Source organism: Talpa occidentalis, unplaced genomic scaffold (genome assembly GCF_014898055.3).
Source record: "Talpa occidentalis isolate TD23 unplaced genomic scaffold, MPIMG_talOcc4v2.1 talOcc4.15, whole genome shotgun sequence".
Taxonomy (NCBI): domain Eukaryota; kingdom Metazoa; phylum Chordata; class Mammalia; order Eulipotyphla; family Talpidae; genus Talpa; species Talpa occidentalis.
Genome location: NW_023601543.1, coordinates 29659041 through 29731129, shown reverse-complemented (window position 1 = coordinate 29731129; position 72089 = coordinate 29659041). Strand labels below are relative to the sequence as shown.

The following is a 72089-nucleotide window of genomic DNA, read 5'->3' as shown; positions in this document are numbered from 1 at the left end:
AAAACAGTAATTTGAAAGGAAACCTGCACTCCTATGTTTATTGCAGCAGTATTTACAATAGCCAAGATATGGAAAGAACCTATATGCCCCCAAACAGATAAATGGGTCAGGAAAATGTGGTGTATATATACATGCAATGGAATACTGCTCAGAGATCAAAAAAGATAAACTCATGTCATTTGCAGCAACATGGATGGAGCTGGAAGGGATTATGCCAGCAAAATAAGTTAGAAAGGAAAAAAAAAATCATAGGATGGTTTCACTTACATGCAGAATATAGAGAAACCAAACGAAGTGTCAGGGGTGGAAAAAGACAAAAAAAATCTTTGATATTAGCTATGGAAGCTGATACAGATCTGAGGCATACAGCAGGGGAGGAGGAGGGAGAGGGGTCAAAATAGGGGAGGGAAGAGCACAGGTGACGTGGTGATGGCTCACGGGATCTATGGTGGTGGGAGAACTATGGGGATGACACCTGAGGGGAGAAATCAAGTACTGTAAAAATATTAACAAAGATGTAAGAAGATAAATAAATTTATTTTAAAAATACATAGAGTACCTAGGCCTGAACAGAGAAGACATTTTCTTTTTAATCTTTTTTTAAGATTTATTTTATTTATTTATACATACAAGAGCTGAGGTGTAGGACAGAGTTGTGGGGGTGAGAGGATTCACCAGAGACAGAGTGGGGAGCAGATCAGGAAGGGTCACTGAAATACACTGCTGAGGGGACCAGCAGGCAAGACAGGATAGGTCTGCTGCAACATGTCGTCGCTCCCTGGCCCAGGATTGAACTCATGCTGCAGTGGCTGTGGATAGCTTCATAGTGCTGTGTCTTAACCCCTTGTGCCACCAGGGAGGCTATTCTTTGTAATCTTAATAAAATATAAGTTTTTAAATTAATCTTCCCAAATCAATCAAGCCTATACTACAGCTCTGTCTAACTAGAATAACATAGACTTGTGGAACAGAATGCTTACTTATGTACAGAATGAGAAGGTTGTGAGTTCTATGGCAAAGCTACCTATGTTTTTGTTTGCTTGACTTCATTATAGAATGATAAAAACTTACTAAACTCCAGGCATCATCCTTTCGCAAGGTATAGGTTTTAGCAATGCCTGAGGAATGCAATTTCTCAACTATAACAAGCTCAGTTTCTCTCCTTGTGGTCAGAAGAACACAGGTTATTTTATTAGAGTTTCTTTCTCTCTCTGGAAGCTTGATTTTTCTACATTTTCATTATATGTGTTTGTCCAATGAGTATCTACATCTTTTGGCTTTGGCATTCTCTGAACTTGTGGAGTTCATTCTCATTAAAGTCTCTCCTCCTGGGCCTCCCTGTTGCACAGGGGTTAAAGTCTCAGCACTATCAAGCTAGCGCCAGCCTCTACAACATGAGTTCCATCCCAGGCCAGGGAGCTACCTACTTGGCACAGCAGACCTCTCCTATCTCACCCACTGCTCCCCTCAGCGTGTACTTTGGTCAATCCGCCTGTTCTGCTCCCCATTCCGTCTCTGGTGAATCCTCTCACACCCCCACACACACCTCTGTCTTACATCCCAGTTCTCACATGCATAAATAAATATTTTTTAAATCCCTCCTTATTAGAGTCCTGGTAGCTATTGTAACTGCTCAATTTTCACTCTTTACTTCAATCATTGCCTAATAAACAAAATGTACTCAAAAATACTTAGGTTCTCCTTTTTCACCTAAGTCTTCTCTATAGGTTCTAACCTTTTCACTTTTGCTTCATTCATTCATTCATTTTTAGATTTGGGAGTAATATGTGAGCACTAAGGAGTGTTTTAAGGTTTTAAGGTGGTGTTTGTGAAACTGTCATTTAAAAAATATGTCAATCTTGGGCCTCCCTGGTGGCACAAGGAGTTAAGCACCGTACTATGAAGCAATCCATGGCCTCTGTAGCACGAGTTCGATCCCCGGCCAGCCAGGGAGCTACCCACATGGCGCAGCAGACCTCTCCTGTCTCACCCGCTGCTCCCCTCAGCAGTGTGTTTCAGTCAGTCTCCTTGTTCTGTTCCCTGCTCTGTCTCTGGTGAATCCTCTCACACACACCCACATCTCTGGCCTGTACCCCAGCTCTTGTATGCATAAATTAATAAATCTTTTTTAAAAAGGTCAATCTTGTGACCCATGTGTATTTTAATTCTTATGTTGCCCAGGATAAAGTAATTATTCTTGGTGACCCAGATAGTGGGGGGTAGTTATTCAATGAAATTATCTTCTGTATTCTAGGATCTAATGTCAGGAATCTCTAATGAACCAATCTGCAGATTTTTATTAAGATCAATTACCTTACAACTCTTCTCCAACACACACATACTTCCCTTCCTCTCATTCTTCTAACATCAACATTTCATATTTAATTAGACCATGACTTAATATTTATATCCATACTAAGCCATGTGGTATGTACAACGATTTTTCCTTTGTACTAAAATTTAAACTTTTCCCTGACATTAATCAATGCAGCTTTTTAAAATCCTCACTCCAACAGTGACCTTAAACACATAGAAGATAGAGTTTCCCTGCTTAATGGGGAAGGCAAACCTTCCAATTCCAACCCATCTCATTAGCCTCCTCCTACATGGCCACACATAACTCTTTATATTTTTAATTATTTTTGGAGGGTGTGCATTAACTTTGTCACTTTATTTTATTTTTCTCCACTACTATCCTTTATATCCCCTTTCCCTTTCCTGCCCCCACCCCCAGCCCTCATGGTGTTTGTTGATGTCCATTGGTTTTGGAAAGTATTTTACATTATCAAACCATTGCTACGTAAATGTCCAGTATGTGTTTTTATCCTTCTGACTTGCTTTACTATACATAATTCTCTCAAACTCCCTCCATTTTGTTGAACATAGCTGCATTTCATCTTTTCATATAGCAGGATAATATTTCATAGTGTGGATATACCACATCTTGTTGATCTAATAGTCAATTGATGGACATTTAGGCTGCTTCCATGTCCTAGTTAAATAGTGCTGTTATGAACGTTGTGGAAGATAAAGTTTTCTGCATCAATGGTTTCATATCAACTGAACAGATGCCTAACAGTGGGATAGTAGGGTTGTACGGCATTTCCATTTTCAGTATTTTAAGGTAAATCACAGATTGCTTTCCATAATGGTTGCACCAATTTAGATGGCCACCAACAGTTCCTCTTTCTCCACATTTTCTCCAGCACTTGTTGGAGATCTTTTTATAGTCCCCACTTTTCACAGTTTTTTCGAATTTTTTAATAGCTGATTTCTAAATCGTATCATTTCGATCTTTGTAGTTTTATTGATAATTGACTTGTGTCTCAACCTATGGCCTATTCTTGAAAATGTTCCACATGCTTTTGAAAAAATGTCTATGTGGCATTTGCTGCGTGGAGTGTTTTGTAGATGTGTATTACACCTATTTTGTTTAGCTCCTTATTTAAAGCAAATGTTAATGTGTGTGTTTACTTGGTGATTGAGACTAAGGAACCGTGGCTGGTGACTCAGACTTAAGGTTTTTAGGTATGGGCATCAGAGATATCTCAGACATGCCTCCATTCTCTCCAGGCTTGAGTCTTGGGTCATTTAAAACTCCGTGTTGGAATTGGATTTTGGATTTTGTGGGCTTTGAGATATGTTTCGCCCTGCATATCTGTTATGACAGTGCTGAAAAGGAACTGAAACTCGGGTCTGTGAATCTCTTGAAAAGACAAACCGATGAATGTTCCTTCATGTCCTCCATAACTCACTGTTTGAAAAAACTTTATTCCCATCAATGCCTTTTTTTTTTCAAATTGCCAGTATTACCTTTAATATGTTATTTACTAAATCATTAAGTGGATCAGGAGGGCCATAAATGACTAAAGTTTAGATAAGGGTCTACCTCTGAAGATGGATTTGTGTTTTCCAGTTCCCATGAAAACTAACAACAAACAGATGACATTCTACTTTCTATGACACCTGGCTTGTGCCCATATACCCTGGAAACAGAAGAAGCAGTTTGTCTACAGGTAGGGAGTCAGTAGTACTCCTATCAACTGCAGGTTTATTGATAGTTTACCATTAGTTTGAGAAAGGGAAGGAATTCAGAACAAGGATCATCGGATCCCTCCTCCAGTGTGGGTAAGCTGGTTGCCTTATATTCCACTTATTCTGTAATTTAAGATATCCTGACATCTGTGATGAGAAAATCTTGAGATCTTTCTGTTTTAGAAAGAGGGGAGGATCCCACACATATTTGAATATCTCCAATCCCCCCCTTTTCATCCAATCATTAGAAGCGGTACTTGTTTCTTACTGTACCATCTCAATGTTTCCTTTCCTCTTTTTTGTCCCCCTTTCAAGATCCCAATGTTTTTAAAACAATTCATCATTGAAGACTACTTAAATAATTACTGTGTGTACATTTTTCTTCTGTATTTGATTTTCAGTAATTTCACCATAATATATTTACATTGTTCTTTATTTAGGACATTTGTTCTTTGTATTTACTTTGGTGTTTGTAGTATTTCTTGAATGTATGTTTTGGCACCTCACAACATTTTTAGAAATTCCTATTTATTTCCACTTCCCATGTTTCTTTCATTTCGTATCCCCACTTTTTTCTGATACTACAATTATCAATACATATCTCATAGTCCTTCATGTCAAGGTTGTTATGTCTGTTAAGGCAAAGGCTCTTAATTCAGGCAGGTGATTTAAAGCTGAGATTCAATCTCAGGGAGAGTTGATCAATTTTCATAGTACCTAACCCTTCATAATTCTTTACTGAAATCCTTAGGCATGAATAGGGCTTTTTCTTTGTTTCAGCAGCCAGAATCCAATTTTTGTTTCCCAAGTCCACTGATGCTGCTGGAATTTACTCAGCTTTAAAAGCTCTCAGCTGTTGTTTTTGAAATCAGCAAATGTCTTTTGGGGAAACACCCTGCCAATTTTTTTTTTCTCACCTCTTCACTTTCTTTTGGAATTCTTATCTCCTGCAGTATTCACTGCCTCACTGGTTTTCCTATGCTTTCAAGCAAGTAGCTTTTATACTTTCTTCTCCTTCCATATGTGTTTTCCTCAAGAGACTTAGTGTGAGAGAAACTAGTTTGTCATTTCCAAAAATAGAAACCTAGGTAGACTGATTTAACATTTCTGTAGAGACTGCAGGTATTCCTTTCAAAGTGTTCTATTAAATGACAAGTGCAGGCTACACATGTACTTCATCAAGATGTAATATTATGAAACTCTTAAAAAATCCAGCCTAATGGATGCTGTGTAGTCCATCATTGCCGTTTTAGCATACATGCTTCTCAATTATTACTAACATTGAGCAAATTTTCTTGTGCTCCTTGGACATTAGTTTTCCTCATTGAACTCTATTTTGGAAGTTATATGCCTGATTAGTCTTTAAAATTGCTCGAATTCATGATCATTTTGTCTGCAGACAATATTTCCCCTCTATATGAGTATATCATTTATCTTATCTGTATTTGAAATGTTATTTCATTACTTTTCTAGAAATACAGTTCTAAATGAATGGGGTTGTTGATGATTGATTTACAAGTTGTGTTCAACAATGACAGACTGGAAGATATAAAACCTTTGGTATTTTATATCTTCTATAAACAAAATATGCTTTGTAATGTTAATATATGTAAAAATGTATATCCTCTTTCTCCTAGATACAAAATTCTATGTATTTCTATTAGATAATGTTTGGTATTTGTGTTTTCTAGTCAACTGTATCTTACATATTTTTTTTATATTTCTTATTTTCTAAAAATAAATGTCATAAACTGTCAAAATGATTGCCTCAATTTTTTGCAGTTTTATCAGTTAGTGAGTTATTTATTTAAAATTTTCTTTTTTTTTTGTTATTATTTTTTATAAGTTTATTTCATAATTTTTGGGGGGGTAGTTTTTAAGAGCCATGTGTTTTGACTGATTTATTTCTCTTGTGGAAGACTTATCAATATCCCAGTTTTTTCATATGGATTTTTATTTATTTTTCCTTTTGCTAATATAAAACATTCTTTATATATAAAAGATTATGCCATTGTGCCTTATATATCATATTACATTGATTTCAAGACACACTTTACTCTATATTGAAATTGGGATTCATTTAAAAACTTAGTGTATAATATTAATTATTAATTCCCACCCCAACATTTTTTCTTGAGAAGTATTAAATCAGTGATGTTTTTTAATCCTTTTTTTTTTTTTTACTGTAAGACCTTTATTTTTTATTTTTTTTAAATATTAAATTTTATTTTTATATTCCCCCATACAATTGCAAACGCCCCATTCTGACCCCAATCCTTCCCCTCCCGCCCCCCACCCCCCAAAAAGTGTCTCTGGTTCATAGTTTTTTGTTGATTTTGATTTTCACTTTCTTATATTCATTTTCCTGGTCCCTTATTTAAGTTTTCTAGATTCCTGCTATGAGTGAGACCATCCGGTATTTTTCTTTTTCTTTTTGGCTTATTTCGCTGAGCATGATCCCTTCCAGTGCCATCCATGTTGCTGCAAATTGCATGTGTTTATCTTTTTTGAATGCTGAGTAATATTCCATGGTATATATGTACCACATCTTCTTGATCCAGTCATCTATTTTTGGGCATTTGGGTTGTTTCCAAAGCTTAGCTATTGTAAACAGTGCTGCTATAAACATAGGGGTGCAGGTGCTCTTTGGAATTGATGTTTCTGTGTCCTTTGGGTAAATACCTAGGAGTGGAATTGCTGGATCATATGGAAGCTCTATGTTTAGTAGGTCCAGAAATCTCCACACAGCTCTCCATAGTGGTTGGACCAGTTTGCACTCCCACCAACAGTGCAGAAGAGTTCCTTTTTCTCCACATCCTCGCCAACATTTGTTGTTGCTAGTTTTTTTAATATGTGCCATTCTCACTGGTGTGAGATGGTATCTCATGGTAGTTTTGATTTGCATTTCCCTGATTACAAGTGTATTTAAAATTTTATCTTGATCAAGCATTATATTTTGACTTTTCCAAAGGCGGCAGTTTACAAGAGGTATCAAAGTAGTATCAGGAGATTTTGATACTCCTGACACCCACCCTGGGGAGGGGGGAGATGCTCCCTCTACTGGGATTATGGTTACATTTACGGACGGAATTAAGGTAAGCGCACTCTTTTAAATCAAGTCGTCATTAAGATTTCCCGCTCTGCATATACTTTTAAATAAACAAGGGTAGAAGAAATGAGATTATACTTTCTGGTTTAAAAACCTAATCAGGTTTTTGATTGAAGAAATGAGGGCTAATTTTTTATAAGTATGTATTTTTCAACCTAAAAGCAATGGTGGTTGAACATTTTTAAAAAGATTATTTGGAATTATTGAGTTTATAGAGCTCCATTTTTTTCCGGGTCAGTTATTAAAGACTTATTAGTTTCCTTTAGTTGTGTCATTATCATCTGCTATTCATGATCCTTGTACTCTTGCATTGGTATCTGTCTATTACAGACTTTATAGGTTCTCTTTAGCAGGGAAAGACCTTCCCCAATAAGCTCAGTTTAGAGGACTGTAAAGACAGCTGGTAGCATTCATGGGCAGGCGGGGCTTGCTAACAGGATCTCTAGCTGGGTGAGGCCACCGCCCGTGCTCTGAGGGTATGGAGTGCTGCTGCCTGGGCCCCAATGTTGGATGTGCTTGTTGGTTAGGATTCTTATTTGAGAGGGGCTTCAGGGTGAGTTCCCTAGTTGGGCAGGGATACTGGTTGTGATCCACAGTCAGGTGGGGCCGCTTGCTAGTCTCTGCAATCACTTCCTCTCAGGTGTGTCTTCCAGCTGTGCTCCCCAACCAGATGGTACCACTGACTGGACTTCACATTCAAGAAGGGGCACAGGCCAGGCTTTACAGTTGGGTGGGACCTCAGACTGTGCTCTGAGATCAAGTGGGAAACCATACGCTGTGCTCCAAAGTTGGGCAGGGCCACAGGCTAAGCCTTGCTATCAGGTAAGCTGTTGGCGGAGCTCCACTGCTGTGCAAGTCTGCTGGCCAGGCTGTGCAGGTGGGGCCTCCAGCTGGACTCTACATTTGGATGGGGCATGCAACTGTGTTCTCTGTTTGAGCGGGGTAGCTCTTCTGGCTTCCTGGTTGGCAGGAGCTGCAGGTTGTGCTTCCCTATTAGTGGTGCCACTGGCTGAGCTCCCTGCATGGGTGAAGCCGGTTATGTTCAGTAGTTAGGCAAGGCTATAGGCTTGTTCGGCTTTTGAATGGGATTGTAGGCCGAATTTGGTGTTATAGGGTGGGCTTTGAGGTTGCTCAAGGTCACTCTTTAGACTCCCTGGTTGTACAAGGCTATAATCAACAGTTGGGCAGAGCTGCTGACTTGGCTTTCTGCCCAGGTAGGCCATAGGATACGCTTTGTGTTTTCCAGGTGTCTGTGGCCACACTTCCCAGAGGGGAAGGAGTAGGGGCTATGCTCAGCAGTTGGGTAAGATGGAAATCTGCTCTCTCGCCAGGAAGGCTGTAGGATGTATTCCACAGCTGCCTGGCATCTGTGGTCATGCTTCCCAGAGGAATAGGATTGTACGTTGTGCTTAGCAGTTGGGCAGGCTGCAAATTTACTCTCTTCTCTGACAGAAACTTAAAATGGCCTTCACAGACTGTATGGCCTGTTGGCTGGAAATCTAAATCAGGCAGAGCTGCCAACTGAACTCCCTGGCTAGAGAGGATTAGGGCTTGGCTCTGCAGTTGGGCAAATTCCTGGAATTCTGGGGAAGCTGGATGTCCATCCTGGGTTCTTTTTTTCCCACTGGAGAACAATAAGACCAGGAGGGCCTTCTTAGTGTGGCACTGTGCTGGCCTTGGGGAGGGGCAATGAGTGCAAAATAAAGCTGTTCTTCTTACCCTTTTAATGCCTTCCTTCTTGGTTCTGAGTCCAGGGCCATTCTTCAGTCTCACTTCCAGGTTCTGTGATCATGGTGGTGTTTTGTTTATGGATATTTGCTAGTCGATCTTCTTGTGAATGGGATTCAAGTCAGGAATGACCTGTCGCCATCTTGACTGCATCACTCCTATAATCACTTGACGTATGACAGATTCATACAATGGAATACTATACGCAATAAAAAGAAGGAATTGCTACTAAATTCAATAGGTATGAATCTAACATGTTTATTGAAGGATACATGCTATATAATTCCATTTATATGAAATTCAAGATAAGACAAAGCCAATCTGTGTTGATATAGTTCAGTAAAACTTCTGGCTAGGAAATCATGGTTACTGATTTGGAGAGGGCATAAAAAAGTTTCTATAAGAAAATTGTTACATATTTTGAATTGTGTGGTGGCTATATATGTATGTATATATACAAATGTGTATCTATATGTCACATAAAGATATTCAGTTACTATTTGTTTATATTAATTTATGAGAAGTATGTCTCAATTGAAAAGTGAAACAATAAAAAAAGTTGAAAAGATAAAAATTCTGATTTTAATATCAATGCATTTCATACATGCACATGGGTTAGCCATTAGATACAATTATTTTTTTCTCATTAAACAAGGTAATGCAGAGTAGAATCAAAGGCAATATATAAATACATCTACTGCAAGAAATTAAAACCATTATAATAGTGACAGCTATGAGAGATAATTTTATTTTATTTTTTAAAAAAATTATTTATTTATGTATACAAGAACAAGGGTACAGGCCAGAGATGTGGGGGGAAGGGTGAGAGGATTCTCCAAAGACAGACTGGGGAACAGAACAGGCAGAGCTACTGGAATACACTGCTGAGGGGAGCAGCGGGTGAGACAGGAGAGTCTGCTACACCATGTGGGTAGCTCCCTGGCCAGGGATTGAACTCATCCTGCAATGGCTGCGGATAGCTTCATAGGTTGCGTGTTAACCCCTTGTGCCACCAGGGAGGCCCTGAGAGGTAATTTTAAATTCTGAAGGATATTTAGTTCAAAATCATTGTGGCAGTGTGTAATACCAAGGCCAATGTTCCTTTTTCTACATACTTTAGTGAGACTATTAAGTTAATTTTTAATGTTAGCTGAGTGCTCAGCAAATGATTCCATCATTTTCTGCACATGAATATTTAGAGATTTAATGAGGATGATCATTCCCTTCTATACCTACAACTGAAAATCCTTGGACATGGAGCAGAAAGCAGCAAAGAAAATGCAAATAATGGAAAGGAGAAGACAGATTGGTTAGGGACCTTGGGATTTGAAGGGAACAGCAAGCAAGTTACTTTAGTTTCCCTATTGCCTCCCATATGTCCCAGACAATGTACCGCAGAAACCTCCAACTCATAAACACAAATAAATAAAATTTCCAAGGAAAGCTTGTTTCCCCAGCCAGATTTTGGATAAGGGTGACCTAATGACAGAAAAACTTTTTGACAACACCCACCCTATTCTAGTGAAACACCAATGACAAAACCACACTCCTCTCCCACAGTTTCAGTGGAATAACCAGGAGGTAGATTGTCAACCCCACACAGCCCCCCCACAAAAGGAGCTGCACTGCCATTTCCCTTAGCTAGTGGTATCGGTGGAGCTGGTCAGGAAGCTAATCTATGCCTGATCTGGCAGAAGCACTGTGATTCTTCAATCAGGCAGTGAGGGCCTAGCAGCACCTGACTGGTCCATTTTAGAATCCTAGAGCCAGATATAAAAGAGGGAAAAGTCCAGCCCGTCCTGCCCACCGGTCAGGGCAAGCTGTTAGGCTTGTTGGCTCCTGGCAGCCATGGTCAGAGGCAGCCTTAGTGTGACTGGGAGAGTTGGAATGTCCACAGGCTGTGGGCTGAGCAGGCCTCAGCCCCAACAAAGCCACTTCGTGCAGGGATTCGATTACACTGTCATTTCAAGTGGACTACAGTATTGTCTTTATTATTTCTATTAACTAAATATTAACATTACTCACATTTTATATTTATGTACCAAGGAAATTGAAGTTAAGGAACTTACCTAAGGTAACATGACTGAAAGTGGCAGAGCTGGGAAATAAATGCCTATCAGAGTATGTGTCGTATTGAGAATATCAACTATGCAAATATCTTAGTGTACACATGTCTGAAAGTTTATAATGGCTAAAGAGTGGGCCTTGTGAATAGTCTAATTACATATGTGTGTATACATAGATATGTATGTATATCTGTTGAGAGAATATATATATTTATATATGCATATTCATTAGCAATGATGACCTCTATTCATAGCACATACTGGAATAATTCTGATTCAGCCTGGTTCTTTTATGGGTCCATAGAGTGTAAAATGCCGCCTCACTTTAGAGTCCTGAAGAAAGATAACAGAATCACGTTCTTAGTTAATCCCAAGAGCTATGTTCACACTGCAACTCTGTGGTCTCAAAATGCAGCAAGACCTCTTTTGTTCTTTCAATTACCTGTGAACTGTGATGATGTAGTTTTCAGGTCTTCAGCAGCCTTACCTTACCTTTTTTTTAAATCTTACTATAATATCACTTTACTGACCATTGTAAATTTTAGCAACTAACACAAAGTCCTCAAATGTGGCAAATGCAAATTTGTATCCCGTGGGTTCTGTGTCAGGGAGCTCTCAGTGGGAGTTCAGTTCTCTGCACTGGAAGTACTTTTTCCCTCACCATCGTCTTCCCACACACTTGAGCAGATTTCTCAGGCCCCCCTGGCCCTGGTAGTGACTCACCGACTAATAGGCATTTCTTCTGAGCACTCATCTGCAGTAACTTCTTGTCTCCTGTTCTCACACCTTATAGAGGACTCGCAGTCACTGTATAGCCAGCGCTGATATTGGGCAAGGCCTATGCCTTAGGGATTGTCACATGCTTTGTGTTTCATCCAATAAAAATCTGCTTTAGACAATCACATCAAGTTTTATTAACTCACTAGTAAGGGAACCAGCAAAATAACAAGAAGAAATTGAGTCAGGTCAGAAAGGGTATTGAAATGGAGTGGCTAAAATTGGGGAGTTAGGGCTGCTTACATAAACAAGTATGACTTGGTAATAAAGTTTCTTTTCACAGAGTCTTAATCACCTAATGTTCTTGCAAGTTGTTACAGAAGGTGCTTGCAGCAGTTGGGTACATGCTGACTATCACTCAGAAGATAAAAACAATGCATTCAAGTAGCAAATGTTCAGCCTGAGGTTGGGATTAAGTTTCATCTTCCAGAAATAATACACAATAGGGACATTTATTAAGAAAGCATGAAACAAAGACAACAAAGGCAGTGCCAGTGATTTTTTAAAAAGAAGAAAATATAGTGTGCACACTTTATATTTTGGTGATCTTTTTCCCCTTAACTATTACGCCTTTAATGTCCTCATCCAAAAAGCAATAGCCACTCTCAAATATCAATTTACTGTTTCATTAATATTTTTATAGTTTCAAATATAACAAAAATTAGGAATTACATACTGTGACTACAATCATAACTTGATCAGCAACGTTTGTATTTATATTAAATTAGTCCTCTAACTCCATTTCTAACATCTAGGAAAAATTTCCAAATAAAATTACAAAGTAAACGTGTCTTAAAGGTAACAATCTTGTCTATGAACCTAGGCTTTTAGAATATGTTTTGTGTCCACATACCCTGATATACTACATGTTTTCATCACAAGTATTACCAAATATACACATGCCCCATTATTGCATAGTTAACAGTTTTCATGGTGAGAAATTAACAAGATCTAACAACTTTTGTTGGGAGATTATGAAAGGAACCCTAAGTTCTGTTTTAAATGGTCTCTATTACTTCAGAAATACCCTTTACCTGTTTTATCAATGTAACTTATCCAGAGTTAGAGAACAAAGACCAAAAAATTCACCCTCATTACTTTGCAATAGCTTTTATTGTGCAGCAATTCCACAAATTTCCAAGGTTCTTGATTTGCCATAAAAGATATATTGTTTATTACCTGATAGGCAAAGACTCTCTGGGCAACAGATCAGGTACTAGACAGTTTCCTTACTCCTTGTGGTAGGCCTGTCCATTCTGATTAAGTGATTTTACTGCCAAATGTGATATATCTGGTGTGGTTGCAGTTATAGATTTGATTTGCTTTCTTGTGAACTGTAGTACTGTTTCAATTACTACTGTCAACTCAAAGTAGATATTAAAATTGCACACATTTCACAGATAAAGAAATTGGACCACGTGGAGGTTAATGAAGTTAGATTACACAACAAAGAAGTGGCAGAGCTAAGAAAGAAATTCTTATCTCTCACAACTGCCTGTCACATTGAACATACCAAACATGCAACCATATTGCCCTCCAAGTGCCATATAAGGGCTAAACAGTGGGGCTTCTGAACAGTCTCCTAAATATTGCAAACAAAAATCAACAATTAAAGGGTTACCCTTATCCCTGGTTTCAACTAAGGGGTGCAAGGCAAAAACCCAAGACCCAGCTGTACTGGCCTTACCAAAGAAACTGCGTCAGCAACAACAAAAAGTTGTCTGCAAGCAAATCAGTAACTTCAAAAAATAAACAAACTTCAAGGTTTATGGCATTACTAAGACTCCCAGTTCTCAGAAGATAACACAGTAAACAGATAGGGTAAATTTTAACAGCCCTACTTGCTTTCCTCCATGTGTAAACAACATCAAATAGATACACTAACCGGACTCCTCCCCGGAATTTCTCTGTAAAATCCTTGAAAATGCAAAATGCTATCTTTGCAGATTCATACAATTCTCATTGCGAGGCTCAAAATTTGGACAGAATGATTTGGAGGCTGTACCCAGCCTGGAGTCCTCAGTTTGGATTCTTAAATAAACTCATTTAATTTTGTTTAGCTCAGTTTGTCAACAATATCTAGCGCCTACATCTTTAAGTTTTTTATTCCCCTGAAAAGTCACATTTGTGGTTTGTTTTCATATCAAAATGTCATAATACATTCCCCAGGGAAATACCAAAAAGAGGGATATCTGGATCATATGGAATTTAAATTTTTTGAGCCATCTCCATACTGCTTTCCATAATGACTGAGCCAATTTTCATTCCCATGAACACTGCTCAAGGGTTCCCTTCTCTCCACATCCTCTCTGACACTTAATTCTTGTCTCTTGAATAAGCCATTCTCACAGGTTTGAATTGATTAACTTGTTTGGATTTGAGTCTTCCTAATAATATGAGATGCTGAACATTTTTTCATGGCCTGTTGATTTTGTGTCTTTTTTGGAGAGGTGTCTATTCATATATTCTGCCTGATTTTAATGGGGTTTGTTTGTGTTGTTGCTGAGTTTTATTAGTTCCTCATATTTTTTATATCAATCCCTTGTCAGATACATGATATGCAAATATCTTCTCCCATTCAGTAGGATACATTTTTAATGATTGTTTCTTTTGCTGCACAGGAGCTTTTCAGTTTCATATAATCCCATTTGTTTATAAAAGGGCACAATAGAAACATATAGGAAATTTTATGTGGTTTTAGTTCTGATGGGCTATACTCTATGCTATACTATTCTGAGGAATTTGATCTGTAGCATCTGGAAATGTGATGACATGAGCTATATCATAATTTTTTTTCCGTGGATAGTTTTTGGGATCACTTAAATTTCATACCACTTAAAGACTGAGATATTTCTGTTACCTTATGATTTTGGGAGTTAAAGTAAAATGGGAGTAGAAAAAGGAGAAGAAAAACTTCATAATATAAGTTGTCAGGATAGAAAATATCAATTGCAATGCCTAAAACATCCCAATGCAAACAATCACAATTATATCTGTCTCATCGTTTTACTCAGTACTTCTTTCATCTCATGTGACTAACTTTTGTTCTATTTGTCTGAGACTAGCAGTCTACTTCTTGAAGTTTTCTGCTTCTGGACTGATACAGTCCTGGAAAATTTGAATTGTCTGTCCTTTACATAATCTACTGTGGCTCTAAGGCTAACTTTCTTCTTTTTCCATTATCCCAGTCACTGACCTATAGCCTGTGACAGGGTTTCTTTAGTTCATGTATGTGGGGAGGAAGATAAAAGACTAACAGGCTTGGGTTAATTTGTTACTGTGACTGAATATGTCAGGAAAGGAGCATGGATTCCTGTACTGGGTATAATACATATATTTATGAAACAAATCTTCAACTTTTCTTAGATATTTAGGCAATATTTGTTAAAAGTAAGTGTAGGAAGGATTTATGGGTTGTGATTGAAAAATTCTAGGGCTTTTAAAACCTTCCCATAAAGTGTGGGCCACAATCATCACTAATAAGCAAAGCATAATAACGTAGGAATGAAATTTTAGACATCAATTTGTAAAAATATATTGTGTCAGCCATGCACATGAATAAGGGCATGCTTGCATCTATTCTGAAAAGATACAGTTACTGAAACATACCTGTAGCAATACTTTAGCTATATACAAATTTACCTAAGAGTTAATTTTCTCATTTTGATTTGACCCTTTCTTTCTATAACGTGTATCTGGGAAAAAATAGTAGTTATTCTAACATTGTGGATCTAGTTATAAAATAAAAAGCATACTAAATACAGTTAAACCTGTTTTTCATCCCTCCTTTTATAAGGTGAGGGAAATAAGCCTTTTGTACCTTCCAGCCATCTGGAAACTGCCAACAATGATTTGAGTGTAAAAGATATCTTGACAGTTTTAGTACTCTAAATTTAGGGTTGCAGTTAGGGAAGAAAATGACAAGAAAGTAACAAAAAAGGATGGTACGGGAAACTGGCTGCTCAATTAAAATTATAGAACATAAGTACCTAGGAACAAGGAACAGATCTATCTTTAGCTACCTCATTAAATGGAGTGATAATACAATATTTACAATAAGCATAGTACGAAGAACAACAATAACTGAAAAATATAGCCCTTCCTGAAATGAGGAAACTATGAGCTTATAGGCAGTATAAAATGACATAGGTCAACTTTTTTTAATTGAAAATGCACTCACAGGTAAGAAATATTAAAACTTTGTACAATCTGCATAGAATATATAAAAAATTGGTAAGTACATATGATCACATTGTAGGGGAAGATTATATATTGTAAGATCCTTTTTCATTGTAATTATTTAATCTTCTCCTTTCTATTATTCCTAAGCTGCTCTTATTTAAATTAGTGTACAATTATTATCACATAAATATTGTTTTCATAATATATAATAAAAATTAATTTATTATTATATAAATATATAGAATTATTATATAAATTAGTGTGCATATATTTAAACACAGGGATCCAGAAACACATAAATAAGAACATATTAGAGAAAGATTTAAATTTGAGCTTTGAAATATAATTAACCTCTAAATATATAATAAGGTGATACATAAACCATATTGATTTTACCATTTCAATTTGAACTTTATAAAAAGTCAGTATTTTTATATGTAAGATATAGTAAAATTTATTGCCTTGCAACTTGATAAACTTCATTCTCTGTTTATGGAATCTGATTTTCTTAGGAATTTTCCAGGTGCCCAAAAATATTCACGCATTATTTTCATGGTCAGAAAGTCAACCAGAGAACTTAGAAATTAAATTTAAGTTGGCATTAAAGAAAAATAGTCATTATTGTCATTGACATTTTGACTTTATAATGTAACTTATATAATTTTATATAATTTATATATAAAAGCTAATAAAAAAATCAAAGTAAAAAAATGAATTCTTAATATTTATTTCCTGTGCCTCACTAGGGAGTCTTCTATGTGCTCAGCGATATACATTGCTCTCTCTGGGGATCATGTCTGTGCTACCAACGTAGACATGCCAATCTGCTATTGAAAACCCAAAATAGTCTGTTAACATTTATAATCTTCAACTTTAAGGGGTAATGCCAAACATTTCCCACAATATTTGTTCCAATTTATACTAAAGCTGTGTATAAACGTTTTATAAATGTTTATATACCAACATTTGGTATATTGGATTTATTTTGCTATGTTTATTTTCAATATTCAACCAATTACATTTTAAAGCCAAAAAAATTAAAGTAATAACAACATTGTAAGAACAATCCTCCATGTCGAACTTTTAGTTCTAAAAAGCAAAGTTTCTCAAGGTCTTAAGATTTTAAAGAACAAAGTTTATCAAGCTCTCTTTTCTTGATATTATTGTTTCAATGAACAATGAATGTTTCTTAATATAATGTCCTTGATAAACAGCAGACCTGATTGGACAATTTTGCAATTTTATTGAGTTGCAGTATTAAGAAGCTTTGGTTTTTGAAATTTTATCAGAGCCCTTAAGAGACTCTGTTATTAGAAATCATATCAGACACCACAAGACCAAAATAGATAGACTTTAAATGTGGAAATATCCAAATATGTTGGGAGTTGGAAGGACCTCCAGAACTACTCACCAACATTCTCTCCCACTTCTGTTAAACAAAATTTTCTTCTTTGCATTATCATATATTTTGAAGTCACCTAGTAGATGCATAAAGGCAACAATTGTTATATATTTAAAGAACAAATTGTGATCAAAACAAATGGATCCAAATGTCAACTTTATTAAGAGGGAAGGTGAATTGCCTGTTATTGCTCATTATGAGACTGAGATTAAATCTGGGATTCTCTCAGTCTCATAATGAGCAATGAGGCCTGTCTGCCGAGTCTAGAAGAGAGACAGCCTTCAAGTTGCACTACTTGGGTTTTCTTCACAAGGAGGTAAATACCAGAATTACGGAAGAAGGCTGTGAATTGTCTGCTTGTGTCCTTGGTCCCTTTTTCTGCTCTGTTGTTCATCTCTCACTTATTGAAATACCAACACTAGTTTGGGGATATTTTTGTCTATCCAATTATAGGCATTGAAAAGATTTCTAAGTTTGTGTTTGATTCTTATTTTTGGCTTATTGCGATTTTACTGTTGATATATAGATATATATAGATATATATAGGTTTTTCAAATTCAGTATAGTTAGATTTTGTTGAGGATTTTTTTTTTGGGGGGGCAATGACCTGAAAGAAGTATTAGAACACCTGAGTCAAAAGAGAGACATAGTGTGTCCCACGTTCAGATTCAAATTGCAAAGAATTTAATTCTACCGAAAATAAAGCATTAATTCACTACAGGCCCAATCAAAACATTTAGCATATATAATTAATATACGTGTTATATTATATATATGTATTTTAGTGGAGCTAGACTAACAGGTCTTAAATTTAGCAGAGGCAAAGCACAAGGAAAGGTCTGGAAAACATGTAAGGAGTATTTTAACAGCAGCTTTATTATATGAAAAAGAGATTTGCTACCTCCCCACCACCCAGGAAATAATCCATCCTAAGTGTTTGGATGGAAATTGAACAGACATATATTACCACTACACTTTAAAGTATTTTTAAAGGGGCATTTCTTTCGTTTAACTATTTTGGTTTAACTTGGTGATTCTCCTCCCTCTAAATGAGGGAAGGACCTCCTGCTCTCCCCATCACAGGAGGGGGCGGAGCATCCTCTAGAAGCTCTGGAGAGAGCAGTGCCTGGCCAGTCTTAGGGGAGGAGCTGCGTTACATGCAGACTTCGGAGGCTTCCGCTGAAGAGAAGAAGCTTGGAGGTAATGGCTGTCGTAAAAGCTAGCTATTTTCGGTGATTTCTGGAGACTTTCGAGTAAAGATGGGAAAAGAAGGGACTGCTGCTTTGGAGTAATGGAACGGGAGTGTCGTTTGTGAGTCGTTGTTTCTGTGTGGAATTAGTGTCTGGATTTTGTGTTCCTTCAGATGGTTTAAAAGCCCACGTTTAAAAAGTGGGGGAGGTGGTGATCAGATTACACCTGCGGAAAAAATAATTCATGAGGTTGCAAAAACTAACTTTTGAATAGGCGTTTTACGTTTTGATCAAAAAGCAGTGGTAATAGATATAAATTATGAAACAAAGTTGACAAATTAATTTGCCTTATTTTGAAAAAAAAAAAGGATTGAGATAATCCCAAATGAATAATGAACTTGTTAGGTGGGAGTGTTGACTTTGTATATTACTTTGATTGTGTTTCTAACAAATTTTATTGTTTCGTGGTGTTTCTATAGTAATACTGTGAAGTAATGTGTAACTGTGCAGATTTAAGTACTTCTGAGAATTACAAGTTTGGTTATTTCTCAGGGGATACTCAAGGTCTCTAAAAGAATTGCTTTTTTACTGATGTGCAAAAGACGACCATTGTGTACATCTCTACCTCTCAAGAGAATGATCTAGTCCTATTTGCACTGTAATATGAAAAATACCTAAAAGATCATAAGCGAAAGAATATAGGCATTAGAAGAATAGAACAATGTATCTAGTTAAAGAGCATGCCTGAAGAAAGAAGGAAATTGTCCACATCTCCACATTTCTTTTAGCATGTAGACCTATTTCAGTGTAAAAATAAGTGAGATGAGAATTTAGAAACTATCTTCTCAAAATGTGTAAACATACAACCATGGAAAGATATTTAGTTATGTGGTGAACAAATATAATTTCAAATAATGTATTCTAATATAAGGAAAAATCAAAGAGCTAAGATTCACATGTAAGTACTGAACAGCCTGGGATGGTGTGTATTTTTTTTTTAGATTTATATATCTTTGGATTTTTGTAGAAATGCATAAGGGAGCTGAAAAGGGAGCAATCCATTTTTGTTACAGACATGTAAGTAGACACCCACACACACCACTCCATTCTCTTTAGCTGAAGGTGCATTTTTCTGTGGCTCTGAGAAGGCTGGCTACCTGCTTGTTCGTGATTTTTCACGCAATTCAAATATTTCAACTCTTGGACAGACTTATTTAAGGAGAAGATATTTATTTGTATTTTTAAGTACTCTTGAGAAAGAATTCAAAAAAATGTTTAAAACATGGTGGAAGAGTCATGTAAGATAGTGCATCCACAATGTTGAACATTTATGTAGCTGTAAAAAGAATTAGTTAATGTAATGGGCTAAGTGCAGTGGCAAGAAAAGATGTCCACATCATATTCTAAAAATAAATTGCAGAATGGCCTGTGTTACATTAGTATGATATATGCAAGGAAAATCTGGAAATGTATATACATGCAACTTTATTAATTGAGGATGTAAGTGTAATTGGAGAGGCAGAATATTTCCACCTATGTATTATATTTCTCCATTTAATTTTTTATAAACTTGAATGATTTTCATTATGAAAATTTTAGAAATATAAAAAAATCTTGTCTTACCCATCTGTGGAATATAAATGCCCAAAAACCAATTACACGCAAACAATAGCAGAAATAAAAATTTGAACTTGGCAAAAGAAGATAATGGTTACCAGAGGGCATGGGGGGAGGGTGGAGAAAATGGGGAGAGAGGACATAGGGTATGGGCCCGGGTCAGTTGGTGGAGGGAACAAAAGAAAAATCTCATAAAACTAATTCAAAGAAGATGATGCAGAAAAATATTTGTTGACATGGAAAGATTTTAAAATATATTCTTGGGAGCGATAAAGATACAGTTTCAAAAAACATTCACATTTATAATTATCTATAGGAAAAATCTAGAAATGAATGGAACAATTATATTTTAACCATTTCATTTCAATGGAGATTTGCTTTCTTTTATTGAAAATCTAAAAATAAAGATACACAGTATGCCTGAAAGACATAACAGCATAAGGAATTAGGATTCCATTTTTGTATAACACAAACCCTCAACTCTTGAGCTGAGAATGAAAAATTCTAGAAGCCTGAGCTGCTACTGTCTGAATGGCTGTAGTTTTTCCCCTTCCCATCTAAGGAACAGGGTGTCTGCAGTTCTGGTTCAGGTCACAAGATGGCACCTGTCAGTTTTCCTTAAATTTTCTCCACGCAACCATTTTTGAGAAGTAGGCAAACAAAGCAATGAAACGTATTTTGTATTAGCAGATTACAAGACAGTACGTAGAATGTGATTAAAATTCCCTTGAAAAGTTATATGTGTATAACAAAAAAAAAGATGAGGACTTACTGTGAGAATTCAAACAAAGCAATAAAAAAAAAAGTAGCTACTAGATTTGGCATAAAGAAGACACAAGGTATTTATTACTTCCTTTCTGTCCTGTCTCCACCTCCCACTTTTCCTGGGGGAAATGATTTCCGCATGAGCCAAATACAATACTGTCATAGAGAACTTTTCGAATAATAAGAACAAAAAGGATAATTAACATGGTATCTACATCACAGATGAGAGTCCTCAGTCCCATGTTTCAGAATGACATGTCTGCCAAGGTTTTGGCAGGAAAACTTTACGCCATTTCTACATAATTGGTTTGATTCCCTGTCTCCTTTTGGACAGGCTAAGTTTAATGTTAGAGCTGCATATGACCTGGGCAATCTGCTTATCATTCCAGTTGAGCCCCAGAAAGTGTGACCGCAAAAGTACCCAGCAGGGAGACGACCCTGCTGAACAAACATTTGGAGTGAGTGTTAAGTAGCAGGGCCAGACCCTCCAACATCCACGTGACATTGGGTAAGTCTCTTCCCATTTCCGGGAAACATTTTACATTGAAAACATGTTGCGAACTTGTGGTATAGTTTATTTGGCTTCCTGCTCTGCAACCATAGCATTTTAAATTTAAAGCCACATTTCATATTAAAATCATGGTAGGTTGCGAATTTGAGATAAAATTCATTCGCTCCCCGTTCTGTAGCCAATTCTGTAATTTAAAGTCCATGGTGTCCAGTTTTGAGAAAGAATCTCACCTGTTAAATAAACCACTAGGGAAAAATAGCCCATAAGAGGCTCTTCAGGTGTCTCCTGGAGGTCCTGACCAGCCACCTCACTCGCCAGTCCTTGATAGCTTTGTGAGGTGGTCATCATCATGTACCAGATAGCAGTTTCTTAAGATTTCTTAAGACCTGTTTAAGGTCCTCTAACCTTTCTTAAATAGACTTCTGTATACTCTCTTGAATAATATTTTGTAGTGGCTTAACACTTCATTCTTTCCCAACAACCGTCAGAAATCTCTGAGTCCTAAGGTCATGCTCTTAATGAGGGTGTTGGTCCCGAAGCCCAGTGTTTGTGTCCATGAGACCTTGGCTTGCCTTGGACAGATAGGTCAGCATTAGCAGCTTAGGGAATGTTAAAGCCCATCATTCCATCGTGATAAACCAGAGGGATCCAAAAGGGTCAAATTATCCAGGAACACAAATAACATCCTTGACACCACCAAATCCTTGCTACACACGTTCCCTTCTTACAGAACAACAGAAATAGTAAAGATAGGCTGTTGACTTTGTGTTATCATAATATCATAATACTTCTCTGTTGTTGTTCCCCTCCCCAGAAATAAGGTCCACGTCTCTTGCCTCCTCTATCTGATACTCAGCTTGCCTCCTCTATCTGATACTTCTCCTTCTGATTTGCCACTTGTCTCCGTTCTCATTGTCCACATTCTTTCTGCTTAACAAAGTAAACTTACCCGATCCCTTTTCTTTTTTGCCATGTTTTAATCTAATCCAGTTGTCACTCATTAAAAACACTTTATTCAAACTGCCTTATGAAGTGTCCAGATAAGAAGAGGCAACTGCAGGTGAAAACTGCTCTAGCCCTAATGTGACAAAATAGGGTCTCTTCAGAAACACTGTTTTTCTAGAAAACCAGCTAATTAAAACCAGACCAGCAACCCAAATATTTGTGCAGCATATTGGGCATCTATTGACTTATTTCTTGTGTAATTCTAGATGCACTAATGCAGTATGTGCAAACTCAGTTTTGCTGTGGTTAAATTGGGACTTCTTTTCCTCCCTTACCCATTATCCCTGTCTTATCTGTCTCAACTACACCCTTAGATACTAAACATTTTTATCATTCTATTAAATATAGTTTAATATTTGGACAGACAATCGAGGTTAATATCAGAGATGCAAGTGGCCCCAAGCATATTTTTTAACTATGATATCTAGTACAGGAGATGAAAACTTGGCAAAGTTGTCAAGATTGGAAAGATTTCTCTCCATCGAGCTAATACAAGTTTCAAACCCATAACTGTGCCTCCCCTTTTGAAAATTTTACAATATAACTCTATCATAATGCTTCCATGACAGACTCTTAAAGGCTAGACACTCACTGAGTTTTGCCAACAGATGTCCTTACCTTCTCACCCAGAACCCTGATGCTTTTATTCAGATTGATAACAGGAACAATTTTAACCCAGCATGACTCTTGTTATATTTGTCTTTTGAAGTATCATCACATCTTCTTTCTTTTAAGTACCCAGTGCAGACAGTTTTCTTTGCTTGTTTTGTTACTACAGGAAGAGCTATGTCATACTGCAGCTGTTTCTTCAACCTGACGAGTCAGAGGTGACAGGAAATGGGAGTTGTGTTTACCTGTTCAATGTGATAAAGGATAGGGTTGTGAGGCTTTACCAACTTGCATTGTACAATTTTCTCTTGCTTTTAAACGCACCATAACTTATCTTAAAAGACCTAGCCCTCAAAATCATCATCCATGGCAGTGTGTAGGTTTTACCACTTCCTGGGAAATAACACCTCTACGTTAAAGGCAAGGAAAATCTAAATTGGAGTCTTAATATCTTGAATATTTCGTGAGCAAAACCAAAGTTCATTAAAGAGGGTAGATATACAATTTTCCTATATTTAATTAGCAATCATCAGGAAAGCACCAGCTCAAGGAGTTGCCAAAGGTAAATGAGGGTACAATGAAATGGGCACCTCTCTGCATAATTGATTACCAGCCCCTGTCCAGGAATAACCATATCTGAAAGGGAAGGTACTGCCGGGCCCCTGCCACACAAAGAGACAAGTCATAACTAATTTATACCCAGTGGATGCCATCATGCAGGCACAGTCAATGCAAAAGCATAGGGCAGCAAAGAATTCTTTTTTAAAAAAGATTGATTTATGCATACAAGAACTGGGGTACAGGCCAGAGGTGTGGGCGTGTGAGAGGATTCATCAGAGACACAGTGGGGAACAGAACAGGCAGACTGACCAAAGACACTGCTGTGGATAGCAGCGGGCAAGATAGGAGAGGTCTGCTGCGCCATGTGGGTATCTCCCTGGCCGGGTAAGAATTAAACTCGTGCTGCAGAGGCTCCAGACAGCTTCACAGAGCTGCGTTCAACCTGCTGCACCACCGGGGAGGCCCGCAGCAAAGTATTCTTTAAATTGGTGTGAACATGCGCATGAATGTAAAAGATGCAAAGTTCACAGTTAAGTGTGGTAGTTACTAAAGATGGTTGTAGCTCACCAGTATATTCCCCAGCAGAGACATGAGATTAGGCAGGGTCCACTCACCAATCTTCTCACAATCTGAAGGTGAACACCATCATCCTTGGTTCTACCAAATAAACTCCTAGGATTCCAATCCCAGGGGGCAGTCAGTACTGATGCAGAGAGAACACATCCACCAGTTTGGAAATGAATAGACTTTGGCTTTTGATTTTCTCTTAACCTTTTAACTTGTCACCTTGCACTTGAGGAAAAGTGCCCATTCATTCCCTCGTTCCCTCACCAACTGTTGATTGTATCACTTCTTTGCTTCTTTATAAGTTAAACTAGATAGAAAAGCAAAATCTCATTGGTATTTATGCTGATATCTCTTCTGCTATTAGGAAAGGTGAATATCTTTTATGTATTCAGTTTTAATGTTTATTTTGTATCTTCGGTTTTGAAGTGCCCCAATGAATAGGCCCTCCCTTTTACCACTAAACAAATTGAATAAAAACAAATGAAGTTGCAGATGGAAGCCTAAATACCAGCTTTTGTATAAGGGGAAGGTAAGTTGCAGGGCAGTGATTATCCAGAGAATCAAATTAGCTTTCTAAACAACCAATTTTAAACAGATCTACCAAACAGCCCAGAGGCTGGACACTCTGAAAGACGAATAGAGCAATACCTGCAATTCCAATACATTGCTTGTAGGGAAAATAAGGAAGCTGAGAATGATTTCCTCAGAACATCTTGAATTATCTATTTATGTCCTTTACCCTTTTTTTTTTTTTTTTGCTTTCTATAATGTTTATCTCTTTCAATTTGTAAGAGCTATTTTAGATTTGATTTTTTTAATCGAAAACAATTTGTCCAGTTTAGTGCTCTTTTTTCAACTTTGGTTTATTTTGGTTTTTATTTCATAGTTTGTTTTTTTTCATTTTGGTAAATTCAGATACGTACCACCTTTCTTTAAGGATTATTGGTTGATGCTTTTTGTTCAGAAATTACTTGAAAACATAGTGAAATTTTCTGAAGACTGAATGACAACACGGAAATAAAAAGAGAGACCTGTGAGGTCTCCAGGTAAGAGAAGTTAAAATTGTAGAGATTTAATTCTCCACAAAACAATCGCAGTATCAATTCACTGCAATCACAAACAAGGACCTATTGGATCTTTTTCAAATGGACCTTGGCCAGCTGTGTCTTGAAATATTTTGTACGAAAAAAGTGCCATGAAAGTCACGAAATACAGCAGAGCTATTTTTAACTGGATGGTCACTGTATGGTAAAGGGATTTGCTACTTTTTTTTAAGGCTCTCCCCTAGCCCTGCGGTATGAATGGAAATTAAAGAGCCACGTGTTGCCATTTCGCTTTCAAGCCCTTTAAAAATGAATGTTTTTCCCCTTTAAGCGAATTTCTGTTTAACTTGGTGATTCTCCTCCCTCTAATTGAGGGAAAGGCCCCCCGCTCTCCCCATCGCAGGAGGGGCGGAGCATCCTCTAGAAGCTCGGGAGAGCTGAGCCTGGCCAGTCTTGGGGGAGGGGCTGCGTTTCACGAGGCTGCAGCTGACAAGAAGCTTCAAGGTAATGGCTGTCTTAAAGCTAGTTATTTTCTGAGAATTTCTTCGGGCTTTGGTGTAACAGTGAAAAAAATAGAGATTGTTGCCTGGGAGAGGTGGGATTGGAGTATGGTTTGGGGAATAATTGCTGCTGTTGTGACGGAATCGATGCCCTGAAAATTGAGTTTCTCCCGATATTTTTTGAAGTGCACAGTGTGGGAATGGGTGATCAGATTACAGCTTCTAAATTAAGACTTCGGTGAGGCATGCCGTTCATGTTAATTTTTTACATGGCATTCCGTGTTTCTGTCTTCGTACAGATTTTATTTTGTTTTAAATGTTATTCTCAGAAAAACAACTCCTAGAAGAATGTAAACATAAAAAATGATTGACACAAATAAGAGAAAGGTAAGTGAACGTGGAAGGGATTCGTCTATGCCGTTGAGTGATAACATTTGTAAAAAAAAAAAACCTCTGCATTTTCTTTACAGTCAGCAGCTCCGGAATGTTCCGATTACGGAGGGTTTCAAAATATATTTTTAACCAGTTTCAGGATTTTTAGAATTGCTTTAGTCCATGATCGTTTTTATAATTATAAAAGCAAAATGAAGCTGAAACGGCGTACCCATTTAGTTCCAGACACATAAACATTCATAGACACACACAGACATGCAAATATTATAACTCCCTTGTCTTTTGCCGATAGTGGAAATTTTCCTGGACCCGATCAAGCGCATAGCCCAGCTGCTGTGTTGGCAAGAGCCCTGTGTGTATCCTCCTTGCAACTCATTCTTTCAGACCACAGGTATGGCCGTGGTCAGCAAGAACCATTTTTCTGTGTCTTATAAGGTTAACAGACAGAGACAGGCTTTGGTTTGTTTCTATTCACAGTTTTAAAAATACCGTGTTGCGTGTTGTAGCCATACAATTGAATGTTGCATAGCTGACCAGTGAAAGTATAAGCATGTAGTGGTTTGAAAATGTGACTGAGAAGTAGTATCACGGAAAAAAGCAAATTGCAGACTGGCTAGCACCTTATTATATCATTTAAAGATAAAGGAATGTGTTGATATATATGTATAACAAAATCAAAACATATAAGAACACCTCTTAATGGGATTATTTGTATGGTTGGAGAGCCAGGGCAGGCTTTACCATGTCTGTCTAAAATAATTCTTAATATATATTTTATCATTTTACAATATCAGACAAAAGTTTGAGTTAAAATTACTGCAAATGGGTTTGAATTTGAAGTGATTCACTTAAAAATGACATTGAAAATACTAATGTGGAAAACATTCAAACCATGTGGTTGATTGTGGTAAAAATCTGGTTTGAAATTTTATGCCTTCATGTACATATGTGATGAAAATATGGAAATAGATACAGGAAACAGTATTAATTGTTTTCCCAGAATTCTCTTTCTTTCATAAACCTTTTCAGTTTGCAATAAGCTTTCAATTTTTCTTGATCCAACCATTGGAAATAAATAAATGGGTCTTCCATTTTGTGTGTGATGCATAACAAAACTTTAAATTTGTGCATGGTATATTCTAGAAGCCTGAGAAAACTGCTGGCTTGGCAGGATGTGGTTCCCACCCTTCTCCCATAAGAAGAATCTGGGAGTAACGGTGCAGTTCTGGTATTGGCCACAAGATGGTGTGTCCCCTTTTTTCCCCCAAATTTTCTCCAGGCAACTATTTTTATGAAGTGAGCAAACAAAGCCACGCATTGAATTCTGTATTACCACACTATGAGACAGCATGTACAGTGTGATAGCAGTTCCATTGAAAAAATTGTACAGTTCTCAGAGAAAAATCCTCACACAAGGACTGATGTGAAAATTCAAACATAAAGCATTAAAAAAAATAGCTATATAGAATTTGGAGTATAGAAGACACAGACAATTGTTATCTCCCTTCTCTCCAGTCCCCACCTCACACTTTTCTTGAGAGAGACAGATTTAGCATGAACTAAATAATTTAACTGTCACAGAAAGCATTTCAAATAATAAGAACAAAAAAGGAAATATATGGCATCTACATCACAGATGAAGTTCCATCTCAGTCCCATGTTTCAGAATGACATGTCTGCTAACGTTTTGGTAGGGAGGTTTCTTTACACCATTTCCACTTAATTGGTTTGATTCCCTGTCTTCTTTGGGACAGACTAAGTTTAGTATCAGAGGTTTATGATTGGAGGACTCTGCTTGTCATTCCAGTTAAGCCCCAGAAAGTTAGTGTGACTACAAAAGTACTGAGCCGCAAGACCCTGCTGGACAAGTATTTGGAGTGAGAGTTGACAACACAGTCACAGGGCCAGACCCTCCACCATCCACGTGACGTTGGGTAAGGTTCTTCCCATTTCATGGTAAAATGTGCTAGGTTGAGAATATAGAGTATAATTTCTTTTTATTCTGGCTCAATAGCCATAACATTTTCAATGAAACATGTAACATTTAAATTAAAAACCACAGATTTTAGTGTAGGGGAGAATTAAACATGCTGTACTTCCGGGAAGAAATTACACAAGTGAGTGTAATGATGTGTGACTACTTAAGATCTGTAAGTCCCAGCCAACTGCCTCACTCAAGAAATGCCTGAACATTGCCCTAGCAAATAAATAGGTAACCATGACATCCACTCCAAATCTCTTGACTCCTATGCTCATTCTGTTAATGAGGTCATTGTGTTGTTGTCTGAGTCCAGGAGACGAAAACCCTAATCTCTGCATCTGGCTGCCCTGGGTAGATAAGACATCACCGACATCAAAAAAGATAAACTCATGCCATTTGCAGCAACATGGATGGAGCTGGAAGGGATCATGCTCAGCGAAATAAGCCAGAAAGAAAAAGAAAAATACCGGATGGTCTCACTCATAGCAGGAATTTAGAAAACCTAAATAAGGGACCAGGAAAAAGACTAATTATAATAAAGTAAAAATCAAAATCAACAAGCAACTATAAACCAGAGACACACTACGGGGGTGGGGAGGGGAGGAGGGATTAGGGTCAAAATAAAGGGCGGGGGGGGATTGTATGGAGACTATAACCAAGATGAAAATGCATACATTATACAAAAATGAAAATGATGTAAAAATATATAAAATAAATTTTTAAAAATGACAAAAAGGTAAAAGATTACTTTAGAATAAATCTTGAGAGGCCCCAAAGTATCAAAATATCCAGTAACAAAAAAGATGTGCCTGATAAACTATTTCCAAATGTCCCCCACCACTCTTCTTCCATATACACACCCATTCATTCCTGATATGTAAGTTGGAGCCCACATACTGGGGTATTATAGAGCCATTTCTCTATTCTTGAAATTTCAATTACTTTTCCCCAACTACAGTATGTTTCTTTAGTGCCTGGTATTTATTCATCTCTTTGTATGTCTTTTCCATTTTCTAGATGACTCAGTCCACTGATTTCTCATCTGTATCCAGGTGTACCAATCAATCATGAGTTCAAGATAATTTATGCTGCTTTTCCTCTTATGTTTATATCTACTTCTTGCTTCACACTTACATTGCTAATTAACTTTAAAATGTTATTTTCACCTTGTAACAGATTTTGATATCCAGTAGGGCCTGTTGTCCCTCCTGTCAGTAAGGTGTTCTCTCCTGTCAGAATTAGGTCCCAAACAGAAATCTGTCTTATTTGTGCACTTAACAACTTTGAAGTCATGTTTGTCTCAGAAACAAGTTTAGGCATTTTATCTTTAATAGTCTTTCATATTGCCTCACTAAAGAACTGATAAGTACTTTTATTCAAAATGGTGACAGGAATACTTTTTGTCCAACCTGAATCTTGTCCTATGGGTGTCTCAGAGAATGGTGGGGATGGGGTGAGGATCAGAAGGGTGTTCTTTTTTCTTTAAATTCCCCAAGGCAAATGCCATAGACAGTTTTTTTTTTTTCTTTTCTTGTTAATCCCAGGAAAAAACAATAGTTTACTTTTTCTCCTTTAACATGCAGAGTAGAGTAAAGCTTTGTTTGCTCTGTGGTGAGCTGATGGAGTTGTGAGGTCCTCAGCAACTTTTATTTTTTTAAATGTTTTCCATTCCGTCATCCTGACTCTTGATTCCCTAGCCGTTTTCATTGATTGGCACAAATAACTGTCCAGGTTTCAGCATTACCAGGGGAAATACAAAATCTCCAAACATGGCAGGTTTATCCCTTTGTGACCTTGAGGTTACTGGTTCACATTTTTTTCCTTTTCTCCCTCTCTGTTGTGTTACCACACACTTGACCAGAGATTACCATGTCCCTTTGACCCCAGCAATGATTCATTATCTGGTTTTGCTTTTTCCTTTGATGCTCATTGTTAGAAAGCTGTCTTCTAATGTTCTTCCTCTTTATGTAAACTGACATTCAAGCAGTGAAATTAACAGTAAGACTATAAATTTGTTTCAGTTATTTGTGCCTGTGCCTTAGGTATTATTGAAATCTTTGATTATCCATTAATTATGAAAAGATGCTTTGCTTTATCAATGTTTATGGTATCCTCAGAGTCCTTGGGAGTGTTCTAAGTGGATCGTTTGTTTATTCTATAACCGCACAGTGTTATATGTTCTTTGGCTTCTGCATTCTCACTGGTGACTTACTCTTTCCTGGATCTGTGTCTCTGGATGATAGTACTTTAGCTTTCACTCCTTCCTTTCCTTTATGTGGTTGAGTGACATATGAGAACAGTGTAGTTAAAGGCTCTGCCAATAAGGATAAATTTCACAAGGCATAGGACCCTTATGGCATTTAAATTCTTGACATTTGTCTTGTGTTAACTTTCAGTGAAAGAGATAGCTGGTGAAAAAAGTATGAATTAGTAGAAAGTTATATAACCGGACCTCCCCTGGTGGGGCAGCAGCTGAGCACTGGGCTGTGAAGCTGCCTGCAGCCTCTGTAGCGCTGGTTTGATCCCCGGGTGCGCAGACCTCTCCTGCTGCCTGCCGCTCCCCTCAGCAGTGTATTTCATCAGTCTGTCTGTTCTGTTCCCGGCTCTGGCTCTGGTGAATTCTCTCACCCTCCCATGCTTCTGACTGTACCCAGTGCTTGTATAAATAAATAAATAAATCTTAAAAAAAAAGGAAAAGAAAGTTATATAACCATCAAAAGTCAAGTATCTGAGGTAACACCCCCATCATTTTAAAGAAAATTCAGAAAAAGTGTCTTAGGTAACACCGCCAACATTTTAAAGAAAATTCAGAAATAGAAGTTAATAAAAATTAATTAAATAAAACAAACTGAATTTCTAATATAATCTTTATATGCTTTAGCAGATATTTTTATACTTACCTGCAGTACCCACAGCTTCCTTTGGCAATGAAGAGTCTCTATGTATTGCCATTATTCTCAGTAAAATATGTAGGTTATATTCTGCTTGCATCCTGTTTTCAGACTCAGGTTTATTGAGGTGTGATTGACATATGGTTAAATTCAATCTCTTAGATACATAGTCCAATGAGTTTTGACAAACATAGTCATGTAACAACCAGTAGAATCAGTCTGTAGAATGTTTCCATAACTCCAGAATGTTCCCACCTGCCCTATTGTAATCAATACTTGTAATCAGTACTACTCTGCTTCCTTACTGCCGATCTGATTTCTGTCCCTATAGTTTTTCATTGTCCAGAATGTTATAAAAATGGAATCATTCAATATATAATCATTTACATCAGACTTCTTTCACTTAGCATAGTGTTTCTGATACTTGTCCATATTGTTGCATGTATCGGTGGTTTATTATAGCTTAGAAGTAGTCTTTTATTCTATAATTTGTGTATTCCTATCAACTCGTTAGAGATAGAGTGTTAGATGATTATGACCATAAGCATTCCAGAACAGGTCTTTGTCCATATATAAGTTCATTTCTCTTTGGCATAAATTGCTAAGAATTACCATATTGCTCAGAAATCCTGAGCTATATGGTAAGTGTATGTCTAACTATATTAGAAAATGCCAAACTATTTTCTAAAATAGCTATGATATTTTGCATTTCTGCCAGCAATCTATGAATTCCTGTTTTGCATCATGTTTTAAGACTTGGGTTTATTATGGTGTAATTTATGTAAGAGTTAAATTCAACCTCTTAAGTATATAGTTTGATGAATTTTGACCAACATATACAGTCACAAAACAACTGATAAGCTGATATCTTTGCTGGCATTTGGTACTATCAGGTATTTTTCTTTTTTTAATATTAGTCACTATTATAAAGCTGTTAGTGGTGTCTCATTGTGGTTTTACTTGCACAATATTTAATTACAAAGGCACACCTTTTCATGTGTTTATTTGGCATTCATTTATCTTCTTTGATAAAGACCTGTTTAAGTTGGTTATCCATTTTTCAAATTGGCTTGTTAATCATATTGAATTGTAAGAGTTCTTTATATATTCTGGATACAAGTTCTTTATTAAATATGTTCTGCAAATATATTTTCCTACTCTGTGGCTTTTCATTTTATTTTTTAAAGAGCAAAAGTTTTCAAATCGAATTTATCAAATGTTTTACATTCTAGCCTTTCAGTGTCCTAATAAATCTTTGCCAGAATGAAGATTCCAAAGATTTTCTACTCTTTCTTTTAGACTTCTTAGTTTTGGCTTTTACATTTAGGCCAGTAACTCATTTTGAGTTTAATTTTTGAATATGGTTTTACCTAAAGGTTCAAGATGAATATTCCTGCATATAATGAATTATTCCAAGATGCAAGATGAATTATTCCAGCACTGTTTTTCCCCCCACCCCCTCAGGTGTAGTCCCCATAGTGTTTCCTAACCCAATGCACCCGTGCACCATCACCTCAGTCCCCTGTGCTCCTCCCTCCCTCCCTCTGATCCCTCTCCCTCCTCCTCCCCTGCAGGATGTCTCTGGTTTATAATTGTCTGTTTTTGCTTTGTTGTGTTTTGTTACTGATGTCTTATTTGGTTCCCCTATATTCCTGTTATAAGTGAAACCATCCGATATTTTTCTTTTTCCTTCTGGTTTATTTCACTGAGCATAATCCCTTCCAGCTCCATCCATTGCTGTGAATGGCATGAGTTTATCTTTTTTGATTGCTGAATAATGTTCCATTGTGTATATATGCCACATCTTCTTGATCCAGTCATCTATTTTTGGGCATTTGGGTTGTTTCCAGGTTTTACCTATTGTAAATAGTCCAGCACAATTTTTTTAAAGGTCATCATTTCTCCACTTAATTATCATTGTCAAAAAATCTATTGATTATATTTTCTGGTCTATTTGTATTCTGTAGGTATGTCTCTCTCATCAATAATAGTGCCTTGATTACTGTAATCTTGAAATCAAAATTATGTGTATGTAGTGTGTATCTTCTATTATATATATTATATATAGTAACTTTCTAATACTGTATCAAAATTGGCTGACTATTCTAGTTTTTTTGCTCTTCCGTATACATTTTAAAGATAGCATCTCAATTTCTACATAAAACCTGCTAAGATTTTGATTAAGATTGCAATGACCCTGTACTATAGATGTGTTTGGGAGAAGTTACATCCAAAAAATAGCTAATCTTACAGTAAATGAGTATGCTATATTTCTTTATTTAGGTCTTTTCTAATTTCTTCCGTGTTTTGAAGTCTTGACCATACAAGTCATGCACAAATTTTTTAGATTTGTTCTACCTTATTGATATTATAAAAGCACTTTTTTGTCTTCAACTTCCAAATGTTGTACTATAAAGAATTATTATTTTATGTTGACCTTATATCTGGCATTATTGATAAACTTACTTTTATTAGGTCTGATCTTTTTTGTTTTGTAAATCAGTTAGATTTTCTACATAGATCATCATGTTATCTGTAAATACAGTTAGTTTTATTTCTTCCTTTCTAATCTATATACCTTTGATTAATTTTTCAGGCCTTATTGTATAAGCTAGGATCTCCAATATAATGCTGAATAGAAATGGTGAGAGCAGACAATCTTCCTTTATTCCTGAATTTAGGGGGAAGGCATTCTGTGTTTCACCATTCAGTGTGATATTAACTTTAGATTCTTTAAATCTTGATCAATTTGAGGAAGATACATTTAATTCCTAGTTTGCTGAGCATTATAATCATGAGTGTTCATGGATTTACATTAATTGCTTTTTCTTCATAAACTGAGATGATTTTTTCACTTTAGCCTATTGATATGGTAAATTACTTTGATTGATTTGCAAATGTGTAGTCAACCTTATATTACCAGGATAAACTCCATTTGGTCATGATGTACTTTTTTCTGTATTATTTTCCTATATTATTTCTATATCAGTGGATTTGTATCTTTGTTTATGACAGATCATGATTTGGAGTTTTCTTGTTTTTTTTTTTTTTTTTCTAGCTTTGGTATCATGTTAATGTTAGTATCATAAAATATGTTGGAGAGCGTATCCTCATTATCTCACTTCATTGTCATCCGACTTGCATGATATGCAATGATCTTTCTCCAACTCTAAATTTTCAGCACTCTCTTCAGATCTGTGTTACGAGTAGGATATGCACATGGAGGGGGGGATAGGCATGTCCTACCTCATGTTCTTGTTATTTCACAGCTGTTGTCTCCAGTTTTTATTAGTTGCTAGGCTCATGGTAAAATGGGGAGTGTTCTCTGTTGTCCTGCCCACCCTCAACCTTAGGGAGGTTTAATGTACCTGGACCTTGAGGGTTGTGCTTTCTCAGCATTCTTTTCTCCCTGCAGAGTAGCTGGCCTCTGGTTTGTGTTCAGGGTTGGTGTTTGGTGGGAGGTACATTCTTGCCCCTTCCTCAGTAGTAGCTGACCACTGCTTTTTATTTATGTAGAGTCTCTGGCCTGAAGGTTTCCTGCTCTTCCCCAAGGATAGGGTTTTCTTTCTGCTTCTCCCTCAGCAGTAATGGATCTCTGCCTTTACCCAGGGCATGAGAGCCTCCTATCTCTGCCTCCCTTCCCCAGGCAGATGGGTTTTCTTCTGCCTTGCCCCCTCCTCTGGGAAGAGAGGGTTTGCTGCTTCACTCTCAGTGGCAGTAGCTGTCTGTCTCCTGTATACCTGAGCCACTCCGCACTGATGTGGGATCCTTTTGTTGTTGGTTTTTGGGTTTTTTTTTTTTGAAGATTTATTTATTTAAACATACAAGAACTGGGGTACAAGCCAGAGGTGTTGGGGGTGAGAGGATTCACCAGAGACAGAGCAGGGAACAGAACAGGCAGACTGACTGAAATACACTGCTGAGGGGAGCAGTGAGAGAGTCAGGAGAGGTCTGCTGCACCATGTGGGTAGCTCCCTGGCCAGGGATCGAACTCGTGCTGCAGTGGCTGCAAATAGCTTCACAGGTTGCGCCTTAACCCCTTGCACCACCAAGGAGGCCCAGATGTGGGATCTTTTTGGTTGCCTGCTTTGTGCCCACTTATATTCGCATGCTTCTGGTTAAGGACTGTAAAAAAAAATAACTTGCCAGTGAGTGTGTAACTATCTGGGCTCCAGATATTCCAAACTATTGACACACTAGCACATTAAGAATTTAAGAAATCGTTAAAATTTTCACTGATTTCTCCCTGCTTGCACAACAGCCACTTCTCCATGCTTCGCCAAAAAAAAAAAAAAAAAAAAGTCTGTGTCCACATCAGTACTGTATGACTCCAATTATATGACATTTTCAAAAAGACAAGGTAGTGGTTGCATATATCCATCTTTAAGGGGCCAGTCACCCATTAGCATGCAGTTTATCTCAGTTGTTTGATGGACTGAAGGCAGGTTATAATTTTGCAGGTTATCCAGATTTTTAGCACTGTTAGGATACGGATGACATTCTCTTATGGCTTTTTATATCTACTAAGTGGAACTGGTGTCATCTAATACTGTGTGTAGGGTGTTATTTTGTTTTTGTTGTTATTACTATGTTTTAGGGAGAAGGAAATGGTTTATAAAGCATACTTGTAAACAAGTTGATTTTTATATAATGGCTATATTTTTCCATTTGAATTCTTATTTTTATCATACTTTAAAATCATACTTTGAAGTATCATCTACAATGCAAGACTTTTAGTATATATGTCTTTGGATTTTACACATGCATAGATTCATATAATCAAAACCACAGTCAGGGCCTCCCCGGTGGCGCAGCGGTTGAGCGCTGGGTTGCGAAGCTGCCCGCGGCCTCTGCGGCACCAGTTCGATCCCCGGCTGCTCCCCGGCCACCAGAGGAGGGTCCCACATGGCGCGCAGACCTCTCCTGCCGCCCGCTGCTCCCCTCAGCAGTGTACTTCGTCATTCTGCCTGCTCTGCTCCCCGCTCTGGCTCTGGTGAATTCTCTCACCCTCCCGTGCTTCTGACTGTACCCAGTGCATGTATAAAGAAAACAAGCAAACAAACAAACAAATAAATAAATAAAAAACATGCCTCTATTTAAAAAAAAAAAAAGTATATTAAAACCACAGTCAGAATATGCAAGAATTTCATCACCACCACACTTTCCTTGTGATTTTCCTTCAAGGTCACATCCTTCCCCTGCCTGTAACCCCTGGCAACCAATGACTGGTCTTTTTTTAAATGTCATATAATTGGGGTCATACAGTACTGCGGTGGACATAGACTTTTTTTTCTTCATGATCCACACCCTTATATAATTCCATTTCCTTAAGTGTGGGCAGAACCTGTGATTCCACTCACAGAATTTGGCAAAAGTGATGGATGTCACTCATTCCCATGATTACATTATGTTATAGGTGACAAATTAGATGCAGACTCAGGTACAGACCTCCCTTTTAAGATCCAGTGATTGCCAGTATAGAACTACTTCAAATTTGTTGATAAATTCACCTATTCATTCAGCACAAACTTGTAGAGCATTTTTCATCAGCAATGAGTTAGGTACAGTGTATCTTGGTGATACACCTATCATCGTTATTAAAAGCATGGACTCTGGAGTCACAGTACCTGGGTTCAAATCACATGTGCCAAATGCTCTATATAGACTTGCAGATGTTCACGAACCTTTCTTATGCCTCATCTACAAAATGGGAACAGTCATATACACACCAAGCAAGATACTGTGAGAATTAAGGGAAACTGCCTATACAGAACATTTGGCAGAGTACTGGTAGAAAACACTTAAAGCTTCTATCATCTTTGTCATTATTATTAATAATATCACTGTTATATGAATGAAGCACTCATGATACTCCCCTACATGAAATAACCATCTGATTATTAAATGAGAGAGTATTTCAAGTGCTAGAAACAGTGCCTGTTACGTAGAAAACTTTCATAGGCCTTATGTATTACTGTGTAATTGCTACCTATCATCATTATACTAATAGTCATAGCATTCACTATTATTAGTTTTTATTCTTTCCCCCCTCCTTCTACAAAAGAGTGAAATACAAAATATTGTCCAAGTAATTAACTTTTTCTTTTGCATTTTATTTGGCAAATGGGTGTGGGATAGCATTTCCTGATCTCTGTGCAATATAGAAAACAGGCAAAATAAATACAAACAAGTATAGTTTTTAATGTAATGACCATATTTGTGCATTTGGTGTTTTCAAATGTGAAATGAGAAGAATGAGAAATGCTATATTGTAAAATATGTAATTGAATGTATGTCTTCATTTAAATAAGGTCATATTTACACGGGTCTGATTTTCTTTAAATTACATAGTACTAATTTGGCAACTATGAAAAGATCAGTTCTATAATAAGAATGATGTTATTTTTGTTGGTGATTGTGGTTTCATCTATTTGCTCTGCTACTAGAGAGTGGAAAATGCAGTGATTTAGGTAACACAGAAGTGTATTGTTCCACTAAGTCAAAGTGAGGTGGTCCCATGTTCAGGGGTTCAGGATCTTCTGTCCCTAGAGAGTTGCAACCTTTCTCTAAGTCATTTTTTGGTCCAGAATAACTGTCCAAATTCTGTCTATCCTGGTGAAATTCTAGGAGGCAACTAAGAGTGAAAGTGAAACACAAACAGTCCACTCTTGACTTAACCCTCTTTGGAGATACCTTCTTTAGAATCTTCACATTCTTTGACCAGAAATGCCATCATATGTCCATAGCTTACAGTAAGGGAGTTGGAGGGAGGGAATACTATTTTAAGGGTTTACACTGCTAGCCTGAATGAAATGAGTTCTGCTAATGAAGAAAAATGCAGAGAGTGGATATAGGTTGGGACACTAAAAATTTCTGTCCAAGTCCTTATTGATATTATACATGGCTGTAAAAAACAAAGAAAGCCATTAAAAGTAACAAGTTTTTAAAAAATCAAAAGGGGAACTTCCTGTGGCTAAAAAAAAAAAAAAAAAAAAAAAAAACGGTGACAGTCACTCTGTTTCATTTTCCTCCTGGGCCACAGGGACTACCTTCTCAGCCTCTATTACAGGTTTAACTAATAGACTGTGATTAGCAGTGATATTTATCAGACCTGGCTCCTAAAACCTTCCACAGGATTCCCTAATCCCAACCCGCAAAAGATTGATTGGTAGCCAAATTGCAAAGAATGCAATACCAAGGAAGATGGTGGACCCATAGGATAGAAGAAGTTTGAGTCCTTAAATGGCTGCCTTAAATGAGAACAACCTTGCCTCTCTCTGGACCATTGATGTCCTACATTGTTTCTTTCACAAAATAAACTTTTTTTTTTTGTTTGGGGCACAAAACATTACATACTCTAATTATTAGAGCCCTCAGTAATACTCAAATATACCAGCCAAGAGATGATCTGCAGTAATGAATTTATTGTCCCAGTGTATTTATTTATTGCTCCAATATTAGTGCCTGTGTAAAAAGATGGATGTTTGCAATTTATCTGTATACATGCATTACCTATTATACAGGTATCCACGCTTTTCAAAAGTTCATGTTACTCCACTTTGCTTTTATAAAAAACCTACATCTGTTTTTGCTAACTGGAATCTCAAGAGGACTTTGGCTTTTATGATGAAAAGGGAACAGAGCATTGAGCATTTGTTTTACAGCAGCTGTTCTAGAGGTAGCATTGTGTCCCAAGCAGCAAGAGTGGCACCACCAAGCTCTTTCCATACACGTTGTACAGGCTTTGTATTTATCATATCACTCTGGCTTTTAGGTTTTATGTGTTATTTAGAGTGATTTGGTAGATTATTTTTGGGTCTGGGAATGCTTAAATAATTTTTTGCATAAATTGATGGTAATTGCTTCTTCAATTTATGCCATTTCAGCTTATGAAAGGTCTCATAGAAAGGCTCTACTTTTAGATAGTGGGGAAACCAGTACAAAGGTCAAGTAAAATACTTCACACCCAGATAGCTTCTTTTCCAAAATTATCACTAACAATACTTAAAATTTGATTTTCAAGTTAAAGCATAAAGCTAAATTTAAATTTAACACAGGAGAATTGTAATGAACAAAATTTGAACTTGTATTTTAAGCATACAAATAAATGAAGATGTAGATTTTTTTAAATTAATGTATCCACACTGAATTGCCTTCCTGAAAAATACCAACATAATAAGAAGGAATTGCCAGCTGTTGATGAGGGTACATGAAATAAGTACTTTCCTGCCAAAGCGGTGATTTTTTCAGACCCTCGTCAAAAATATTCATGTCTGTGACTAGATCTCTGAAACTTTCCTGAAGCTTTTAGAAGAGCTGAACACAGGAAAGGTGTGCCAGGTCCTGGAAACTAAAAGAGATACAAAGATGCATTCTCAGTAGGAAAAAATACCATTCGCCCTTAGTATAAGTAGCAGACTCGGAATCAAGATCCTGTGTAAGCTATTTTAACGCAGCTTGACCCAGCTGCATTTGAAATTTGCCTGCAGAAGGAAGATGCCAAAGAAGGCAAAGAAAAAAAGACCTAAAGAATACTTCAAGCTAGATTTTAATTTTTTAATAAAGTGATTTGCTACCTCTTATCAAGAAATCACATACCCTAAAGGTTTGAATGGAAATCAGACACTTGTTGCCATTTTACTTCAAAGTTCTTTAAAAAGGAACATTTCTACCCTGTTACACTTCAGCAGTTTAACTTGGCAATTCTCCCTCCTGTAATTCAGACGGGCCATCTGTCTTCATCATCACAGGAGGGGGCGGAGCATCCTCTGGAAGCTCTGGAGAGCTGAGCCTGGCCAGCCTTGGGGGAGGAGCTGCATTTCACCAGGCTGCAGCTGACAAGAAGCTTCAAGGTAATGGCTGTGTCAAATCTAGTTATTTTGTAGGGATTTCTGAGGGCCCTAGAGTAAATAAAGGTGAGAAAAATAGGGACGGTGATCTTGGAGTGGTGGGACGTGTGTGTGTGTGTGTGGCTTTGAGAGAATTGCTGGCATGTCAAATGTATCTATTTTGGGGGTTTTTGTATGTCCCAATGCTTTAAAAGTGTACAGTGAGAGAAGTAGTGGTCAGATTACAGCCTCTATATTAAGACTTAAGTACAGCATGGCCACTTATGCTAATTTATTCTCTTGGCATTCCATGATTATATTGCCAGACATTCTGTTACTATTTGAATTTTTTAGCATTTATTAATTTACACAGACAAATGACTGATGAAAATATTTGACAGCATGGGGGGAAATTCTCCTGTGAATTGATTGACACATTGAAACTGTATGTGCCACATATACATGAACATGGAAAGGGAACAAATATGACTTAAATGAAGGTATTTGTGCACATATACACATGTATACATGTGTGATTAGAAAAAAATCCGGGAAAACCAAACTCCCATGTTAGTCAGCATTTCTGGATGGTCAGGTTTTAATTTAGCCTGTTTCAGCATCTTTAGTAGATTTGTCTAGGCTTATTTTTATAATGAGAAAGAAAATTAAGCTGAAACAACATACCCATTTTGTCTCAAACACATAAGTGTTTACAGACGCACACAGACATGCAAACCCACCCCCTTTGTCTTTTACTGATAGTGGAAATTTTCCTGGTCTGATCAAGCACGTAGCCTGTTGCTGTGGTGGCTGTAGCCTTCCGTGTGTCCTCTTGTAACTCCTTCAGATCACAGGTATAGCTGTGGTCAGTAAGGACCATTTCTCTATTCCTTTTAAGTTTAAGAGAGTGAGACAGAGACAGGATTTGGTTTACTTCTATAAGCATTTTTAAAGATATTATATGGAACAAATGTGCAATAGAATACCATGTACCTGGAGGATAAAAATGTGAATCTCTATATGTCATTATTTGAAATGTCTGAATAGTACTATAAAGTGAAGAAAGCATAGCATTTGTCATATGATCTCACTTAAAGATAAATGTCCATGTTAGTAAAACACATGTAGGCTACTATAATACAAGCAACTAAATGCTGGAAACATATCTGTCACACTGTCAATAGGCTTATCTGTGTGGATTTATTGCTCTCTGATAAAAATTTTGTTAATATATACTCAATTCATTTGCTTGTTTGACATCATCAGGGAAAACATTAAGATAAAATGTTGCAAATGTGGGGAAAAACCCCATTTAAAGTATTTCATAAAAAATCATATGGAAAATACTTATTTGTATAGTGGATTGATGTTCAGGCTATGCTCTTAATTGCAATCTGATGTTGGTTTGAAATGATATGTATTGATCTGTACATACAAAAAAATCCTGGAAAGAGAAAATATTTGTAGTGATAATGTGTGTAAAGTTACACTTTGTTTGACATATATCTGTCTGCATCTTTTCAATTTTTAATAAGCTTCTGGATGTATTTATAACAAGAAGCGTTATAGTTGATGGCATTATAAGCCTATGTAACAAAAACCTTGAGTTTAGTATAGAAAATTCCAGAAGCCTGGGAAGGCTTCAGGTTGGTTAATTGTAGTTCCCTCTTTTCTGATTAGAAGGAGCTGATAGTGACTGAGGCCCTATCTGTACTTCCTGAGGAGGCTGCCATTCTGATTCTGGTCACAAGATGGCACCTGCCAGGTTTCCTAAATTTTCTCCATGCAACCATTTTTATGAAGTAGGCAAACAACGCAGTAAAACAAACATATTTTGTATTAGTAGACTCTGATATAGCATGTACAGTGTGATTAAAACTCTGCGGGAGAAATTATATATATGTAAAGATGGAAAAATCCACATGATGATTAATGTGAGGATTTAAACAAGATCTATAATCTAGCTCATGGTAGACACAGGGTAATTGTTATTTCCCTTCTTTCTTGTTTCTACCTCACACTTTTCCTGAGAGAGATAATTTCAGCATGAGCCATATAGCGTAACTATCACAGAGTATTTAGAATAAATAAGAAGAAGGAAAATAAACGTCGTATCTACATCAGAGATGAGATTTCGATTCACTGCTGTGCTTCAGGATGATGTGCTGCTAAAGTTTACACCATTTCTAGTTAATTAATTGGATTCCCTGTCTCCTTTTGGATAGCCCGTGAGAATCAGGACATCTGGATCACAGGGCCAGATCCTCCACAATCCATACGACATTGGGTAAGGCTTCCCATTTCACAAAATATTTCACATTAAAAACATATTGAGTTGTGGCAAAATTTATTTTGCTTCCTGCTCTGTAGTTGTAGCAATTTCAATAAAAAGTCACATTTCATTCTAAAATCACGTTAGGGTAAAATTTGAGGTGTAAGTAATTCATATTTCTCTGTAGCCATAATAGTTTTGTAATTAGAAGTCACAGCTTCTAGTTTGGGCTAAAAATCTCAAGAATAAATCATACAGGAGATTGTTCAGCTTTCTAGTTGAGGTCCTAGCCAGTCACTTGACACTCAAGATACTCTTGAGAACTATCTGGTCCAATGAGTGAACATAGCAGTCACTCCAAATCTGCTTTCTAAACTCAGGCTTTTAACGAGATCACTGTGTTCTCTGGGTCCAGGAGGTACGGACTCTATTCTGATTGTCTACCTGCTTTGGATGAACAGGGAAGCATTTACAGCTTTGAAAGTAGAAAACTGTGTTCATCTAGAATAGTGCTTCTCAAAGAGTTCTGGGGAAAAAAGCATCAAAATCACTTGAGAATTTGTTCAAAATACAAAATAATGGACCCTTTTCAGACCTTCTGAATAAAATTGTCGGGATACAGCCTAGAAACCTACTTTGAACAAGTCTTCCAGATGATTCTGATACATGCAAAGTTTAGCTTCCCACGGCCCCAAGTATAATAGCAGAGGTACAAAGGTAGCGATGTATCTAATAACATAGAGTCCCTGACATACCACACAATCTGTATCACCTCTGCTGTCACACACACACATTCACTGCTTAACACACATGTGCAGCAATAAGGGCGAGTTCTTGAATTTGAGGGATTACAAAACTACTTCTCTAGTTCTTATGCCCCACCTGACATTACGCTACATTCTCCTACTCTGATGTGCCACTGAGAATTGTTTTTTCATTATCTCTTCTCTGTTTGCAATTCTCACATTCTGCTTGGACAGAATCATTTCATGTGCTGATACTTTTTTTCTTTTCCTCCTCCCATTTCAGTATCTTCCACCATTGTCCCATTTAAACGACGTGTTCGAGCATTCTTTGGAAATACAGCTGGAGGAGAACAGTTCATATAAACTGTGAATTCTTTTATAGCTCTAAGACAAAAGAGACTTTGGTAAGAGTGTTGTTTTAGTTGGGACTGCCTTAGTAGTGACCAGAATAGCCAAACACCTCATTCTCTGATAACCTCTTGGCACAAATCTAAATCATAATGGATGCCGAGTATGTTCTATGTAATTGGAAAGATCAGTTATGGCCAGCAAAAGTTTTATCTCGATCTGAGACTTCATCAAACAGTAAGAGAAAAAAGACATATTCCCTTGAAGTTGAAATACTCTCTCTGGATGAAAAAATTCAAGTGGAGAGCACAGAAACAAAGGTCCTAAGTAAACCTCAGATTGACGCCATTGTTTCCTCACTAGCAGCACAGTCAGAGGTCAGTGCTGAGCCTAAAGAGGAAGGAGCTTATGAAAGATCACTAAAAGCAGCACTGACTATTTTGAATGAAAGAACCAACCTCAATCAAGCAAGCAGTTCCGATGAAGAAGAAACCACTATACAATCTGAGGATGGACCACAAAAGCTTTCTGATTCACCCCCTCGTAAAAAGTGCCGGAGGCAAGAAGGAGACTTAGTAGAGTGTGTTGATGAAAGCGAAAGTCCACCCTCTCTGCTAGTACCTTCAGAGAGTGATACTACCCCATGTGATGACAAATCACAGGTGCCCTCAGTCACTGAGCCTTCTCCAAATGAAACGGAAACAAAGATACCTGAAAACTCTAACTGGTGTGAGACTTTCCCTTCCCTTTCAGACGATGATGATGATGATGAGAAGGAGAAGAAGAAAAAATTCGACATCCCTATAGTCCTATGCTTACATTCCACAATCAAAGAGGAGGGTGAATGTGTTAAAGATGAAAAGTTTGATCCAAATTCACCACCAGATAGCTTCAGTGAGCTCAAATCTTTGAAAGAGGAGACACAGGACATCTCTTCCGAGACCCCAGCAATTTCCTCCGAATGCACACCCTTGTCAGAGAATATTGATGATCCTGGGGAAGGTCCCTCAAATCCATGCCCAGATGCCAGTCAGGATCAACCTCCTGTGGAATCAGAGACAGGAGCTGCGGCATCTCCCAGGCCTTGTTCATGGGAGTGTCAGTTTTCATTAAGTGCCTCTAACAGTGTTCTAGATTATTCACTCCTTCTTGTGAATAATGAAAGAAATCTTGGGAGACTGGACTTTGAGGATCTTGAGGAAGAACTTCAAGCTTCTGATAAGTCAGTGCATCAAAATTCTATTGATGCTTCCATATTAGATGACAATGAGGAAGATGAAGAACTCCCACGCGTCATATTTCATTATGAGACACGTTCATTTGAAACAGGAATGATAGTTTGGTTTAAATACCAAAAATATCCATTTTGGCCAGCAGTGGTCAAAAGCATCAGGAGAAAAGAGAGAAAAGCAAGTGTGCTTTTTGTTGAGGCGAATATGAACCCTGACAAAAGAGGCATTAGAGTGCCTTTTAGAAGATTAAAGAAATTTGATTGTAATGAAAAACAAACGCTTGTCGATAAAGCCAGGGAGGAGTACAGCGACAGTATTGACTGGTGTATCTCGCTGATTTGTGACTACAGAGTTAGAATAGGTTGTGGTTCCTTTTCTGGCTCCTTTCTTGAGTATTATGCTGCTGACATTAGTTACCCGATTCGGAAAGTAATCAAACAAGATACCTTCAGGAACAAATTTCCAAAGCTCCAAAATGAAGATACTGGGGAGTCAATGGTTGTAACTTCGCAAACCAAGAAAATGTCGTTCCAGAAAATTCTTCCCGATCGAATGAAGGCTGCTCGGGACCGAGCCAATAAGAACCTAGTGGACTTTATTGTAAATGCAAAGGGAACGGAGAATCATCTCCTAGCCATTTTAAAAGGCACAAAAGGGTCAAGGTGGCTGAAATCATTTTTGAACGCAAATAGGTTCACTCCCTGTATTGAAACATACTTTGAGGATGAAGATCAGCTAGATGAGGTAGTGAAATACTTACAAGAAATCTACAAACAAATAGATGAAAGAATGCTGACTCTGATAAAAGATGACAAAATAAAATTTATTTTGGAAGTTCTACTGCCCGAAGCTATCATCTGTTCGATTTCTGCGGTTGATGGATTAGATTACAAGGCAGCTGAAGCAAAGTATCTAAAAGGACCATCTCTAGGCTACAGGGAAAGGGAATTATTTGATGCAAAAATCATATTTGAAAAGAGACGGAAACCATTAACAAATGAAACTCATTAAAGTCTCCAAAGTGTCCCAACCATAACAGCTTTCATAGATGTTAGTTTTAAAAAAATCTCTGAACAATTCCAACATATAAATATTTTCCATAAACAAGAGACTTTTGGTACTGTGTTTACTTTTTTGGCGACCTCTAAAATCTGTGCTAATATAATATATTACTACATCTTCTTTTTTTATGCTTCTTCAAGTCAATTTTATTAACATAATTCAGCGACTCTACTTTCCCATACATTTGTAGAATGCATAATTGCTAACTGATTTTTAAAGGAAAGTAATTTTTTTTGATATTTTTACATCTATGCTGTATAGTTAAATACAGTGTGCACAATCATTTCAATTTAAAAATTGCACTGGTATTAGATAGTAAGCAAGATAATTAGAAAAAATCTAAAATCATCAATTATATATTTTTTGCTTAATTTTTATAAAGTATTGGGTTTTGTCTTAAGATAGTTGATTATTTTTTCTGCCATGCTTATTTATTTTTGGAAAAAATATCTGAGACATAGAACCAAAGATAGAGATGCTTTGCTATATATTATAACTAACTGCAATTGCTTTTGCAAGAAAACAATCTGAAATTCAGAAATAAATAGATCACTTGCATGCAGTTTAACACACACGTATATGTGAATAACATCTGTGCATGCAGAAAATCATTTTGGCAGCCTTGAACAGGATTGTCCTTTCTACACATCCCTGAAATTACCCATATGGGAGTGTCTATATTCAATAGCTGAGTGGTTCCTTAAAAAGACAGACTTTTTTGGTTGTCTTCATAACTAGCAGTGACTGACCATCTTAATATAGCTGTCTGACCACATGTGGAAGGCAGCTAGAATCACTGTATTCATAGTCTGGTTACTCTAAATGTATGAGTCCAGACTGACTGCTAAGAGCCCGTGTAGTTTGATATAAACATAGAATATGCAAGCACTTTGTTCTGAGTCTTGTATTTCCAGATACGAGATACATAGTCATTTGTCTCAAACCACACAATCTTGATCATGGACTTACTCATAGAATAGTTTCAGTTGGTTCTAATAGTATAAATGCCAACTGATAATTCATTCCAGGCTACTAAAGAAGTAGATGGACCAGAACCTGGGGATTTGGAAATGGGCCATAGAAAGAGCCTGCATTGGCTTATAGGACTATTTTCCGAATATGTTTAAAAATACACCATTAAAAGTTAAAGTCTGAAAGCCAACTATTTGTTTATTCTACCTTGAAACTTTAGTGAAAATGTTAGGAGAGCTGCTTTATTTTAAAAACTTGACATAAAAATAAATGTTAAAGGCTTAACATGAATCTGTCTGCCTTTTTAATTTTAGAGTGCAACAACTTTGACTTTGAGCTTTTGTTATTTTGTCATATGGCCAACATGTTTGTGCAAAATTTGCAAAAGTTGATGTCCTGATTTGCAATAAAACCGTTGTATCTTTGACCTTGGATGTTCACTTCATCAAATTTCAGATTACAGCTACATAAGTGGGATTTCTAAAGGCTGATTATATATACACCTATATATATAATTTGCTTGAAATTTTTGCTTGCTGTAGTCATTTTAATGCTTGTTATACATTTATCTAAATAAACACTTTCATGATTGATTTTGTATTATTTTAAAAGAAAGCTTTCCTAGTTGTGCAAATTTCAGATTGCACAGAATCTTTTCTGAACCCTGCCAAAGACCAAAAACTCCTTGAGGGTATAGCTTCCTCACAATCCTGAGGATCATTTGATAACTGAGACCATCACTGCACTATATGTGAACTTTATATCCTGGGGGAACACTGTATTTATAAAGTTGTACCTCTCTGTTTCAAAGATTTTAATACCCACCTACAATTTTCTCAGTGGAGCCACCTCTACCCCTTACATCTAATATTTTCTTTAATACCTCATTCATTCATTCAGACAGTTGTGAATCAGGAGAGCAAGCGATGCGATATATACATGGTTTAAAGCTGCTCTGAGTATAGATTTAAGGTGCCAAATTTAAGATTGACCCAAGTGACAAGATCAATTGTAAAGTCAGATGACAATCTAGTTTCTAAAATGATTGGGATGTACTACTTCATATTAGTAAGAAGTATGTATTAACCTCATGGACTACCTATATTTGAAAACTAGAACCTCAGGCTTCCCCATATTTGTGAGTTTCTGGGTATACGTTTTGAGATAAGGAGAGAGCACTTGATACCTATGGGGGTGTCATTGATATTTTATACATCAAAGTGAGCAATATGTGGTTCAGTCATACACCTTTGTTGGAGCTGGTATTTGGGGTATGGGAGTGGGTGACTGGCTTCCAATTCACTGTGGAGTCTGATCCCTTTAAGCTTGAATCGTTGTTAAGACAGTGTCTCAGGGGCCTCCCCAGTGGCGCAGCAGTTGAGCGCTGGGTTGCGAAGCTGCCCGCGGCCTCTGCGGTGCCGGTTCGATCCCCGGCTGCTCCCCGGCCACTGGAGGAGGGTCCCACATGGCGCGCAGACCCCCCCTGCCGCCCGCTGCTCCCCTCAGCAGTGTACTTCGATCCTTCTGCCTGCTCTGCTCCCCGCTCTGGCTCTGGTGAATTCTCTCACCCTCCCGCGCTTCTGACTGTACCCAGTGCATGTATAAACAAAACAGACAAACACATAAATAAATAAATAAAACATGCCTCTATAAAAAAAAAAAAAAAAAAAAAAAAAGACAGTGTCTCAGATGGCCCCTAATCTGGTCCCTAACATAGTTGGCACACCTAATGAGAATGTCCAACCTGTCGTCCATCATATCCCATTGTATTAAGGAGATCTTCAACTTCGCCAGTCATAGGGAAGACTGGTAAATATCAGACCCACATTGTAGTTGTCAGGTTGGCAGAGGTACACAGAAACTGCATCCATAACATTCGCAGTTCTACATCAATAGATGCATACTAATAAGAGTAGAACTCTGAAAGCTTGAATAGCAATGAGTGTAAGAATCTTAAGTATCTGTGATCTTCTGAACCCTCAGCCTAACAAAAGCAGCCCCCCTCCAATCCTGGTTCTTGCATAGTAGCCTCCCTGTTCCTAGAGACAAGGGCTATAACCTCATCTAAAACAATTACCTCAGAAGACATTTCTTGTCTTACTCTACATCCAGCACTGATACTTTCATTACTTCCAACATGAGACAAAGATAAAATAGGACAGCATGAGGAACAAAATACATTCTCTGTTCGGGTGGAAAATCCAGAAGAAACTGTAGGAACTGACTAAAATGTCCTATCAAGACCTGGGATAATAAATGTTGGAATGGCCTCTGTGGATGTTAAATAAGCAAAGGAAGGGGATAGATTTAAATATAGGGGAGAACTTATTAACACTGGTACACACACCTGTAACTCAGGGCTCAGTAACTTAAAGCTGCCTTAATATGCTGCCTGGGTGCCATCTTCAAGCTTGGACAACAACAGCCTATAATATATAAGATTGAGAGATTGTAACTTAGTTTGCCAAAACACAGACATTTGTGAGATGGTCAAAGGGAATCAGGGTATTAGAAATTATGATTGCATGAGACAAGAGGGACTATTTCTGAATGATTTTCCCTGGGAGGACAGAGAAGACATGACTATAATAAGAAATACATTGGTGAAGGGGAACATTGACATTTTTGAGAAATTCATATTGGCTTTTCTCTGCAAGCCATGGTTGGAAGTAGTTGCAAAATGGAGATAATAGGATTCCAGAATGATAGGGTCCTGGTGGCAGCACATAAACTCAGGGACAAATTGGGGATCATTACCATAATCGGAAGGAAGTTCAGTCAGCCAAGCTAATTTAACCTATGAAATCTGTGGCAATGACTTATAGATAGTAGTATTCCAGGGCTAGAGTTCTAGAAAGTTCTATGTACAAAAAGAAAACCAAACTACTAACTGCAGGGGAAAATCATGTTTTCAGATCTGCAGGGCAAGTTGCCCAACTACTCAGATCACATGACTCAGCATATCTGCTAATTCTTAAGAAATCAATGATGGATAAGGATGTGCTATATATGTAATCACCATTAAGCCATTACATAGGAATTGCTACATAGAATCCTGGGATTCTGAAACTAAAGTCACACCTCCTGTGCTAGTAAACTTGCCATCTAAAAAACATGTCCTTGTGTGCTAGTGAGCTTAGTAGATGAGTGCCTAACCAAGAGACAGCAAGTGCAATATGACATGTGCTGCCATCACATGCTGTACATAGTAAGATTCCCCAAGTGATAAAGACTGGCAGGTTGAAGAGCAGTTCGCCTGTAATAGAAATGCTACATTCAGGATCCAGCATAAGAAGGCAAATTGCATAAATCTCTCATAGCATTGAGAATTGTTTCAGTGATTCCCCTCCTTCAAACCACTCCAGAGTCCTCATAGGGTCAGGGGTCACCTATTTGTCAGCATTAAATGTTGATGAAAGCTGTAAATGAACAGCTGCCACACTTCAGAAGAGTGTTGAAGGGAAAACTCCCAGTTGGCAGAGCTGTGAGCAGTACCTGGACCTTCAGTTTGTGTGGCAGGTGTAGTATCTTGAGGTGGTCCCCTGAACTGTGGAGCATGATTTGGCTGGTATATCAGGGCCTAGGAAGAAGTGTTGAAAATAAACAAGTTTGGAGAAGAGCATGTTAATGGAATTATTGGAGTGCAAATAAAGAATTGGCTGACTGTAGAGAAAGCACTTAACCAAGTGGATTCTCTCCTCAATCATCTTTGTTTTGGCACTATAGGGGCATGAGCTGTTGTGGTGGCAGGGATGGAGCCTAAGCATCAAATCAGCAGTACTGGTTCTCTTGCCAAGGGTGATCTAGCTGTTGTTGCCACTGCTGAATGTATAATACCCAAGAGCAACACCCGACTGTGGGCCCTCAGTTCTGCACCTTCCTTCAAGGATATCATCCAGCTATTATGTTCCATGTTGAATATGCTGCACCTGTTCTGTCTTAGAGGTGGTGGTTATTCATCTCCACAGGAAAATGATAACAACTTTCATCCCAAAGGATCAAGCACCACTTGCCCATACTAGTGTGTGATTTCATAACACTCCTTATTTGACTTTTCCTCCTTATTTCACCACTTAACAAGTGAACTACTCATCTGAAAACTCTTATATCATGTTCTTTTTTGCAAACACTCAAACTAAGATAATCAGCAATAATTATGCATGTATTTTATAAAATACAAGCAGGTTCCACTGTATTAAAGTGTACTAAAGATTTCTATTCATATATGAAAGCTATTAAAAGTAAGTTTCCCAGTTCTAGATAAGATGGAGTATTTATATTTCCCCCATCCTTCCTGCCAAAATTAATAATGTAAGTTTTCACCTTAAGGAACTAGAGAAATGCACATTAAATCTAAAACAAGCAGAAGAAAGGAAATAGTAAGGCAGAAATATAATTGAAAATGGGAAAACAGTGGAGTAAATCAATGAAACCTAATGCTGGTTATTTGAAAAGATCAATAGTTTGATAAGACTTTAGCTATGTGAACCCAAACAAACAAAAAAACCAGAAGACAAATGATCAATATCAGGAAGGAAAATGAGGACATCAATACTGATCCTGTGGACATTGAAAAATAATCAAATATTATCAATAACACTATAAACACAAATTCAACAACTTCAATGAAATGGACCAGTCCCTCAAATAGTTTCATAGAAAAATACTTTGTTTTATAATTCTTCTTTTGACTGTACTTGATTTAAAAATAAGATTTGCATTTTTACATGAAAAGGCACTAATGTCAAACATTAAACAACAGAAATTTAAAAATGTAATGTATATCTCTCAGAACAATAAATTGAATTTTTTTTCTTTTTGCTTCATCAATATAAAATATTGGATTTCTTTTTAAGATCATTTCTAAATTTCCCACATTATGCCTATTTATATTTGGAAAAATAGCTTTGAGACATCAAGCCAACGACAGAGATGCTTCTTATATGTTATCAATCTGTAATTTAAAATAAAGTTAATGCATTATCTGAATGCAATCTATATGTGTGTGAATGAAATATCAGCATGCAATAAATCATTGTGACACTCTTGAGAAAGATAGTTCACTCTATGCTTCCCTGAAATTCCATTTATGGGAGAACCAATTTTCAATGGCTGAGTGATTTCTTAAAATAGACAGTTTCTTGGCTGTCTTTCTAAGTGACAGTGACTGGGTCCTCATAATCTGACTCCATATGGAAGGCAGATCCAATCAGTGTTCACAATCTGACTTCTCTACACATATGCGTCCCGGCTGACTGCTAAGAGCCCAGTTAGTTTGGGACAAACTGTATGAAATGCAAACACTTTGTCCTGACTCTTGTATCACCAAAAATGTAGTCACTGATCTCAGACCCAGGAAGCTTTATCATGGGTCTTAGAGTAGCTTCACCAGGTTCCAATAATATATCAATAAATGCTGGTTGGTAAGTCATTCCAGGCTGCTAAAAGTAGTATATGATCCAGGATCCAGGAATTTGGAAATGTAATTACAAAAAAGAAGGAGAAGGAGCCCAAGAGCCTCCATTTGGCTAAATATGACAGTGATCTGAATATGGTAAACTACTCACTGTTAAAATCTGAAGCCAATTCATTGTATATCTTAACTCACAACAATACATTTTTTTGTGGCAGTCAATGTCAGAAAAAATTACTTTATTTCCAAAACTTGATGTGAAAAAAAAAATGCTAAGGGCTTGTTGACCTAGACTTAAGTGCATTTTTCCTTCTTACCATAGATTAACTACAATTGAACCACACAGCTGATAGCATTTACGTGTATCTGTTTCACAGTAATGTCTATGGCAGCTGAAACTATATCCTCCTGGATTTATGGGAATAACGAGACCACATTCTTAATTTCTCCCTCACTTTACAGAATCTCTTTTAATAAAAAATTATATCGCATTACTTATTGGAAGGCAATTATCAATTTCCTTTTACTCAGTATGTTAATATTTTAAGAGGGGAACAGATTTCAAGCAAAATAACTGCAAATAAAAATTTTAATGTTATACACATTTTCAATGTCAAATTCAAAGTGTGATAGAGAATTTACAAATTTATTTGAGTACCATTGCTGAAATTGTGGAACAAGAGAGCCCCAAGGATCTTTCAATCCACTGAGCAACAAATAGGCTGACAAAAACTATCAGAATCAACTTTTTTTGGAATTCCAGAATCTAATAAAAAACAGACAACAGCAACCCAAGCATCCTTGGAAAGATGAATGAATAAACACATTGTGGTGTATATGTATACACACACAAACACAATGGACTATTATATTCGGCCCAAAGAAGGAAGGAGATACTGTCATGTGTTACCACACAAATGAATCTTGAGTGAAATAAGCTAGTCACAAAAACACAAATACTCTCCGACTCCACTTCCATGAGGTATGTAAAGTAGTCAAATTCACAGACATAAAATTATAACTGTAGTTACTAGGAGGTTGGGGAGAAGGAAAAGGAGGGATTGTTTTAATAGAGTTTTCATTTGGCATTTTGAAAACTTCTGGAGCTGTTTCACAATGATGTGAATATATTTAACACTACTGAACTTTTATGTTATATGCTTTTTAACCATGCACACACACACACACACACAAATTACAACAACCATGGGAGTCTTTAAAGAAGAAAAAAGCTGATGAGTTTTGGAAAAAGTATTAAGGTGTTTTTAACTTACCTGCCTATCATCTATCACTTCCCAGTCAGTGGTGGTTCTGGGCAGGATGACCCACAAGTATGGCTTGCTGGAGCCAGGAGAGTAGTATAAAGCTTGTTTTCAAGGAATTGTTTGCATAATTTGACATGTCTGACAGCTCCCTGAAGGATTGGTTCAGAGGCTTATCTTTGTTTTGCCTCCCTCAGAACTTTCTCAAGGTTGGGGTAGCCTCCCTGGTGGTTTTGTCAAAGGCATTTAAAGACACATATAAGACACACTCTGGAGCAAGAAATAACAGCCAGGGCAAGGAGCTGACAAATCACAAAGCCTGAGAAGGAGGATGAGAAAGGAGATGATCTATGGAGGAATCAGGATTTGAAATGCTCTGATTTGTAGTGTGGACTCTAGAACACATCCATCCTGGAGGCTAGATACATATTCACAGAAGACTGAGAAGACCCAGACTTTCACCTCTGGTTGATCTTAAGGCTCAGTGTAACCAGGAATGAAACCTAAACATGAGTTGTTAATGGCCTGCCTAAGTGTTGAAGGAGAGTCCCAATTCAGTCAATGGACAAAGACCAGAAGAGATTCCTTTTTTGTTGTTGTTTTGTTGGAAGAACAATAAGTAGCAAACTCTGAAACTATGAATGATGTCCTGGATGAACTCTATCCCTGATGTTTTTTACAGATACATGCCCCCCCACATCTCCAATGAGGATTATAATTCCCAGCATGTTGCAAGTCTGACTTCCCGACTGGGAGGTCACTGGGAACTAGGGGTATCATTCATCAGCCATGCTTGGCATATAACTGAACACATGCGGGTTCAGACTCTTGCTTTTCTCGCTTAGACTTGCACTTGGATACTACTGGAAAGGGACACTTGGAGGAGAGATATGTAGATGTACTTGAAGGAGAGACTTGGAAGAGATGTATTGTAACCAATGGCTGAAGCCAAAGATTGTTACAGGTGGTGCCCCCTGGTGAGGACAGATAGCCCCAGGAAAAATGTGAACAGAGTATTACATTAGGGAATGGAGACTAATAAGAAATATAAGGGACTGGAGAAGCAGCTCCCAGGATTTGGTGTTCAGGACTTAGCGTTTGAGCACTCAGCGTTCGGGATTCAGTGTTTTCAGATCTTCAGCAATTCTGGGGTCAGTGATTTCTGCCCCCCACCCTGCTGATCTTCCAGAAGGCTGTTGCGGGCCTCTGAAGAACGTGGAGAGGCTTAGAGCAACCAGCCTCAGGGAGGAAAAGTTTGGAGGTTTTGCAGGTGGGCGAGCTACTGAAACTGTTGCCAGTTTTGCTGCTGTTATAGCTTGGCGGGGAAGCATTGGCCATGGTTGAACTGCGTGAGTATGGGCAGTTTGTTGCGTCATTCAGCTGCTGCAGCTGCTGTTTTGAGTGTCGCTTGTCTGGTGCTGTGCTGGGGCATCTCAGCAGCTCCACGGAGCATCTCCTGTTATGTCTTCTGTAGTTTTCGCGAGTTGGAACATGGCCTATAGTCTGGCTGCCATGTGCTCCAGGTCCACAGTGGCGGGAAGATGCCACCTTGGGAGAGTTTTGTTTAGGACTTCAAAAACACTGGACACTGCTTTGGGTGAGGTAAACGGCCATTTTGGGCCTCAATAACTTTTTTTCCCAGGTTTGTTAAATAAATCCCATTATTGTTGTTCTCTGAATCTGAGTAGACTTGCAATTGTGCGCACAGATGAAGAACTCAGACAGTAGGCAGTGTCCTTGGCCAGTTTTAGTGCCCCTTATTGCCCTGTATCAGTGTGGAAAGGCTGATCATGGTCCCAGGTAGAGATAATGGCAGCTGTTATGTTGACCTCACTGTGGATTATGTGATATATTTTGCATTTTGTCTCCTTCTGCCCCAGCTCTCTGGGAGTTGCCTAGCCCCTTTCTTATGGTTCCTTACCAGAAGTTACCTTAGACTTGTGACAAGCTTGCAGTGACCCCAGTTTGGCCCAAGATTATTTGGCTGGACATTTGCCCACAGGGGGATGGGTAAATTTCAGAGTTTGCTGTCATTTGATAACCTTTCTTCTATCTCTTCCTATATACACTAATTCTATTAAAAATCTTTCACACTAAGAGTCAGTTTCCTTTGCCTTTGTACACATGGATGACCAAATCCCTATCAAAGCATGTACCACTTAACAGTTTGGGGCCTTTGTGTACCCTTTGGTCACACACTAATAGATTTTTTTAAAGATTTATTTTATTTATTTTTGCATCCAAGAACTGGGGTGTAAGCCAGAGGTGCGGGGGGTGAGAGGATTCACCAGAGACAGAGCGGGGAGCAGAACAAGCAGATCTACTGATACACACTGCTGAGGGGAGCAGCAGGTGAGACAGGAAAGGACTGCTGTACCATGTCAATTGCTCCTTGGCCAGCCGGGGATTGAATTTGTGCTGCAGTGGCTGATATAGCTTGATAGCTCTGTCTTTAACTCCTGCGCCACCAGGGAAGCCCCATTAAACCCATACTTTTAGAATCCACCAAGCAAATCAAAACAATCAAACACATTTCTTTAGTAAAATCCTGATGATCTCTGGTACTGCTACCTATACTAGAAATGCAGACTGATGTCTTCAAGCTGCCAAACTTGGGAGTTAAGGATGATATGAAGGAAATTTAAATTGTAACAAAGCTCTCTCACCAAAGTCCAAATGTTTTTCCTTGATTAGTTCCCTAGTTGCTGAAAGCTTTTAGTTTAAAAAGCGTTTTTGCATTCTCTCTCACCAGCCATCTTGATGCTGCTCTTGATTGGGGGCAGGAAGATGGTGGCAGCAAAAAATACAAAAAAGTCTCTGGGGTCAATCAACTCTAGGCTCTAACCTGTTATGAAAAGTGGAAGTGTGCACTGGGGTACAAGCAGATTCTGAAAATGATCAGACAAGGCAAAGCAAAACTGGCCGTCCTCACAAACAACTACTCAGCTTTGAGGAAATCTGAAATAGAGTACCAGGCCATGTTGGCCAAAACCGGCATCCCAACGGTGGCAATAATATTGAACTGGGCATAGCGTGTGGAAATAATACAGAGCATGCACACTAGCTGTCCTTGGCTGGCCAGGGGATTGAACTCATGATGCAGTGGCTCCTGGATAGCTTCAGAGTGCTGTGCTTAACCCCTTGCACCACCAAGGAGGCCCTACTTCTTTCTTTTATGGAAGGACAGACTTTTGGAGCTACCTACTCTGCCAGTTGTTTTTGTTGTTGTTGTTCAATTGTGTTTTTTGTAACTTTTTGATAAATTAGACTTTTGTGAGACAACTGTACATTTACAAGAAGTTATAATAAACGAGATTCCTTGTACACTTTGTCCATTTTGCTTCAAATGGTAACACTCTGCAAAAGTATAGCATAATGTTGTGGAATGTATTTTGAGTCAATCAGACTCAATTTTGTCTGCAAGTTGCCATGTTGAGATTTCTAGGTCTCAAGAAAAGTAAACAGCCCAACTCAACTCCCTATTGGGAACTACAAAAGAACACCCACTCATTAATTTCTCCTTATGGATGATTAAGAAAGAACAACAACATCCTGTTCTCTCCTTATCTATGACTAGGAATGAAATAGGAAGACCATCTGCTGATTGTTACAAAAGATTCCACACTGTAGTTTTTTTGCCTGAAGAGTGACCCAAGCTTAGCTAAAGAGCTCCCCTGCTGATCCTTTAAAATAACCCCATGTCTTGACCCTAGTGAAACACACCTTGGGACAACACTTTGGTTGTGGTCCTGAATCATGATTCCTATTCTCTAATGAACATTTTCTTGATTTTATTATATCTGAGTATTTCTAAGTCCATAATATCACAACAAGAATATTCACATTGATATATTCCACCACTGCCGCTGTGGGCTACTGCTGCGTCATCCCTGTGCCCTGCTTGTGAGCACCCCCAGTTGCAGTGATTTGGATCCTGGCCCACCACTGGCAGTGTATTTTGAGCTCCAGGCCCTTGTGGTGGGACAGTGCTGCAGACTTGCACAGCAGTGAACGATGAGGCCGTCTCAGGGTTGAGAGACTGCGCAGGGTGGTCAGGGATTCGGTTAAAGAAATGACAAACAGACACACTTCAAGAGTGAAAATCTGAGTGTAATTTTATTTAAGTTGGTGACCAGTATATATATGTTTTCTAAAGGCATAGGATCAGTTATCAGTGAACTAAACCAGTTGGCTCATAGGTTTACTTATCAATGACAAGGCAGTGATTTATGTCCAGAGTTACATTTGGATCTAGGCACATTCCTAAGCAGTCAGACCATTAGTTTTGTCTTTTGTTTTATATAATTACATTTTCTCTTAGCTAACCACTAAATTCATTAATTATTATTAATTATAACAGGTGCACTTATTTTTATGTAATAACACTTTTTCATTAAGGATCAAAGCTAAGGAATTTTAACATATAACAGAGCAATTATTGAACTAACAATTTTGTTGTTACACAAGGTTTAGTGGTGTTTCATTTGAGTCATCCTTGATACTAGATATCATATGTTTCTTTAATTTAGCAATCAATGACCTTTATAGACAGAGAAAGAGAAAAGATTTTAGAAAGAGAAAAGATTTTAGAGACAGTTGTATTAGAATAAAGTTTGTGGGCCTTGAGAAGGTGAGATAAGGTTCCGTGCGGTCAGCATTCCTGTAGTGGCTCCTTGGGGTCGTTATCTTTCAACAGGCTTCTGTCTTATCTATGTCTTCGGGGGGTTTGCTGTTCTCCCCCTGCGTGCTGGTTGCCCAGCCGGACCTAGGGACCGTGGCTTAGCCCTAAAGGTCACTGCAGGGGGAGGTGCAGCAGGTATGTCTTCAGGGGGTTTTGCTGTTCTCCCCCTGTGCGCTGGTTCCTTGCCCAGCCTGACCTAGGGACCTTGGCGAAAGCCATTAGCCCTAAAGTTCACTGCAGGGGGAGGTGCAGCAGGACAGCGCCATCTTGGATGAGCGGCCTTTTGTTTGGGACTTTTGGATGCTATGGACACTATCTGGGGTGAGGTAGCTGGCCACTTATGGCCTTAGTAACTCTTTGTTTGCCCTGTTTGTTAAATAAACCCCACTATTTTTATTCCCCGGAACTGAGTGGTCTGACAATTGTGCACACTGGTGAAACCCCACAGTGACATTTCTTCTATTGGGCACTGTCCTTGGATGGTTATAGCACCATTATAGTCCTGTTCAATTACAACAATGAAAACTTGAGATCCCCTTCACAAGGGAATTTTACAAAACTACTTAAGGTATAAATATTACCAGTTGTACACATACTCTCGTATAACATTGAAATTAAAGAATCATTTCACATTTCATTTTGTGGGAACAGAATTTTACCAAAGGCATAAACAGACAAAAACATTAGGAAAAAAAATTACATACAAGTACCTCATTAATATAGATGTAATATCCTTAAGAAATGATTAGCAAATTAAAAAGAATAATGTATCACCAATAAATGGAAACAACCCAGGAATTCAAAGTGACTTAAGCATTCAAAAATCAATTAAATCAATTCACCACAGCAACACACACACACACAAAAAAAATATTTTTGATCAATGCAGATGAAGTATTTCACAGCACTCAAACATTCATTTATGATTTTAAAAAATCACTTAACTTGTGATAAAATGAAACTTCCTCACTGGTAAGTGGTACTATAAAAAATATTATACACAGCATCATGTTTAATGATGAATGACAGAATGCCCCCCCCTAATTTTGGGGATAAACAAAGAGGTATGTTCTCACCACTCATATTTAGCATCATACAGATATTTATTGGTATTGCAATAGGGCAAGGAAATAGAGAAAATACATATTTAAAGGGAAGAAATAAAACTTTTTATTTTCAGGTGTCCTGGTTCTTGCAAAAAATTCTCAAAGAATTTTCTTAAAAGCTACTATATATCGAATAAGTTAGTTTAACAAATTTGTAGGGTACAAGGATAATATACAAAAATCTATCATAATTCTATATATAGAAATGAAAAATAGATATTGAAATAAACAGAGTACTCTATGTTGAAAACTATAAAACACTGCAGAAACAAGTCAAAGACAAATAAAAGCAGAGGTACTGTGTTCACAGATTGGAAGCCTAAAAACGAAGATGCCAATTCTCCCCATGCTCATCTATTGATTCAATACAACAGCAATCAAAATCTCAACATGTTTTTGTTCCCCTGAAAATAAAAATGCTGAATCTAAAACATTTATAGAAAAGCAAAGAACTTAGAGTAGTCAAAACAGCTTTTTAAATGAACAAATTTGAAGGACTCACTCTACTTGACTAGAAGGTTATATAAAGCTGCAGTAATCAAGACAATGTTCTATTGGCAAGAGCATAGAAATTTAGAACAGTGGAACAGAAGAGTAAATCCAGAAATAAAAGCATACACAAATAGTTGATTGATTTTCAACAAAGATAGCAGAGCAAATCAAAAGAGAAAAAAGTCTTTTCAACAAATGATTTGGGGCAATTGGACATTTCATATGTGGGAACAAAGTGACCTTTGATCCACACCTCACATTTTACGTAAAAAATTAACTGTTGAGTGAATCAGCAAAATGGCAGAATAGAAAGCAATGGATACCCATTTCTTCATCAAGACACTGATTCAGCAATACACTAAGCTCTTGGAGAGAAATTTCTTCAAGAGAAATTCAGAAAATAGATAAGCGACTCCTGCACCCTGGGTTAGTATGAAATCAGGCACATCTAAGCCAGTAGAAAAATTCAAGACACCTTCTTGCCACAAGCACCACATCTAGCATAATACCATATGCTTAAGCAGATCCCTCAGCTACAAAATTCTCCATGAGGTGAGAAAGCAAGGAGCAGACCTTATAGCCAACGTTCTATTTTTCCTGAGGGCTTCCTGAGGTACTTGTTTCTGCCTAGCAGAAAGTATTGATGTGACCTCACATACTGTAGACTTCTGGAAGGCCAATATGAACAAAGAACTAATACTCACCACAGCCTTACCCACCAACCCCAAGCAGAGTAAACAAGGGGGAAAAAAACCAGTTCCCAGTTCCTCCCTGGGGAAAAACTAAATGCCTTTGGGGTGGCTAAGAACAAAGATGGTGGTCTGGACTAGCATAAAGTTTTGAGAGGCCTCCAGAATCTCTGACCAGGATAACTGGTGATGGTCCTCTCCTGTAGAATGGCATCCTGTGAAGACTAGGGGAAATGGCTGTTTTGTCTAATACACAAATGCCAATACAAAAAGTTAAAGAAAGTGAAGAAACAGGGAAAGACCTTTCAAATAAAGGAACAAGATACTCCCCCCCAAAAGAAATGTAAATAATGTAAATAATATAATGTAAATATATGATTTACCTGACTGAGTATTCAAAATAACCATAATAAAAATGCTCAACAAGTGCTGGCAAAGATGTGGAGAAACTGAAACCACCAGACATTGCTAGTAGAGATGTAAAATGGTATAGCCACTTTGGAAAACAGCGTGACAGGTCCTCAAAAAATTGAAAGTAGAATTCCTCTATAATTCAGCAATTCTACTTTTGAGGATATACCCAGATGTACTGAAAGTAGAGTCTCAAAAGATATTTGTAAATCCATGTTCATGGCAGCATTATTCAAAATAGCTAAAATGTGGGAACTGCCCAACTGCCTATCAATGGATAAAGGAATTATAAAAGCAAAATGTAGCATATACAAGCCACATAATAGTATTCAGCCTTAAAAAGCTTTTAAAAAGAAATTTCTAGTGTTACTTTTTTTAAAAGGTTTATTTATTTATACAATAGCTGGGGTACAGGCCAGAGGCGTGGGAGGGTGAGAGAATTCACCAGGGACAGAGTGGGGAACAGAACAGGCAGACGACCGAAAACACTGCTGAGGGGAGCAGAGGGCGAGACAGGAGAGGTGTGACACGCCATCTCTCCCTGGCCAGCTGGGAATCGAACCTGAGCTGCAGAGGCTGTGGACAGATTCATAGAGCTGTGCTCAACCCGCTGCACCACCGGGGAGGCCCTCTATTGTTAATGAGTGAGGGTTTGGTTTTTGAGAACCGGCTTTGGTGCGCAAAACCTCTGTTCTCTGGAAAGCTGCAGAGGCCACCTAGAACCCACACTCCTGGGACTTTTTTTTTTTTTTTTTTTCCAAGACAGGAATACAAGAGGCCTGATGATAACAGCAATGTTCTTAATTGGATATTTATAGGAACCGGTGACTTTTGAGGACCTGGCTGTGTATGTCACTGAGAAGGAGTGGGCCAGCTCAGAGGGCCTTGTGCAGGGATGTGATGGCAGAGAACTAGGAGGCTGTGGTCTTCCAAGCCTCATCCACTTCCAAACCAACTCTGATCTCTCAGATGGAGCAAGGGAAGAGTCATGTTTCTCTCAGTCACAGTGAGTCTTAATCAGTAGGAACAGGGGAGCAGGCCTTGAAGGATACCTCCCCAAACTGAGAAGATTGGCCTACTTAAATAATAACACATGTTACAAATCATCAGCTCTGGAGAGACAGGAGAAAGGGCTAATTCTTTACCATGAGATACCACATTTCAAAGAAATGAGTTGATTGAAAAGCCATCTTAAAGTTGTCAAGTATGCATTTTCTCTTTCCGTGGAAACATGGATTTCATTTGATTAAAATACTCATTTTGATATAAAAAAGAAGGAATTTCTGCAGTATGCTATAACATGGATGAACCTTGAGAACAGCATGCTAAGTAAAATAAGCCAATCAGAAGAAGTTAAATCCTGCATGATTACACGTATGAGGTACTTACAATAGTCAAAATCATAGAAAGTAGAACAGTGGTTGGCAGAGGCTGGGGGAGGGGAGAATGGGAGTTACTCTTTAATCAGTATAGAGTTTCAGTGTTACAAGTTGAAAAGAGTTATGGGATGGATGTGGGTGACAGCTGCAAAATCCGTGGGAATGCATTTAACTATAATGCTCGCTGAACTATATACTTAAAAACAGTTAAGATGGTAATTTTTATGGTATGTGTATTTTACCACAATATAGGTAAATGAATAAATATATATTACAGTGCTAGCTAGCATTCTGTCAGTTCCCTTTCCTGAGTGGCCTTAAGTCATACCCCAGCCACCTCCCTTATTAGACTCACACTTTGGACTATATGCTTGTCTTAATTGCCCCAGGGCTGGTACCAGATAACAAGATATACCCCCTCGTGCCCCAGAGTCCCCTGAAATTATTCAAATTAGTCGATTCAAAACCTGCTTACCCTACCTCACCTCCCTCAGAAAACATAACGAAGGCCTTTGCCCACGGATCCCCCTGCTTCCTTTGCCTTGTGACTGCCTCAGATCACTCCTCCCCAGTGGCCTTTTGTGGTATACCGTGCTCTCACAGGGAACTGTGAGTACAAAATAAACCCATAAAACTCTTTCCAATTTGTCACTGGATCTGCATCTGGCCTCCCCTTAGCTCCCCCAAAGTAAAATGATGAAAACAGGAAGGGAGAGTGGGGAGCTTTCTTCTCTATTTACTGTTCTTTTGTTCTTGATAGTGTCCTCCCAACAAAAGTCCACCTTCACAGATGTGGATTTTGCTGTTTATCCTCCAACTCCAAGGCTCTCCTAATGGTGGTGCTCAGAAAACCTTGCAGCAGCCAAGCACTGGGTTTTCCCTTTCCTCAGAGGTCTGAGACCCAAGTAGTATATGGAGTGGGAAACTTCTCTGAGATTCTGAGGCTCAGCCCCAGCCAGGCAGCACGCCCAATTCCATACTCAGATGTTGCTTACTATATAAGACCCACTTCCAGAAAGAGGAAGTAACTTTCACTTCTAAATCTCCAAACCCAAGTCTGAGTCATTTACAGTTACAAGGATTTTAGGGAATCTACATTCTTTCAGGTTATAAGGAAAGGAAAGGGTGAAAGATATCAAAGTTGAACTGTTGAATCATGGACTATTATGAGTTCAGTGGAGAAATGTTAAGGAACTCTTAATTAGAATTATCTGTTGTGTTAAAAACAATACTCCCTGAAAATAAAACCAAGGGAAAGAGACTAGGATACAGAAAGTTTGGACTGAAAGTTACAGAGCTAGGGAATTACAGAACTGGAATTCAAGCACACATGTAACTTTCTGTTTGTTCACCAGAATCATACAAGGACCTCCAAAAATAGTCTGCAGAGCCAAGAGGGAAAAATCAAACATAGGCCCATAAAAAACAAACTCTCAAAAATCAAAATTGTAAAAGCCAAAGGTTAAAAAAGGCAAAATCAAAATGAAGTCCTCTCCATGGATAAAAATCAAATTGCAAAAACAGAAGAGTGATGACAGCAGAGGTCACGTGGGTCCAGATGCCATTCTACATACCTTAGGCTGTGGAAGGAAAAAAAGGTTTCGTCACTACCATTACCAAGGAAAGCTCATAGAGTAATTCAATATCCCAGGGTTTCCTGTGGTCATCTGGAAGATAATCCTGGAGTATCCAGCAACAGAAGGCAAAAGAGGAAAAAAATTAAAAGTCTATTTTTCTTAAATATCTCAGCTCTTTGACAGGTTCACAACACCGATGGGTTTTGGTCTCTAGGTCATCACCTTCTGGGACTTTCTTTACTCTGGTGTGATGTATCCAGGATTTTATATCTGCAAGTTTTAAAGAAGTATGAGTGGTTAACAAAACATCTTAAGGGCAGATTATTTCTCTGACTGTTGAACTTGGGCACCTCCAATCTGCCAGACCCCGAGGAAAATAAATCAATCAGCAGATCTGAAAAGATGCTAGGTTCATTGGAGACATAGAAATCCTGGGAAGAGCAAAGTTATGAGTGACACCAAAAATGTCCTTGATATTTTTAGTGTAAAAGAATGATCCTGGGGCCTCCCTGGTGGTGCAGTGGTTGAGCGCTGGGTTACAAAGCTGCCCGCAGTCTCTGCAGCGCCGGTTCGATCCCCGGCCGCCATATGGGACCCTCACCTGTTCTGCTCTCCCCTCTGGCTCTGGTGAATTCTCTCACCCTCCCACACTTCTGACTGTACCCAGTGCTTGTATAAATAAATAAAAATAAATCTTTAAAAAAAAAAAGAATGATCCTGTAATCTTCTTCTACGGCTGGTGTAGTGTTCAAAATTGAAGCTTGGAATGGTTTTCCAAAGGCAATTTCAAAGGGGCTTAAAGTTAGCCCACTTCATGGGGGATGGGGAAGGGTTATAAAAGAATAAATGAATGTAGCGCACTTCTAGGAGCTACTCTTACCCGAAGGAGGGCAGTGGACAATACCTGATTCCAACACAGATGGGTTTCTTAGCATAGTTTCACCAGGGTCATCTTCAGTTTGTTCTAGATCATTTTCTCCAGGCTGTATGTACCCACCACATAATTTGTAAGGCATTGCTTACTTTCTGGGTTACTTCTGAAACAAAGTCAGGTCCACTGTCATTCTGAACAGAGTTGGGAAATCCAACTCTATTGGAAAGTAATAAATTATTACTTTATTAATAAATTATTACTTGGAAAATAAAAAATGATTTCCTTCAGCAACTGTTTGGCAACATCTGAAGCTTTTTCTGTCCAGTGGAGAATGCTTCCACCCATTCCTAGAAGGCATCCACAAAGACTGAAAGATACTTATAATTGTCAGTAGTTCTGGGCTTTTGAGTAAATCTACTTGCTATTTTTCAAAAGGGTATTTTCCCTGACATTGAACCCCTCTACCTTCAGGTTCAGGGTGTGATTCAGTCTTGGGATAATCCTTGGTACATAAATGGCAACCTTGGGTGATATGTTGAGTCACACTGCAAATAGGGGCACTGTAAATACAGGTGCAAAGACTCTAGCAAGGCTTCTCTCCCATAGTAGGATCCCTCAAGTAGATGTTTCAATACCATGTAGACTAGGCCCATGGAGGGAGTAATATTCCATGTGAGTTTTTTCTCCTAGTGGAGCTGGGGTTGAAGTTACTAATTCCCATTCATGCACCTTTCCTCATCCTGATCAATATGTATGGGGGCAAATTTAGATAAAGTTCATGAGCTGGATGAGTATCCCTTGGAGATCAGAATGAGCAGTTGCTTTAGCTGCACAGTTAGCTGTTCTGTTGCCTTTTGCAATTTCAGTTCTGTCCCTTTGGTGGCCAGGACAAGGTATCACTACTACAGCTGATGGCAAAGCTACTGTGTTCAGCAAGGCAAGAATCTCTAATGGATGCTTAATGTTTTTGTTAATGACTGTTAATGAGGCCCCTTTCCTTCCATATGGCACCAAATGTGTGTAAAACCATGAAGGAACACTATTTCCTTGAGAGAGTTTCAGGGCTATCAGTTTGGCCTTCTGTGTTGATGTCCCTGCTGAAAGGGCCTTGTCTTCTATGGTATCCTGAAGCATCACTGCTGCATATCCTGCATGTTGGTAGCCTTGTTTCATAAAATAGTCCCATCTATAAACAGCACCCACTCTGAATCTAGCAGGAGTTCATCAGATAAATCTAGTCAGCATACAGTTTTTCGATAGTTTCTAGAAAGTTATGGGTTGAGATTCCATCCTTAAGTTTTTCTGCATTGATTGGAAACAAGGTAGCTAGATTTAAAGAGCTAGTAAATCACAATTTTATGTTTTGATTAGCTAATAGAGCAGCTTGATATTTCCCCATGTGACCAGTAGTCAAGCAAAGTCTAGCCTTCTGTTGTAATAATGTCAACATCTACTGTGGCACATGCACAGTAATGGGCTGACCTAAGGTAAATTTTTCTGCTTCATGCAAAAGGTCAGAAGCTACAGCTACAACCTGTAAATATGGTGGCCACCCATTAGAGGTGTGGCTCAGTTGTTTTCACAGGCATGGAGTGGGCTGCATGTTGCTCCTAATAATTAGATTAGCACTTCCCTGTTGAATATAGAATTGCTTCCTGGGGCCTGGTAGCCTTAAGGCTGGTTCTGAGATCAACTGTCTCTATTTCATCAAAAGTTTGAGAAGTTCAGGACTCCAAAACAGAGATTTAGAGTCAGGCCTTTGAGGATTTTGCATAGAGGTTTTGTTACTAGCCCAAATATGAGGATCCATATTTTACAAAACCCAGTCATTCCAAAAACCCCACATAGTTGCTTTTGTTGCTGGAGACTATGAGAGCTGAAACCACCTGTTTTCTGTCAGTAGGCTTCATTTGGCTTTCTTAATCTCAAATTCCAAGTATGCCACTTTTTTTCTTTTTGGCATATCTAAACCTTCTAAGGTGACATCTTATAGCCATATTCTGCCAAGTGGTTTAAAACCAATGTGTTGTTCTCCAGACAAGAGTTACAGTCAGGGTTGGCAATTAGCAAATCATCCACATATTACAGGATTATTCCATCTTAGTTGGACCTTTCTTTGAACTATATGAATTTTGAAATTCCTTTCAGCATAAGCACCTGTTATTTCAGATTCTAGGCTGATCCTAAACATACATTGAAGACAGTTTTGTTTTGTCTGAGAGGAAACCCAAACTTCTTAATCATCCTTTTCTTTCAATTTAATTCATTATTTCAAAATACTCTTATCTTATTCTGATAGTAATTTGTTGGGTGCTGAGATGAATTTTATTCATTTACTCATTCATTGCATTGATTCTGAGGATGAACTGGTACTTCACAGTTTACTTGGAAGGCTAATGTAAGACTGATTGTTATGCTGACATTCTGGTTTCTATGACAACTGGAATATGCTATCTAATGGTCACAGGTAGAAACAGTTAGCAAGGATATTCTTAGGCAGAAAGAAAGGCATACATGCATCTGGAACATGCCCCGTGTGGACTCTACTGTCACCATGACTGTGATTGCGTGTCTTTTTATAAGTGTGTTCAAGGGAGTGAGCTGTTTTATTGGAGTTTCTGGGTCCGATTCCCCCTGCCCCTGCAATTTAGAAGAGACAGTCAGGTCCTCATGAGAACAGTGGTAAATAGCTGAGTCACCAGTTATTTATTCAATCCCCTTGTCTGTGTCCTAAAATAGCCTGACACCTGCGCAAGAAAGCCTCTCTAGACTTTTGATTCTTTCAATTGGATTCTGTTGGTAGATGTAGAATAAAATCTGAATGACCAAAAATAGGGCTAAATTGATTTTATGATTTAAAAAAATGTATAAGTACTTCTCATTTAGGGATTAAAAATTCCCCAGACAAAATATGTCTAACTTACAAGAAAAAACTGATTAGGGAAGATTTAAGTTTTCCTTAAATTGTCCTACATATTCAATACCAAAACAATCATCAAAAGTTCCCTTTAATTACAGAGTGCAGTAACAAAATTGTTCTAGTGTAAATAAGATGACAGAATAGCCAAAACATTTTTATTGTATAGGAACATTAAAGAAGTCTCTTTACTCACTGATTCTAAGAAATACTCGGTTCTAGTTCCTTTAAATTTCCACAGGCTGCATAGCTTAGAAGCCCTAAGGTTAATAGCCTGGAATTAGGTTAATAGCCAGGTTAATAGTCAGGTTAATAGCCTGACTCGTATTTGGGGTAAAAGTGAAAAAAAAAAAAAAAAGAAGAACTTCAGCCTATGGGTGTGGATGTTAAAAGGAGTCATTCCAAGAAATGTGTACATATTGAGATAGAACTTCATTCCAGGATTTTGTTTCCTTAAGATAGATGTTAATCAGCCACCTAGGTAAGCAGTTATCAGAACATAGCTTAGACTATGGATAACTCAATTGGATAACTGAATTGGATAACTGAAAAATACTTTTGATTAGTAAGTTTATTCCTAAGCAACTGTGGATAATGATAATTTAACATGAGATCTACTTTTTAATAACTTTAAAGATGTTCAATACAGAATTGTTGGCTATAGGCACAATGGTATATAGCAGATATATCGAGAGTGTGTGAGAAAGTTTTTATATTATATTTAATTTATATTATATATTATGTATTTATATTATATATAAATATATAAATATTTATCTGCTGACAACTTAATACTGCCATCATTTCTAGATGAAAATCTAATGCTCTCATGGGTTGTGGGTACCTCCATATTACCAGAAATAACCTTGGCTTTCACACTTTTATGTATCCTATATTCCAGATGAAGCACAGTGCACATGTGTGACCTCTGATGAGTCTTTGCATTAAACAGAAGCTGATAATTTGTTTATCAGAAATGGAGGCTGGGAAACAGAGCAGCTAAGAATACTCAGTCTACTTAATAAGTAGCAGAGCTGCACTCAACCTCATCTACCGTTGTGATTAATTCCCTGGTCGGTAAGCTTCCATGGAATGAGCCCATTTTACAGCCACAAGAAAATACAGCAGATACAATGAGGGTAGTGATATACGTCTTGGTTTACTCCTCACAAAGAAAGTGTGGCAAATTTTCTTTACTTTGTACACAGGTATGACTGTCCCGCCTAGCTTTTCCCCAGTGTATCCCAGGAAGAATGGGGTGACTTCTCAAAAAAGAGACTCCAGGATTCATCACCATGGGCACATTTTGCTTCCTTATTCTGATAAACCATGCCATGTAATAGTTGTGTGTCTCTAAGCTGAATGTTTTTGTGACGGAAATTGAATATATTTGTGTACATTGACAAATGTACGTGCTCCTTGTCAACCCTCACTAATTTTCTACTCAAAAATATTTATTCTAGGGCCTCCCCGTGGCGCAGCGGTTGAGCGCTGGGTTGCAAAGCTGCCTGCAGCCTCTGCAGCGCCAGTTGGATGCCCGGCCGCCGCGTGAGGGTCCCACATGGGCACAGACCTCTCTTGCCGCCCGCTGCTCCCCTCCGCAGTGTACTTCGTCGGTCTGCCTGTTCAGCTCCCCGCTCTGGCTCTGGTGAATTCTCTCACCCTCCCGCGCTTCTGACTGTACCCAGTGCTTGTATAAATAAATAAATCTTAAAAAAATATTTATTCTATCGTATCTGTAAGAGTCGTACAACTAAACACCATTATCCACTGGCAGTGTGTAGGTTCCATTATTTCCTGAGGAAAGTAGATTCTGGAATGTCACTAGTTCAAATCACTTGTCAGTGGCTTCCAAACAGTGTGGGAATTCAGTCTCTCATCAGCACTCTTTTCCTTTTACTATCTTCAATTATACTTATTCAGATACTGACCTGTGTGCTTTGGCCTAGACATTAACTCCATGTGAGGCTTGCCTTCCTCTGCACCTGGAGGGTTTGCTATCTCTGCCTTCTCCTATTATGGTATTTATTCAAAGGATCCTGAGATTTTGTGGGCATTACACCCACACTAGCCAACATAATCTCATAATAACCTGTTATAACAAGTGTATCTCTGATTACGACTTCCATATTTGTGGAAGGAAAATCTCCAGCCCCAAATATTGCTTGTCCCTGAGTTCTGCATAGAGTCATCACCAATCAATTCTTTGACCTTTTCTCATTTACCTCATTCACTCAGTTGTAACAATATGAGTCATATGTGAGATTTTGAAGTCTGGTATCGTGCTGATGCTGCAAGCACACATATACTGTGTCATGGAAATTATATTACTGTGTGACAAGGGAGATTCTCTTGACTGGCATTGCAGCGACTTATGTCTGGGGGTTGGGATAATAAAGCAGTGTTAAGAATGGACCAGACCTTCACTTCATCACATCTACTACCATAAAATAAATTCCCATGAGACAACTAGAGTAAAATTGAGAGTGTATTTAGCTGGTGGTGACAGTCAGAGGCCTCTCAACATGGACTTCACTCCTGATGCACTCAGTACTGGCAGCTTAGATGTGCTTCTGATATCTGCTTCCCATCTGCGAGTCTGGAGATCAACTGTAGCAACTGAGTATTGGAGATAATGTTGGTGCTTTGTGGATTTTGGCATACCTTCAGTACCAAGTATGTGGTATTGTTGGTTCTAAGTTAACCCTAATGGGGGTTTTTTGGGAAATCTAAACCTATAAATATTCCTAAATTTTATTACCTATAATTTGAAAATTTTTTCCCATGAAATACCTTCTATTTGAAGGTTGCTGGTATGTTCCTTTATATGATTTTGCTCATTCATTTGTTGAGATGGTATTGGTTAGAGTGCAGACTGCTTAACTATAATTCAGATTCAGTATATGTAGAAAGTCCTTATTTTCTATCTTCATGTGGGAAATATAGTAAAATTTATTGTGAAAACTATCTGTGCTTCTATTTTCTATGAGATTTACTAGATAGAATTATGAGCAGAAAGGATGGAACATCAGACTATTCTAAATCTGTCATGACAGTGTGTGTCTGAGTTTGGGAACTGAAGTACTCATTGACAGATAAGGGTGTCTGATCCTTCCTCTTTTGTGGGAGAGACTGTGGCACGTGCTAAGAAGAATCTGAAGAGGTTTAGTCACCAACCAATATTTTTCCTTCTTTGATTCCTTAAGATAATAGGACCTTTATGCTGGGTGGGACGTTCAATACCTAATTCCCTAAGACAGAAGTTTTTGCATTTTCTAAGCACACACACTTGTTTTTTTTTTTTAATTCTCATGTCTTTTTTTAAAATTTTTTGTGTAGAAGAACTGGGGTGCAGGCCAGAGGTGTGAGGAGTGAGAGGATTCACCAGAGACAGAGTGGATAGCAGAACAGCAGATCCAATGAAATACACTGCTGAGGGGAGCAGCAGTGAGACAGGAGAGGTCTGCTGTGCCATGTGGGTCACCTCCCTGGCTGGGGATGGAATTTAAGCCATAGCAGAGATAGTGTTGAGATTTGCCCCTAGGCCACCAGGGAGGCCCCACAAGCATCCTTGTTTAAGAAAGGTTTTATCAAGTTAAAGATTTGTTATATAGCATTTAACATCATATATAATAATAATTTTCAAACTTTAGGAAATGCATACAAGCCTATGGTTATAAAATGAGTTGGAAATTTTTTTCGGTGAAATATCAGATATCAGATACCCTGTTCTTTGTTGGTCATGCAAGTCTCTGTCCTAATTACTCAGTTCTGCCACTGTTACAAGAAAACAGCCATAGACATCAAGATAAAAAAAATGAGGGCAGCTATATTCCAGTAAAATTGGCTTAAAAAGTAAGAGGTAGCAGGCCAGATACAGCCATCAGACCTTAGTTTTGTAGACCTCTGTTGTAAAGGATTAGACTTTAAATGTTTAGAAAAATCTAATGTTATCTTTCCAGGCTCCAATATATCAGCATCTTGCCTACTACTGACAGAGCTGAGCTGCATTTTGAAAACCAGTTCGCTAAAGAAATATTTATATCTTTTCCCACCAGTAATTTAAATCTCAATAAACTTCCCAACATGTAGCATAAAGCATAAGTCTCTTAATAAAGACTGCTTGATGTCAACTTGGATGCCAGTAGATATTGATGATGCAGTTAGTAGTTCATTCTATCAATTATGTTTTTAAAGAGATGCATAGTCTCTTTACAATGTATTGCTGACTTCCTTCTATGAAATATTCTGTAAGAAGAAGCAGATGGTAGGTACAGGGCAGGGCATCAGAACTCTCAGTTCAACATTACTTAGAGGATCTTTGCATCTATGCTCATCAGGGTTGTTGGTCTGCAATTATTTTGATGATATCATTGTCTGCTTTTGGTATCAGAGTAATGTTAGTTTCATAAATTGTGTTTGGAAGCATTTCCTCTTCCTCAATTTTTGGGAAGACTTTGAGCAGGATATATTAGCTCACCTTTAAAGATTTGATAGAACTGACTTGTAAAATCATCTTGGGCTGGGGTTTGGGTTTTTTATTTATTTATTTATTTATTTTTGGAGACTTGATTACTGTTTCAATTTCCTTGCTTGTAATTGTTCTGTTCAGGTTTTCCATTTCTTCTGGATTCAGTCTAGGAAGTTTCTATAGTTATTATTTTCCACTTCTTTCAGGCTATTCAACTATACAGATGCTCATTGTAGTCTCTTCTGACCCTTGGTATTTCTGAGATGTCTGTTGAAACTTCTCCTTTGTTTCTGATTCTATTTTTTAGTGTTTTTCCTTTGAGATCCTAGCTAGAAGGTTTTTTTTTAAGATGTATTTATTTATGCACACAAGAGCTGGGGTACAGGCCAGAGATGTAGGGGGTGATTGGACCCACCAGAGACAGA

General features: G+C 37.9%; 1 protein-coding gene across 11 annotated transcripts; it reads left to right on the top strand.

Annotated features, from left to right (window-relative positions):
• The first annotated feature begins 18416 nt into the window (after positions 1–18416).
• Positions 18417–46974, top strand: PWWP3B (PWWP domain containing 3B). 11 transcript variants are annotated; one of them, XM_037512137.2, is made up of 8 exons: positions 18417–18499; positions 21261–21379; positions 25571–25671; positions 26353–26451; positions 27868–27994; positions 39656–39784; positions 41986–42047; positions 43062–46974. In XM_037512137.2, exon 8 carries the CDS (start codon positions 43279–43281, stop codon positions 45367–45369), a length of 2091 nt encoding a protein of 696 aa, XP_037368034.1. In that variant the 5' UTR covers positions 18417–18499; positions 21261–21379; positions 25571–25671; positions 26353–26451; positions 27868–27994; positions 39656–39784; positions 41986–42047; positions 43062–43278; the 3' UTR covers positions 45370–46974. The 11 variants fall into 11 exon arrangements, with proteins under 11 accessions (XP_037368034.1, XP_037368033.1, XP_037368030.1 ...); XM_037512136.2 differs by having other exon boundaries at positions 25548–25671; XM_037512133.2 differs by having other exon boundaries at positions 25542–25671.
• Positions 46975–72089: the final 25115 nt, after the last annotated feature.

Excerpts from the sequence above, each read along its gene's own strand:
- PWWP3B (XM_037512143.2), top strand. The coding sequence starts at position 43,279 with ATGGATGCCGAGTATGTTCTATGTAATTGGAAAGATCAGTTATGGCCA.